This window comes from Desarmillaria tabescens, assembly GCF_030435595.1.
Source record: "Desarmillaria tabescens strain CCBAS 213 chromosome Unknown EV420scaffold_110, whole genome shotgun sequence".
Taxonomy (NCBI): Eukaryota; Fungi; Basidiomycota; class Agaricomycetes; order Agaricales; family Physalacriaceae; genus Desarmillaria; species Desarmillaria tabescens.
In genome coordinates, this window is record NW_026848409.1 from 63273 (window position 1) to 124328 (window position 61056).

Below are 61056 nucleotides of genomic sequence, written 5' to 3' on the forward strand. Positions count from 1 at the left end.
TGGAGCTCGTTCCACGATTCCTCGTTGACTTGGATGAGTCACTCCCGAGTTTCCACATCACCCCACCCTGCTCCCAGTAATGATGTTCTCCAAGCGCCACAGTCAATTCTTCCTTCTCAGATTACTGACGTCGACGTATTGAGTCGATACGCCACCTCATTGTGATACATTGTGCTTGCTTTTCAAAATTGAGGGTGATGACGTCTCTTGCTTGGTTGACACTGGTCTCCGTTATCAGTTAGGCGATGACGGGTCTTTCTTTCCGGGTTGTGGCCTTCTGTCCTTGTTCTTCTCTCGCGGCGTTGCTCGTTCCTCTCACCTGTCGTTTTGAATGCTTCATCCTTACTATATACTACTGCAGCCATCAGTCATTGATTGTACAAGCAATTATCCTGATGTTATGCAATAATCATAGGCGATGTACGCCTGGTATTCCAAGCTTCCTTCAACGTTGGCTCTTATTTCACCTTCACCATTGATCTGTTTATGTAACTCGCTTTTTCACAGATTATGACAGTCTTCTGCTCATTCGTCTCTGATTCATTCTTCATTTGAGATGTTGCGCTCCAAATGGACTTTCAATCTGCACGCCGATGCCTATGTGACGACAACCCGACCGTTGTCTTTTACTTCGCCTTCATCAAGGACGTATGAATACTACCTTCACGATGACGGAATGTTTGGATGTTCTACACAGAGTTTCGATATACCATTCGCCTCTCAGACGTCTCGTTCTTCCGATGTCCCCTACCATAACACCAGTCATCCATTTAATAAGCCCTCCGTCTGACTAGCTTAATTAGCTACCCACGAAAGCTCGTAAGCATCCATATAAGATAGATACTCAGTTTCAGCTTCCTTCGTTCGTGGCAACTATTTACTTACGATTATATACGCGTTGTTATTCTCTAGGATTTATCGCGCAATGTGATAGTTCACGACTAATTTCCTTAGGCCTCGATGCCAGATCCTAAGCAATAGCTCATCATGCGTTATGGCTCACCAGGAGAAGAGCCACATGTTACTTGCGTAAACATGATAAGAGGCCCAGCGTGTTTCATTGATTCGAATCCCGGATCCCAAAGTAAAGTTCGTTATAGTCATTATCACCATATCAAAACGCCAGCTGTGCAATTCTTCTTCAGCTAGCCAAGACAAGAGTACACGAGAAACCAAGTCCCGACTGTCTAATTCGAAGAAAGAATTTCCTTGACCACTTGTTCCTACACATGTCCTTCGAGGCTTATGTTCCATCTCTTCATGTGGTTCGGACGTTATTTTGACGCGGAAAACTATGCGGTGATTCAATTGACTGCTTTGAGTCTGCGAAAGCGGGGAAATATCAGCACACCAGGCTGGTCACACGACTTTGCGATGATGAAGACCGGACCGACGCTTACTCATGTGAAATCGGAGAAAGGTTAAAAGTCAAATGATAAATAGAAAGGGTTGAATTGGGATTGTAAGGAGTTTATGAGGAGGCAACTATACCCAGGCGATAGTGAACTTCTGTGCAGGCATAGCCCTGGGAGCGAACACTCGAACCCTGAAAGTAAGCTGAAGGCAAGCTGAAGGGCGGAGAAAATTTCTCAAATATCAACGTAGTACGAGTACGAGTATAATATACCGTGGGCCGCCCACCCCTATTCCGGTGAAATTATGAAAGGCGCAAAGTCGGTCTGGAGAAGATCGAGGCAGTAGAGTAGACTCCTGACCTGAAACGAGTTTGGTTCGATTTAGATCCGGATCGGGAATCGGTATCTGGACGCAATCCGATGCTTCCCGAAGGGATCGATGTAACTCACTAACGCCTACAACGATATACGCCCCGGAAGGTGAGTACTGGCAGGGGAGTGCACTTCGTGAGTATCCCATCGAACTCTAGACCAATTGCCGAGGTTCAGACAGCCTCTCCCGCCAGACGTCGGCCTCTACCCTCGTCCGTCTTCATTTCCAGATCTTGCGGAGAGCGAATCTTTTTTTTCTCAGGCTGGTTGCGGTTCCGGCGGAACAAGGTCGCATCCTGTCTACTAAGGCGCGACAGATATTGTTCAACAGGGCTGCTCCTCTCGAATGGCAACGGACTTATTCTATATTGGTATCGGCATCTTCGCCTGTCGCGAATTACTGTTTCTTCATACTCCCTTTTTGGCACGTTTTCGATATACGGCCTAGGCTAGTCCTCTCCTGCACTCTTGCGTCCTAGTCCATTTCGCAGCCTAACTCTCACACCTAATAATCCTCTAGGAATACTACATATTGAGATGTTCCCTCAGCGTGTGCACATTCCATCCCGACGTAAATTCAACTTACCATTGTTGTATATGCTACGCAGTCAAACTACGATCAAACAAGAACAAAATTCGTTTTTTTCCCTTTGTTTTCCAATATCAGAATCGCTTTGTCTTTATATTTCATTTCCTAATTTCGAAATCTGACGCAGAGCTCGTAGTATGTTCAGATGCGGTGAAGTGGACGAGTCGCACATCTCCTTCACTACCGTTCCCAGTGGCGAAGGGGGGCAGGCCTTGTTTGACTCTGACAGGAACGTGCGAAGCTATCTTATTACAGAATAAAGCTGTGATGCTATATTTGAGGCACACCGTACCCACCGTTGGAGTACACCGTTAATCCGTAAAGCTCTGATCCTATATCTGTTTGAAAATAGGACGGGTTATCAAATAGCGAGTGATAAGCCACCTCCAATTTGCAAGGTAGAAGTAAGCATTTCGGTAATGGTCGGGACTGCACACTCTCGGCGTACTTCGGCGGTTGTAAATATGACAGGGCTACTCGGCACGGGGTGTTCGGCATATGGGGATGGCGAATGATTTCTGATTTTCTATCAAAGCGAGGTGTATGTACAAATAAGTAGACACTTATTTGTCGCTCTGCTCATACATTTTCAGAGTGTGAAGGTAGAGCTTTCAGTCAACGATTGGGATGATGGAACAACATAGCACTACAAGGAAGCTTAAGAGTGAAGCGAGCACTAACGAGGTGAGGAAATCAGGGAAGACATACAAGTATAGATTTTGCACCCAACTGACAATGATCATTACTACCAGAAGAAGTAAAGACGCCCCAGAAATAGAAAGATCCACGGTACTTGGAGAAGTACCACTCCCGTAATGAGACACTACGAAAGACGTAGGGATGGGATGGAGCTACGGTCCAATAAACAATTATGAACGGATAGTAAAGCGTCGAATAGATGAATCTGATGGAGGGAAGAGGGAAACCTCCGAGAAACTTTATCTGGCGTGAGAGCGAGTCTTTTAGCGGGTCAGGGTAAAAGGACAATCATATTTCGTCTGATGCTGATGGCTTAGAGTGTGGGAACAGAGAGCGCTTTCCTCGGGCAATGCCAAGACTAGGGCTGGGGGACGGTGATATGGTTGGTGTGGTATTGATGCAGGGTCCTGCATAATCGTAGACGAGATCAGCTAAATCGTACGATTTTCGGTAGGGTGAAGAGAGAAACACCACAGCTTGACCATCATCCCAAAGATGGCGATTTTACAGTCACCGATTGATAATGATGGGAGGAAGAGTTGTTCAGTGATGCAGAGAAAACCCGGAGAAAATGATAGGAACAAGACAAGGAAAGAATCAAGGATGCGGGGAAACGTGACGGGGTCATGACCAAGGTACAGAAACCTGAAGAGAACGGCAGCCCGAGGATAGCCAGGCAGGTCGAGAGAAAATATAGCACGTCCTCGTCTGATGTACTGTTAGTGATAACAAGCTGTGCAACTTCCTTCGAATTCCGACTCGCAACCACACGACCGGTGCTTTGGTGGCCGACTTGGACTAATACACACTAAGCGGATACTCGTAGAGACAAGCGAGTTTCTAAATCCGCATTTCTCGATAGATGTTGCTGCGAGCAAGAGAATAACATCGGGGTGGAGTCAACACTGCGCTTGATGGAGCTTGATTATTTTACGACAACGATTATATGTATGTCCAGTCTTCGGTCAGGGCGACCATGGCGTACGGCACCGAGGGTAAGGGGCCGTACAGAAAATTGAATAACTGCCCGAGTCGCGTTTTAGGATGATAGCGTCAAACAAGCATTGAGTAATGCTGCACACCTCGTTCGCCTCATAACCCGCTCACACGGATGCCGCCTACTGGCACCAGATAGATGGAGGGTACCGGTAACCGGCAACAAATTCAGGAGAGAATCATGAACCAGCTCGTCCCGTTTGGAAAGACCGGTCCGAGTGGAGGCTTTTGGCAAATAAATATTACTCGGGCTTGACTCGGACCGACAGCATGCTGACGTTCAAGTTTTTCCTTGGGTTTTCCCGATCCTCCACTCCTCTCTCCATACAGGTGTACGCCGTCGTATCCATGGGCTCAATGTTTCTATTGTAACTGCTTGTTCTCTGTTGTTATGTGTTGTTAGAATATGGATTACTATTTTTAGAAGAGCGAGCTTGCATGAATATTCTCGCTCGTTCTCCCCATATTCCCCGGGATGCTTACTCATTTTATTAGTGATACATTACTCATTTATTCTAGTACATTCTACGTATTCTGGTAGTATAAAAGCTGTGTAGTTAGTAGGGCATCGCTAGCGCGATTGCCGTGAACATTAGTTTCTTTTGTGCTTACCTGTGAACCGCGAGTTCTTACATGTGTTATATTCCTTGTTTATTCTTTAACATTTGCTTCGCTACAGCTCACCGTTGGCTCATCGCATAATTTTCGCCCAGAGAATGAATGAGAACAACTGCTGCTTGCTGCTTTTATATTGCTGCCATGGCAAAATCTACCAAATAAATTATCCGGTCTTCTCCAGTGACTATCCGGCTCAGCTGAGTTACTCGCCAATACCTTCCCTGACTTTGGCGCACGAAATAAACCACGACCTCACTGCCTTATAACGTTGATACTCGAGGAGCTTCTCAGTCAAATCACCGAAGACCAGAGACACTGCTCTCAAATTGCGTGGTCTCTTTATTGCTGACCTCCCCACAAAAGCGTTCGCCAAAGAGTACTTACTGCTTGTCGAAGGTCGATACTACAAGAGTGAACAGTCGTCCAATGATGGTACGTGCTTGTAGTTATCACAGGCGACTCGAAGTCAGCACTGTACAATCAGTATGTATCACGAGTTCATGCTTTTCATGGGCTGACCGATGAGTCGTACACAGATCACCCTTCCCGTCAGAACTGCCCAACCTAAGCCCAAGTACCAGCAACAATACCCCAGCTCGGGATGTCCTTTTACCTACACCTGAGCGGCCTCACAGTCCGCATCGGAGCAGACAACGTTGAGAATGTGCCACGATTTACATAGATCGTGCTGTTACAGGTAGGGCTGAAATAACGCAAGAGTTATGATTCCTTTCTTTATTGCTAGACGACGTGGAGTCCGCGGGGTTGAAGAATGACGAAGAACAGCAGCAGATGAGGAGGTAAATGAAGCTAACATTTGTCCCAGAAGGATACACGGATGACGAAATAGAAATTGACGAAAAGGTTGAACCTAGATATCCATCCGAAAATAATTTCATCGAGGGACGCAAGATGCGGGGTAAATATTCAGTCACACCATTACGTTTATGGTGCTCCGATACCTCCCTGAACTCTTTAGGACTCTCAGGTGTAGACGTTTTGAATACTTTACACGCTGTGATCAATTCTGTCAGCAGGGGATTTGACTACTCCGAAGATACAAGGGTTCCGCAGAGTATTCGCACAGCCAACGGAGTAATGACCTATCGTCTCTCCCATCGCAGCCGGCTACTCCGGCACCACATTTGCTTTGCGAGAGGTTTAACCTGTATGTTACGGGGATATGGTAAGGGCCGTAAGGCTGTGCCGGGGAAAATATTAGGAGAGAGAAAGACGTTAAGGAGATCCTTTTTCATTTCAACAATCACGTTCGATATTGAACCTGGCACTCGGCCACTCCGCCCATAAAAATGTCACTAGGTGATTTAGAAGCAAATTAAGGATGAGGTTTAGAGACGTCATAGTTAGAACTGGATGGTTTACAAGCACGTTTTGAAGTATTATTATAGAATGCCTGCGCTGGCTCCACGGTTTCCATCAGTTGTCCAAAGAGTAGGCGGACGATTCATTTTCTGATACTAAAGTACACCTACCGCAGAGGAAGCATTCAAGGTTTTGTAAGTACGAGGTAACGCAGAAAACCATTGTGTTGGTCATTATTGGAAGAAACAGGAGAAGATTAGCAGTGTTACCTGGCATTTTGACCCATCGCGTGCTGGCGCCAACAGTACCGTAACCAAAAGTGGGAACTATGACTGATGCTACAATCAAGCTATAACTCGGAAGGTTCTCTGATTCGGTCAACTGATTCGAAACCGAGATCTACTTATTCGACTGGTTCAACTCACCATCGATACTTTAGACCAATTCGTCATTCCATTGATGAATTGTCAGTACTCCTAAATCCTTTGAACAAACTAAGACTCATCTTCGGCGATTCTGGCGTCCAGGGAAATGTTGATACCATACCGGGTACACACGGTGTCCACTCCTTAATAGAAGAAAGACATCACTGATCGGACAGTGGTTCAATCAGATTCAATTCCATACGGATCCCACAATCTTTTGAATCTTCGTGATCTGATGCCTAGAGTTCCGGTTGGATGATTTCGTCAATAGCGGTGCTCCTTTGGGAATGCTGTAGGATGATTGGGCGTCGTCAGAGCCGGTCCAGACCTTTGATAATCGAGAAACTCCATGCAGAAGGAAGAAATCTCTGGGAAGAGTTGTCTTTCTCGAAGAGAAAGGCTGTTATTTTCGGAGCTTAACAACATCTGCAAGGTCCATCTATCACTTTTGCGAGTGGTGTAAAGCATATTCATGTATTCCGTTGATAGATGCTCCAACCCCTTCCTCTGGACGTTCTACCTTTGTTACACGAACCAAACTGGCTCATTGCGGAGATTGATGAAGATCCGAGGTTCGAAGAAGGGGAGGGTCGCGGGCCGCTGCAAGACCTCATGCCTTATACGTCTACCTCTACATTTCTTGTGTCAGTCTTGTCCGTCCTACTTCAACACATTGAGCATATGTTGATTGGAGCGACCGTTACGATGTGTCTTTTAATCATGACGGCTGGCGGTATAGTAAAAGGACAAAAATGAACGCTTTGCGACGCTGCTACTCGCTATCGCCTTAACTCCCATCATCTACATCAGGAGCGTGTCTTCGGAACATAGCAGTCTTTAGTCGATAGAGCACAGACGGTATTCATTGATTCGCTGACAAAGAAGGGATTCGATTGATAGCACGAAACTTGGTAAAGGAAATGGGGGCTAACTATTTGTACAAGTAGTTCTGTTATACCGAAGCAGTCCGTTCACCGGACGCAAACAGTTCTCCAAACTTCTATACGGACCCACAAGCCGAAACACATTACACACGCCATGACTGACTTCCCGGTGTCATCTTACGGTTTCGCCTTCCAGTAAACTCGCGGAGGACGAGGATGACAAGCGTTCCCGCCAGAGTGAATGCACCATTCGTGAACTGACCGGTATGGTATCCGGACGCTCTCCTCACTTTGTAAAAATAGAGACTTAGTATTAGATTCAGCGAACGAGAAAAATAGCACAGCCTTTAGAAGCAAAATCATAGATGGTCTGTGCAGTTTTCCCGATAGTTACCATCAGAAGTATAATAAGCGTCGTCGCCTCCATATTGAGAAGATTGGCAGACAGTCATGTTATGAGAGACGGATAAAAGATGTTGGAAAATGTCGTGTTGAGACACAGCATGGGATAAGATGCTTTGCACGCCATAGGTGGAAGTGCGCCTGATATGTGACAATGTCAATCACTCGAACTGACAAGAAGATGACTCGAAATCAAAAGCACTCTGATTAGGAAGACGACACCTGAAACAACCATAGGAATACATACAGATATAGACCACATTTCATATCGATCTACAAAGACCGAACAGGTGACGGTCCTGACAAAGCCTTCGGCGACGGGTAGTATGGTTAACAGCTGGGCACATAGTCCTTCGTATCCAAGTCCATTCACGACAGTTGGGGCGAAATACTAGATACCCAAAAATGGCACGCAGACGGTGATGAAGGCGAGATAATGGAGGTACAGCCTCCAGTCCATCAGCGTGTCCTTGGTCGGCACCCATGTAATTCTGGTATGGCCCAAAGATGCTTCGCCTCTGAGGCGCTTGACGGCGAGTTCTCATTCTTTCACAGATAGCCGTGTCGCTGTCACCGGATACGCCGGAAAGAAGAAGTACGTTGCAACCGCCAGAGTACGTGATAGAGAGCTCTCGATGATGAATAACCACTGCCACGCTTCCAAGCCTTTGGGGCCGTTGATGAGACCAACACCATAAGCGATACTGCGTCAGCAAGTGAGGTACACGCGGCGATGAGAGAAAGGCGAAATGCACGCTCTTGAGGTCGGTACCAGCTGTTGAAAATAGATAGTTGGTAGGCAGTGTTCTGAAACACAAAAATAGAACTGACAAGGTAAGGAAGTAGATTATTCCAGGAGAGAACCCTGTGACGGTGATTAGACATTTAAATTTTACTGAAACTGTATAACATAGCATACCGGCCTCAAACGCCTCTAGCAAAAAGCAGAGACCCATCCGTGCGCTATAGCTCTTGACGCATGAGATAATCATATCCGTTCCGCCCCACCAGACCATGAGGAACGCGAACCAATGCGGAGGAGAAAAATGCTTGAGCATGTAATTTGACGGGGTCTCAAACAGCGCGTAAGAAATAAAAAAACACTGTCAGCACAGTGGAAAACTGCTCGCTTGTCATGTCGAGGACTTGCAACAATGAGTCACCGTTGTCGGCACTGAGGATTTTCGCATTTCCCTGACAGATAATTTAATTAAGAAAGCGATCAAACATCATCAGATCGGCGTACGATATTGGCGCGCGCGAGGAAATTGAGGGTGTGAATGAACATGCAACTAGGTACGATCCTGAAATCTAGCTGGCAGTGAAGTGAACCAGCATCGGCTCACTGTCCTGGTTCGATAGGAATGGTAAACATACCTGTTCTCACCGAAACGGTCCACAGCGATGAGTTCTTCGAGTGATGACGGTTCCCTCATCACTTGAAAGATCTTCTCGAAGTCGTTGTCAGCGGATGAGAAGGGAGCGGTATCCGTTTCTTCCATTCTGGAACGGGTTTCAAGTTTAGCATTGCTGGCATTCATCGATACTTCTGGTTGGCAAGGGAAAGACACGTTCCCTTCCTGATGCAAGGAAGGTGGGAGTGCTGGACCACTTGCAACCATCCTTCGCGCTATGAAGGTGATGTTTATGATGTTCGAAGCTCGAACTGATGCAAGAAGCCCGCAATGAGGCTGTGAACTTCCATGTCAGTGTAGGAGCTTGTGAAAACGATTGCCACCGCCACCTCACCCTTCAGTGCTCGACAGTTCGAGATGTCGAGTCGCCGTATACAGATCACAGCAGCTTCATTCACTTGCGAGACCCAAAGGAATGAATCGCGAGGCGAACGCCGCATTCGAAATTGTATCAGGAGGCCTTGTGCGGCTCTAATAGTGATCACCGTCAACTTGATGCCCGATGTTCTTGTTTTGATGTACTTACCGCTCAGGCAGATGTCACAGCCTACAGCCGGTAATCCAAGACGGGCGTTGTTCCATTTGCGCTACATTTGGGGTATTTACTAGAGAAGCTTGATCTTCCTGTCTAGGAAGATCAACAGCAAAATCAAATCCATATATAAGGATATCGTATGCAAGGCAAGGAAATAGACATACGCTACATAGTGGAAGTCATGGTAGTCATTAGCAGGCCCGCGTCTAATATTGGAAGTACTGATTGTACATTGCGAAGACGATGAGATAGGGTGAGGTTCGTGTCGCCTTGATAAAGCGTTGAGGTGCCGTAGATACCCATAGCCTAGCTACGGCGTCAGGCCAAAGAAGAAAAAGAACCGGACGAGAGACATCCTTGACTAATGCCACAATGGTACGAATCGAAGAAACCAGGCATCGTAGTTGGTGCGCAAATCTCATGCACATTCCGCTGCATAAGGTCGCATATATGTTGTCCTAAATTCTGTGGATGGTTAATGACTGTGAAGGAGGTTGTATCGCTGTACTCACAGCGCGCAGGCATCATCTTCTCAGCCGATTACAACCTCGAAGGCAAAACCAGTCGCCCGTCATGACGTTCTACCAAGGAATGAGATATGAGCGTTCACATAGAAATAACTATTACCGACCGTCAACTTGAACACTTGTTGCTGCTTCCGACAAGTGGTAGGTACCTCTAACAGATGCTGATACCGATAACTTGTACAGAGTCTAGTGTCTGAACGAAGTGGACCGCTGCGATGTTAGCAGAGAGGACGTCGCCCAATTGTGGAAAAGACTGACGGATGTTGAACATTTGAAGGTAGGTAGAACTGGGTTCCCGAGATGATCGAACGGCTGTCGCAGTTTAGGTATAGTGAAGGTTTGACGGTCTTATCATTATAAGGCTTCCGGCAGAGGTAAGGGAAGGGAGTGCGAGAGATCCGACATGACCTGGAGTGCATTATGTGAGAATTGCTACGCGAAGCAACTTAAGATGGACGTACCAAGAATTAACCGAGCGATGGACGAACATAATATCACATGCAGGCCGTTCCTTCAGCTGGACCAGTAGAAACGAATTGATGAGCTATCTTATTGGAAGATAGGTAGTACGGAAATTTACCCTATATTCATCCTGGACGCCCCTGCTAGATCATTACGAATGAGAGCCAGTACCTTCGCCTTATATGTTCATACGCACTTCGGAAATTTAGATATTAGAAGAGTTACAATACTCGCGGAGACGTCCATTTAGCGCAGAAGCACTGGTTCTGTACTACGAAGAACATGAGAAAAGTCGCAACAGAAGCCATTGAAACTCACTGCATAGACAATGTGTTCAATACCAAATACTACGCCACTTCGTACGCAAAAATGGGCACCGATATTTTGAAGAATTTCAAGTGCGACAAGGCACCTTTGAGCGTAGGCACCCTGATGTCTTCTTCAGCTTGATATTAATACTCCTTTCGATGGAAGGTGTTTGCAAGAGAACCCGCGAGAGGAGACCGCAGGCAGCGGAGGAATGCATGGATGGATAGTTCAAAACTGAGCCCGGGGCCCCGGACCGGAACAGGATTGTTGAGTCACAGTCACAGTCACGGCTCTCTTGCTCTTTTCTCGACCATCATGCTCGTTATGCCCGTTCTTGATACTGCCTTCTTCTGCTGCCGAAACTTCAGACGCACAAAGTCATACTTTTTTCTCTGTTTTGAGTAACTGGTCCTAATGGTCTGTCGCTCTGTGTTTGATAGCTGCGACTTCGGCGGAGAGGGCTTGTCATAGCTACGTCTAGTATCCCGAGCGCGCGCTACTAGCTAAAGATGGTGCGTATCTGCGCACTGTGCGTTTGACTGTTCTGAGAGACCGGGCTTTCTTGACAGATGGCCTCTGTGCAAGTTCGGACTTTGGCGCGCGCGTTGGTATCATCGTCCCTGGGTTTTAGAGGAAGCCGTAACTCAGAAATCGAAGCTGTGAAAGAGTCAGTCAGGGGTGTGAACTTTCTTCCTTGTCACGCTATAGCTCACTGTGAAATAAAGCCGCAATTCCCAGCCTCACAGAATCCCAATGCCGCATAACCAACCTCGTCGATGTCGTTACGACTATTGCTGTACGGCAGCTCGGTGTTGGCTTCAGGATGATGGTACTCTACTGCGAGGTAGATCCGATTCCCAAGGCGTTTCGTTGTCTAACACAAGGCTTCAGACCGTTCACGTCATTGAATTCACTTCGCACGCAAATGTCACTACAATCTAGCGCGGACCCGCTCAACAGTGTCTCTCGGCCACTGACATTCCGAAGGTGAAGGCCCCTATGTCCTTGTGCTACTCGGCAGAAACATCACTTTGGGAGCTCTCGTTATGGTTGTGCGGCGCTGTGAACGATGGCATTGAACTCGTAGGGAAGACGAGAGAGTTGGCCATTGGTGGAACGTATGTCATGTTATTTATCTTCGAGGAACGTGCCGCTCATCTAAAGTCTCGTGTAGAGCTGATCGACATGGTCATTGGCTGACGACATCTATATCCTTGGACTATCTCTCCTGTAGATTTTGCAACATATCTTTGTGTGGACGAATCGAGAACGGAGAACTCCATTATGAACCATATGTTTTCGACTGGGCAAGACATACAGCTGTGCGCTTTATCACCATGGCACCTTGGCGTAGCAGATGCACACGGGGAATCCAGAAATTTAGGATATCCTGATTATAATACCCATACTTAAGTTTTCGGAAGGAGAATAGGACTTACTGAAATTCCATCTGATACCAAAAGTTCCGACAAGCCGTGAAATCGATCCCAAATCAGAGAAACAAGGAATGCATCACACGGCGCCTGTACTCAAGTCGGAACTGAACGTTCCCAGCTGCCCTGATTCGATGCCGAAAACATCCGTCTGCGTACATGTTTCGGCGTAATGGGTACCATAGATGTGAGTGCCACTGAAATCTGATCCGGAATACTCATTTCGTGTCAATGATAAGGAAAGCCGAAAGCAAGGTTTAGGGTGTCCCGGAAAAATAGGGCGGCCCGGAATCCTAGTTGCGGTATGCCTGACTTCGGCACGGGAACCAAAAGTCTAGGCATGCATTTCAGATGCCTGAGAACTTTAGGTTTACCATCTGCCGAAACTCTACCGCAAATGGCGGCTTTCGTCACGAGTTCACGGTATTCCTGAATCTTTGTTTTCAGAACTCGTTTACGGCAGACTGAAATCGCATCCGATATCTTACATTCCAAGGACAATTCAAGGCCTTCCTGAACTTTTAATATGGCTACCAGTATCAGCCAGTCTTATCTTTCACCCAAAATCTTACATATAGTCAGATAAATCAGATGCTCCCAAATTTCTGCATTCCCGGTGTGATGAACTTTAACAGCCGACGACATTGTGGCGATCAGAAGGATGTACGTCATTTATTCCGTCCCTAACCCTCATGCAGTGCCGTCCCCCGGACTCGAACCGAAGCTTTAGACCCTGATGCATGATGTAGTACACTGTAATCATTGGTAAACCAAACCAGTATCGCACAAATATAATAGACATACCATCTACAAAACCGAGAAAAGATAATATCAACAATATGAGCTGACCCACAAAATCGATCCATGAGTAACCCCTGCGCCATTGTACCCTTGATCTACTTCGGCGTGAGAGCTCAGACTCCAGAGCGGAGGATGTCGAATGGCGTATGCGTTATCAAGGTGACGAAGGGAGAGCATTTCCTATTCCCTACCCAATTTTATACCCACACGACTGCGAGTGCAGTGGCCGTGGCATGCACAAAAATCTATACAGCGTGTCCATGAACGAGCACAGTGGACTCGAACCACTTGCGTTTCTCAGACGATTTGCCCGATCGTCTATGATGCCTTGCCATTGGAGCTACTAACCCTGTATTTATAATATTTGCATAGAGAGATAAATACTCCCAAAAAAGGTGATAGCCATCACGACCTATCTCTAATCAGAGCCGACCTACGGAATCGAACCGCCGACGTGTACCAGTATGCCCTTGATCCATGTCAGCATGAGATAATGAGGAGGGATGAACGTGAGGAAGAGCACAAGCTTCGAATCGAATAGTCCCTTTGTTCTTGAATCTTGTACTGCTATCATAAGGCAAGCTAATTCAAAATTCAAAGTTTCGGAGGCATAAAGCCCAAAAGTCTTTCAGCTCTAACCACCTTCGATATAATCGTGACATGACCGATCTCAATCTGCTCGACGCTGATCCTGTTAAGTCGTCTCACCTCAATTTATTGGCAGAGAAAATTTGTCTCTTGTCTTGTTCCAATTTATGGCTCGATGGCCTTTATGACGAGCATGGATACAAAGACGAATAAACCCCAAAACCTTCCAAAAATGCCTCAGTGTACCTCACTACTATTGGGCGGAGTCGAACCGTCCTGTAGATGAGACCTCTACAGCTAATCCAGGATGACTGCACGGGACTCCGATGGGAAAGACTCGTGTTCGGGTATTCGGGGCGTATCATGAATTATGAGGAAGGGTACGGGTGAATGGATCTACGATTAAGAACCTTGTAGGTACAGGTACAAGTTATGAGTCTGAAAACATGCTGCCAGCCCAGAGCCGTTGATTATCGACACTGCTCTAGTGCTATGACCGGTAGTCGATATGGAGGATATCCAAGTCATCGATGTGTTGGTTGACGCCAAGTCGCAGAGGACCTTTGCGGGGAGCTCTGCCAAGGGAGAGCTAGAGGCGCGGGGTCTTGAGTCGATCCTATTGGCTAACCCACTTGACTAGTGTTGCCAACGACTGGACAATATGTATAGATATAAAGGAGTCATTCATATATGAACAACAGTATATGAACGAAATATCGAGCTCAATTCAGGGACTTCTCCGTCTGTATGTGACACCACTTCTAGTTGCACTTGGTATCATAGTAAACTTGAGTTGCAAAGCACTAACAACAATATTAGACAGAATTACATATAAACCGCATACGGCATACCTCGTAATTATTAGCATTGACAACCTGTTCGGTGGCAAGAAGCCTCTGGTCGTTAGCACAGCCATAGCTGACGTCGAGAGTGTCGGAGGTCGCATGAGTGAGCTAAATAAGAGAAACAGTAAGCTTGTGTATCAGCGTATATTTACAGTTCTATCACGTACCTCATGGAGGACAGTACTACCTCGAATATTTCGGGCTGCCACAGTAGTGTTTCCAGTACAAAGATCGATCTGGTGAGCCTCACTGAAAAAGCGATCACAGAAGTACACCTGGCCAAACGAACAAATCATCAGATCTAGTCGGTTATAACATGCGGATGGTGCAAGACGTACATTCGTAGTGGCTATGGCCGTATAGGCGACAGTACTGCCTCTACAAACACCAAATGGATCCGTGCAGTCCATTCTGTGGGATTTTTGAGAAGTTGAATAGGATGATCAGTGCAAATGACATACGTCCTTGTGTTTGATGTTTCATTTGCGACTCTATCAAAGACCGTGAGAACTTCGGCTGTCGGAGTAATGCCGTAGTAATCGGTGTAGAGAGAATTGCTACCATTCGCGGAAATATAAGCAGACGCAATAGAAGCTAAGGTTTTCCCTTCAGTATAACTGAAACATATTTTAGAGGACTTCAGGCAAGATATGAATCGTGCTTGTACCAATCTTGCATCGATAAAGCTCTTTTTGGAATTATCAGTGCAGATATCAACTGCACTGTTAGCCACTAACTCTCAAAACTTAGATCAACTAGGGATCGCCACTCGCACTTCGGTGGACGATACAATAGAGGTCAAAGTCTTGGGGAACAAGCAGTGACGAGACAGATAGTCACGAAGAGCGGAGCTTTGAGTTAGGTAGATTAAACCTTAGCCGAAGCTGGGGTTTAGACCAGCTGAGGCTCTACTTAAATACACGTTGGTAAACTAAAAATAGTACTGTGGGAGTCAGTCCGTGATGATCGCCTGCGCGTAATCCGGCTGAGTAAGGAAGGGAAAAGAAAAGAAAAGAAAAGAAAAAGGAAAAGAAAAGAATAATCGTAACATTACCCCCTCCCTAAGGCTCATTCGTCCCGATGAGACATTGAACCTTCATTTCTCCTTCCCTCCTCATGAGCGAGTATGAGGGTCTCCCTTCTGCTTTAAAACAGGATCGAATGGGCCTCCGCTACACCCAAAAGTGTCACTCGTTGTGTTCGGCCTCTGACCCGTTCTCCCCCTGGACTCAGGTTCCTAAAACTCCTGAGCCACCTTGCGCCGGTTAGGCCTCAACTGTCTGTCGGGATCCGCGATCCCTAAGGGTTCAATGCTCGTAAGTGAGCGGTGGAAATCCCCTTCTACACCATAGAAATGTCATAACTAGGTTGCGCTCATCTGAGACGAGTCGTTTGAATCGGCTCCGCCGCTCGAGGTTGAGTATTGTGAGTCTGAATGGAAGGACCAGGTGTCGTCGTCCATGTCCTCATCGTTATCGGTATCTGAATCCCAATTTTCCCATATGCGTTCGAGGTTTCGGAGATTCACCTCCTCCTCTTCGTCAGGGCAGTCATCGGGGGAGTTAATAACGTCGATGATTTCGGAAGAGGCATAAGAGTTTTGTTGGGCATCGGAGTGTTTCGGGTTCATGCACTCAGATGAATATACCGTTTCGATGTCGGTGACACATGGGGTGTCAGGATTATGGTATTCGACTGGCAGGTTACGAGGTATTTTGTCGTCGAATCTGATCGTCTTCCCCTTTTCATTGACTGTCCACACGATTTTCTGAATTCGCGCCTCGTAGTCATTGACGAGGTCTTCAGCGTTAGCCATATCAGAACGTTTGACCCACGAATTTTCCTCCATTGGGTACCCTCTCCATTTCACCAAGTATTCGGTGATGGTGCGGCGGGTTCGTCCACGACCCACGATACGATCTCTCTCTCCTACTATCTCTTCTATTTCATATTCCTCCTCATCATCGATGAGCTCTGGGGGCAGCCGTTCGGGACGCGGTTGATTCGGGAATTCAGGGGCGTGGTATGGAGTCAATAAGGATTCGTTGAACCGATTGTGAATGTGCCATTTCACGGGGAGCTTTAATTCATACGCTGAAGCCCCCTTTTTAGCTAGAATTGCGAAGGGCCCTACTTGTCGGTCTCCTAACTTCTTCGTCGGACGAGGGAGGTTTAGGTTGGTTGAATCCAACCATACCTTGTCGCCGACTTGGTATTGCGTTGCCTCCCCTTTTCGTTTGTCATAGGCCTTCTTCATTGAGTCGGCCGCCCGCTCGAGGGACTCCCTCGCTTTCTCCTGAACTTCTTGAATCCCCTGGACTAATTTCGATGCAGCTGGCACTGCGCCCTGACGTTGAGTGGTTTTGATGACTTGTCCGTCACGTCCAAAGACTACTTTGTACGGAGAGAAACCTGTGGCAGAGTGTTTGCGATTATTGTGAGTGAAGGCTGCGAGCGGTAACCACTCGCTCCAGTCATCTTGTCGATAACTGACGAACATCTTGAGATATTTCTCGATTTCTTGGTTGACTCTCTCTGTCTGTCCATCAGTCTGCGGGTGATAGGCCATCGATGGATTTCCTGTAATGTGAAGGAGGGCTTAAAATTCTTTCATGAATTTGGATATGAAGATGGCCCCCCTGTCTGAGATGACCTTTTCCGGCATCACACCGTACGGCACGTAAATGTGATCTCGTAGGATTTTAGCAAATCCCAGGGAGGACAATTCCTCGGTGCAGGCGATGGGTATGATGGTTTTAGAGAATCGGTCGACTATGACGAGAATGGAGTCGTTTCCATGCGAGTTGGGGAGTTTGGTGATCATATCCACTGAAATGTGCGTCCATGGTCGCTCTGGGACTTCATTCGGGTGGAGGGGCACCTTCTTAGGTCGGCGATCTGCCTTCGTACGTTGGCAAACTTCACACCCCCTTACGTATATTTCCACCTCCGAGCGCATTCGGGGCCACCAATAGTCTCGTAAGACGAGTTCTTTGGTCTTTTCGATACCCGGGTGTCCCGCAGTTACATGATCGTGTCGTAGGGCTATGATCTCACCCCTTAACTGCCTATCCTTGGGCACATAAATGCGTCCGTCATACCACAGCAGTTCTTGATCCCTGGAGACCCCCTTTTCGTGATTGAGGGAATCTGAAATGCCCCGATCCCATTTGCGGGGATCGTGAGTGGCCAGTCTAATCCTTTCTTGAAGTTCTTCGGTGGTGGGCATGACCAGTGCTCAGAAATGCGCTGGTTTCAGGACCGTTACGTCCCTATTGTCTTCCTTCCCTTGGTCATGGTCTGCCCTCCTGGATAGTAGATCCGCTTTTCGATTTTGGGCTCCGGGCTTGTGATGGAGAGTGAACTGGTACTCGGCCAGTTCAGTCACCCATCGAGCCTGTCGTCGGTTGAGCTTCTGAGGCTTGCGGAAGTACTGAAGATTTGAATGGTCCGTCCAAATCTCGAAGTCTTCCCGGGCGCCCATTAGGTACTGGTGCCATTCTTCCAGCGCGATCATTATCGCCAGGAGTTCCTTATCGTAGATCTCGTAATTCCTCTTGGTGACAGATAGGGACTTAGAAAGAAAGGCGACTGGTCGCCATTTCTCCTGTTGCCACTGGGATAAAACGGCCCCGATCGCCCCTTCACTGGAGTCCGCTTCCACTCTAAACCTTCCCTCATCGAGGGGGATGGTCAGCACCACATCCTCGCGAAATAGTTCTTTGAGCTTTTCGAAGGCCTCCTGTTGGGCCTTCCCCCAGTTCCAGTCTACTTTTCCTGTGAGGGCCATGAGTGGTTTAACGTGTTTACTGTAGTCACGGATGAATCGTCGATAAAAGTTACAAAAGCCCAAGAACGACTGGAGCTCCTGCTTCTTGGACGGGACCGGCCAATCTAGTAGTCCGGCGATCTTGACGGGGTCCATGCGGATCCTCCCCTCGCTAATGAGCACCCCTAAGTACTCCGTCTCTTCCACCTCGAACTCGCACTTTTCGGCTTTGAGGAACAACTTGTTTTTGCGAAGGATTCGCAATACTTCTCGTACAATACGCCTATGATCCTTCTTGGTCTTCGACGCAATAAGTATGTCGTCGAGGTAGACCGATACTTCCCCCGCGGTGATAAGATCTTTGAAAATGTCATTCATCATCCACTGAAAGGTTGCGGGCGAGTTGGTGAGGCCAAAGAACATGACGAGGGGCTCGTAGAGGCCCCGATTAGTTCGGAAGGCCGCCTTCCACTCGTCCCCTTGTTTTATCCTGACGTTATTGTACCCCCACCGTACGTCCAACTTCATGAAGTACTTGGCTTTCTTTAGCCGGTCCATGAGTTCTCCAATGAGCGGCAGCAGATAGCGGTTCTTGATGGTCATCTCATTGAGTTTTCGATAGTCCTGGACCGGACGAAGTTTTCCGTCCTTCTTTTTAACGAAGAAGAATGGGGAAGCCATGGGGGACTTCGACGCCTGAATACGACCAGTAGAAAGGTTCTCATCAAGGAACTTGTCGAGCTCAGCCTGTTCCGTCGGGTTGAGAGGGTAGACCTTGCAGTCCAGGTTAGCATTGGCATTAGGAATCAGCTCGATGGCATGGTCCCACGGCTTCCTGGGCGGCAATTCATCGAAGTTTTCCTTGGCGAAGACATCCTCAAAGTCCCTATACTCCTCCGGCACAATTTCTTCGAAGGATTTTGTTGCCTTCTTAGCGTTGGCTTGGGCGGCTAATTCATTAGCTTTAGTCCCCATAGCCCGCACGTGGAAGGCTTCCTCGAAGTCGACTACTAGGATGGTGTCCCCCTCCTCATACTCTTCCCATCGTGCAGAGGGATCGGTATCAGGCAAAGAGAAGGGAATCTTCCGGCATGCGCAACGCGCCAGGGTGACCGACCCGGTATTCCAGTCAATAAGTGGATTATGCCTCTGTAGCCAGTCATGTCCGAGGAAAAGGGGAGTAGAGCCTAGGTCTACTACGGCTAGTTCGATCCGTTCCACGTGGTCCCCAATACGTAATCGGACTTCGGCATATTCGGTGATATCCCCCCCCTTGTTTCGGGTTCCGTCGGCATTGTACACCGGAACAGGTCGGGCCGCCTTTTTGAGGTTAAGGGCGTGATTTTGCGCCCAGGCGCGATCTATGGAACTCCCGGTGGCTCCGCTGTCCACTAGTGCTTTCACTGAGTGCACCTCGCGGGTGTCTAGGGTTTCCAGCTGTACGGTAATTGATACATTTTGTCCCTTCCTGCCTCGTATATACATGGGGGGCTTTTTAAGATCCTCCATCCATTCCCATCATTCCCTAGCCTCCGCGGCAGTCTCCGGTTGCTCCTTCAGGGCCCCCCATAACTCAATGGTGACTTCTCCCCTTCGACGGGGATGCACCCACCGGGCAAGGGTGGCAAAGGCGGCTGACTCGTTATTAGCGAGTCTGAGGGCTCTCCGGGTCCAGTGCGGCCCGAAGGGTTCGTAGTACGTATCCAGGATGGGTTTGCGAACCTCGCCCTTTGAGGTAGTGATGGGGGTCACGCGTGACTTCCCCTTCGGCGCAGTGGTCGGGATGTCGGACCGTAGATAGGCTTCTTCATCTTCGACTTCTTCTAGCGAAACTGAGGGGGTCTTCCCTCGAAGTGGCATTTGGTCACCGGGACGAGAAAGGTCCCGAGGCAGCACTTGGGCGCCTTTGGTAGTCGAGGTGGTGGAGGAGGGCTCTCTGCCCTTCGTTCGGCCCTGGCCACGGGCACTTGTGCGCGGTGTTGTAACCTCCACTTCGGATCCGTACTTACTGCTCGTCCTCGACCCGGCGGTACTTCGGGTAACCCTTCGCAGGGGCACACATATCGGCTCCCTCGAGGGGTCTGCACTGTTGGCCACCGGATTGCCCTCGGCTACTAGGGGCAGGTGGTCTCTCGAGTTCCTGGCCTCAGCTGCTTTTCCGACGCCTCCCGCTGGAACAGACAGCCCCACAGACGGGGATGCAGGCCCAGCAGGCTGGGTTGTCGACCTTTCTCCCTCTCCGGGGTGACCTCCCTTCATCAAGGGTGCAGTCGGGACTCGACCTAGGGGGCTCTGCCCTCGAGGGGCTTTCCCTGTGCGGTGAGCCGGGGGTTCCTGAGCTCGGACAGCCCCTAGGGGTTCAGTACTGAGCGCAGGCTGCGCGGAGTGGCGGAAATCCCCTCCTATGCCATAGGTATTTTGCGATTCCTCGTTCTTAATTTGCTCTGTTGGTAACGCGGCGAAAGAAATGGTATATTGTTCATACGGAGTCCCTACATATGTAGTATAAGTCCGACTAGTAGTACAGGAGTGCACACCAGATGAAATTAAGTCCTTTGCCAACGCCGTCGAATCGCTTATTTCGATGCCGGCTCGTCTTTTGACGACTTCTTCTCCTCCTCTTTGACTTCTTTGACCTTCGTGTCCTTTCCCAGCTCTTCCTTCTCGGCATCAGCGAGCAATTGGCGAAGACGGGCGACATTGGGTTTTTTACGAGGTGGGAGTTTAACGGGGAGCCACTTCGCTTTGTCTTCGGGACACTTGTGCTTGGGGCTCCACCCGGTGTTCCCACACTTGAAACACCGCTTATCGGATCGCAGCTTGTCGATCTCCATTGGTTGCCCCGTGCCCCCATAGGTTGTTCCTGTGGCGTCCTTCTTATCGCCACCGGAACCGCTTCCTTTTGATTGATTTTGGCTGCCTCGACCCGAACCGCCTTGGTTCGGGGAGGTCTTACTGGCGAGGCCCTGGGCCACGTCGTATCGATAGTTGGCATCGATCCTCAGGACTCGCACCTTCCACTGTGCGTAGGTTGTGGGGCGCTCGTTGTCCCCATGCATAACCGTTTTTCGCACCGTCGGCCTGATTGCCGCTTCAACTGCCTCAAACATCTGCTTCTCATCTCCAAATTCTCCGCACTTGTGGGCTAGACGTTCGAACTTGGCGAAGAACTCGACCGCCGATTTGAATTCCGACTGCTGGACCTTCTTCCATTCCGCCTTCCAGATCGCGACTTCTGCTACTTCTCGGAACTCTACGGTGAGGTCACGGGAGAATTCGTCCCACGTGGGGAATCTCCAATGCCCCCGATCATCCCGGTAGCGGTAGTATTGGTCACCCCACCACTGCTTGGCCTTTTCCCGTAGATACCCTTGCGCAAAAGTAATGCGGTAAGGGTTTTGGCCCTGATCGTTCATCGTGAAGTGCAGCGGGAAAACTTGAAAGTACATTTCACAGTGATGGAGGAATCGATTGATGTCCTCCGATTCCCCTGTGAAGTACTCGGGCTGCGTGATTAACTTGGGCTTTACATCATTCCACGGGTTATTATCTTTTCCGGCCACTAATGTCCACGGAGGGATAGGGTCCGGGGGCGACGGTGCTCGAGGCGGTACTGGAGGGTTGGGCGGTCGCGGAAGTGACCGTAGACGATAGTTGTCCCCTGGCGGGGGGTAATCACCTGGGTATACTGGTCGGCGCGGTGGTTGAGCTGGCGGTTGTGGTGGGACCATGGACTGCTTCCCTTTGTCCGAAGGTCCGGCACCGGGGTCATCCATATCGTCGTCATCGGGCCCCGCACCAGCCCAAAACTGCTCGGTTTCGAGCGGGTTGGGCATTGGCTGGGGTCGGCGATAGGGCGCACAGCCCAGTTGTTGATGGTCTGGGAACACTTGGTTCCAGACTACGGCGGCCTTATGCCACGTTTCCACTTCCAGGATGTTCTTCATGAGGTAGACGTCCCCCATGGTCCTGGCGTATAGATAATCCTCTCCTGCTTCAGAGAGGAGCCACTGTGAATCCTTCTCCATGTCCTCCATCATTATCTCGTAAAGTCCATGCCACGGAAGAATATTAAAGATTGTTGGGACCGGAGCCGCTGGGTCGACCAGGACCGTTCGGACCGCCCTCATTACCTCGGTCTCGAGGGAACTGTTTGGCGGCCGACTCGGCATCCTCGGCCTCCTTCCTCTCTCTGGCGATTCGGTCGATCTCCTTGTTCCTTCGCCACCTCCCGATGTTGGAGTCGGGGTCACTGATCTCAGCCTGGTAGGCGTTCCAGGCTCTCCTTCTTGCCTCGAGATCGGTGCCCACTCTTCGAGCGGCTCCGGCATAGCGAATGGCGGCGGCGCAGATTCGATTGTCAACTTCGGCAGGGGTAGCATCGGGCTCGAGGGGGAGATCCCACCAGCCTCCTGGCCCTTGGAGGGCATCTTCTTCAGCGTGTCGTATTCGTGCATCGTGCGCTCGGCCTCTGTCCATTCGGGCCTCCACTTCTGGGGAGACCCGGGTATCTCCTGGGAGTCCGAGGGACTCGACGTACATGTGATAGAGGAGGGGCCATGGACGCTGGGAGGCCGGGACGGGAGTGGCAAAGGCTCTTGACAAGACTGACGGTTCCCAGTTTGCGACTCCGGCGAGTTGCTCGGCAGCGGTAACTGTTCCAAGTTCTTCGCTGTCGAGGTCTGGGAACTCGCCCCAAAGCTCCCCACCCGTCGACTCATGTGAGGAGACGGGGGAAGAGACCGCTGGGGTCTCGGGCCTTTCAGGGACCTCGTCGGACTCTCCGCTGGTCGTGATTCCGGCCACAGGAGTTTCTTCCCGCTGGTCGGCGTAGACCCAGCTAGTTGAGGGGTGCCAGGCGACTGGCTCTCCCCTATCGGTCGGCCAGGACCTTGGAACAGACTGTGGCTGAGCTGAACTGGTGGAAGCCGCGGAGGCTCCGAGGCCAAGCTCGCCGGAATTGCTGTCATAGTCGTCCTCCTGGGCGACCCGGTATCTCCTACTCTCACCATGCCAGTCGGCATCCGTCCACCTTGTTCCTGACCTTCCGCTGTACTTGTCTCCGGTATAGGTCGCATTTTCCTCCTTATTCGGGTAGAGGTCGTCGAGGCGGGTTCTTTCCCACTCGGTGAGCTCGTCCCCTTCAAACTCGGTATCAGCCTCTTCTTCGCTCTCGTCCACAGGCCTGGTGATGGGTCCTCAGGCTCCATCGCCGCCAGACTCGCCTTGGACTGGAGACTGGTCAAAGAGACCTGGTAAGGGCGAGTCTCCTCGGTCAAGGAGTACCCCCCGGGTATCGGTGATGTCGATAGAGTCGGCTGCTGCGCTGGAGGCGCTTCTGTAGGAGTCGGTGCTCGACTCTGAGGATCGTGAGCTGAGTCGCGACGATGTGTAAAGGGACCCTCCAGATCCCCCGGAGTTGTTGGATTCGACATCCCCTATTGTCTGCTGGGATGCCGCTGGAATGTCGATTACCGGCGGTGGATACGCCGGAGTGCTGGGAACATAGTGGAAAGGTAGTTGCGCCCGAACTCGCCTCTGTTGACGACAACAGCGGTGTAGTCGGTACAAAATAATGGACAAGAAAAAGGCAGTAAAAGTCGCGAAGACGGCGAGTGTGGTATCGGACCAGGGCATCCGTTATTGGATCTATCCTTGGTGTAAGTCGACGATAGACCATGCAAGCTGGTAAACAGCGAGTATGGTAAGGACGATAAGAAGTGCGATAACTAGGCTAAGGTCGGTCTCGTAGTTGGAACCGTTCATTAACACAATTTCGCAGTTTTCTGAGGTACTCGTCAATACTAACAGCAAGACTGTTAATATGGATGCGAGTTGGAGAGCGAGGATGAAGGGTTTCGTGTTTTTAATGATGGCGTAGAAATCCGACCCAGAGCAGCAGAAGTAATCCTGCAAACACTGGAGATGGGACGTATACGCAGGCGAGGAACACTCGAAGGATGGTTGCGATAACCAATCCAAGAGGGTCGTTAAGGAGGAATTGTAGCACGGAGAGTGCCACAACAATGAAGAGAATGACAGGGAAAATGTTGGGCAACAGTAAGTTGTTGAGCAACGGTAGACGAGCTTCGGCTAAATGTTAGCCACTAACTCTCAAAACTTAGATCAACTAGGGATCGCCACTCGCACTTCGGTGGACGATACAATAGAGGTCAAAGTCTTGGGGAACAAGCAGTGACGAGACAGATAGTCACGAAGAGCGGAGCTTTGAGTTAGGTAGATTAAACCTTAGCCGAAGCTGGGGTTTAGACCAGCTGAGGCTCTACTTAAATACACGTTGGTAAACTAAAAATAGTACTGTGGGAGTCAGTCCATGATGATCGCCTGCGCATAATCCGGCTGAGTAAGGAAGGGAAAAGAAAAGAAAAGAAAAGAAAAAGGAAAAGAAAAGAATAATCGTAACATGCATGCTTATCCAGGACAGGGAGATTCTGTTTCGCCAAGTCTCCGGAGATGTTCACATTGACAGAGCTGGAGGATACCGAAACCTGATCAAGACTTATGCCAGAGGTGAGTCTAGTCTTGGGACTGATTATCTGGAACGATGTAACAGGTGAAAATGTGAATGCACCGGCACCAACTGAAGCAAAGTCAAAGAGTGCGGATACTTTGTAGAGATCATATAATAAAATTAGCAGATATCAACAGACAGGGTGCATACTACTTACGATCATGTTCAGCAGTAACCGACTGCCCAGGAGATATGAATGCAAATGCAGAATCATCAATGTCTTCCAAAGAAATTGAAAGCTGCAAAAAAAAGTAAATCAGGTGCCCAAGAGAAATCAGATTGTGGAAAACTACCTTTATCCCAGTGAAAGGAACAGCCTCTCCATCCTTAGTGACATTAAAAGAGCGTGTCGGAAGAATGTCATCCAGAATTGTTCCATACTTCAAGATCTTCACTGACTCTGAGCCAGTGTTGGAAACGGTCGCCGTGAATTTGAGATCGTCGATACTGGTGATATTGTCAGCTGGTCCTGACAGAGAGATGCTAAGATTAGCATCTCTCTTGAGAGGACTGGTGAAGCCATATAGGGCGAGACTGAGAACGATCAAAGAAGTGAGCATACTATGAAGTCGAGAGAGTACTTGACTGGTTATTGAAATAGTGCTCCTGCTGCTTAAATATCATTTGATATCATTCTATGAAGTCATCGTGACAAAGGAAAACATACATGACCGACATTAGTGTGAGCAGCAGTAGTAATGAGTGAGAGAGTAATTGGATAATCTAAGTCTATAGCAGTATGAATGCGAGGCTTTTATACCTCTACAAGTATTCTAGTATGTTCTAAGAGTGTCCTAAAATTGTAGCTAAGTTAGTAAGATAGAAACTTCAAGTATATACATGATATTTCGTGGTGGTGCAGGTAAGGTCTGGTGACCGGTCAAAGGCACGTGTGCCGATGAGTGTTGGCTTGCTCTGCTAACAGTTAGTGATAGAGCGAATTGAGATAGATGTCCGGAGGTGGTTTCAATGGGGAATGCTGGGCCTCTGTGCCGTAGGCCATCAACATTCAAGTTCTTGGCACCAGAAATAGTGCTCACGCTTTCGCCCTTTCTATTGTAAAGGAAAATCCAAGGTGACCTTTGAGAAAGAAGAGTGGTTTAATTCAAATAATTTGAGCTTCTTGATTATGAGGCCCTCACCTGTGATGTAACTGCTTTCGAGGCGTCTTGCCTTAGTACCGGGAGTGCTGGGAGTCTGGTTGCCAGAACAGGAAACACCGGGAGTCATGTCACGCTAGGTGAGCCCCCAAGCTTATCGGTATACCGACAATTCTCATTGTCACCGATGCTAGTGCCGCACCTCCAGGAGTTTCGGAACTCTTCACGCGACTTCAACGGGGGGGGGGGGAGGAACTTACTAAGTTCGGCGCTATCGTGGGAAAGAATGCCATGTGGATGATCGGGACTTGAAAGAATTTGAAACCTCACAAAAGCTCTGGACAAGGGGTGGATGCAGTGATTCATAAAACTTCAATTATTCGTCTGGTATGACTGTGTGAAGCTTAGTTCAAATATCCAGGCAGAAAGACTGGAGAAACTCACAAGTCCTCTGGAATCAATGCGGACGCCGGACATGTATGCCGACCGATGACATCACGTTCCAGTTTCATGAGAAAAAACTACAAAGATAAAGGAAAACGTTAATTACAGCACAAAGATACTGTACCTCGGGGATTATCTATCACCTTTCAGGAACCATTGATTATAAAGCTCGGTCGTTTCACGAGAATACCAAAAATGCACAAGTACAATTTGGAGCAGTATGGAAGCACGGTGCTTGGCTCATCCGAGTGTGCTGGACGTCAACTTTGGTTCACGTTCCGATACAGCTGCAAGAAAAGAAATCCGGTACACGTCATGACAGGAAGATTGGAAAAATTTAACTTGGCTAGCCATTCAGAGTTTAGTATATCTCGAGGACCACAGCTCCCTGTAGTGATTCCTTGGAGATGTACCTTGAATGAACAAGTGAGCTAGGCAACATTCCCGAAAGCAATATGATGACCAAGAATTAACAAAATTACCTTGGAGAGCTATTCAGAGAGCTATATGTCTCTCTGCATGTAGTGCCTCGAGTGAATGGGTGGACACTGAACTTACCATTCTCTCTACAATCGGCTGTCAATGAACGACTGAGAGGAGAAATTTTCCATGCCGGTGCGGCAGAGCCTTTATCACCTCGCCTTGCCATGACCTCCTCCAATTCGTCCCAGCTGTTTTATCTTAACTCAGTCCCAGTAAAGCAACGAGCGAATGAAGCACAAGGAAATACCCAGACAGTAAGAACAGAGAGTGTGATCGAAACCAACAAGTGCAAAACAAGTGCCAACAATAAAGCAGACGGCCGGAACGTGACGGCCCAGTGTACCTACCGTTAATTTACTGTACCATTTCAATCACTTCGAATGGCTTGTGACATGCGACATACCTGGACCGTGCCGAATGATCGAATGCATGGCTAGTGACTGAGACATTCGTACAAAATACGAATACTTTTCCTATTTTGGACCAATTTAGACTGAATTTTAAAGGTATTGAACCGCCAGAATGGGTTATAAACGGTGCGAAAAGTGTTGCAGACAACGAAAAACCAAATTTCGGCCATTTTGCGTCCAATGTGGCATTTTTGCGGATCTGTGACACCAAACCTTCCCGAATGAGGCCCTTGTGACGTGTGACACGGGGTTGCTTCACGAGTACGAATGTGCCTCTGCGACATGTGACATTCGAAGTGATTGAAATGGTACAAGTCTCTCATCCTGTACGGACTTCTTGTTAACGGGCTAGTGCGGAATCGCAATGCACAAGTTTTCTCATTTATCACAGGCACAAAAAGAGATTGATAGTCAGCCTAGAATGCTACGCCACCCGCTACCTTCCACCCAAATACGCCGAACTCGCCTTGATCAAATCTGCTGCTCTCTCCGCAAATATATACACTGGCGCTTGAATATGTCCTGACGGCACGAAAGGCTAAACACCCAACATCAGTCAACCACCAAAAAAATCCAAGAAAAGGAAAAACGGACAAAAACTGAAGCATCCACAACCCTCACACCCTCCACCCCCTTCAACGTCAAATCCGGGTTCACAACTCCCCAATCCGCACCAAAGGGCGACATGCTCGCTGTTCCAACCGGATGATATGCACTGGACGCTCGATCCTTGATATCACCTTCAGTTGTATTCGTCGCAATCTCAAGAATGTACCCCTCCCAAACTGTCGTGTTGACAAACCTTTTTATGCTCTCGATGGCGTACTTGAGGATAGCGAGGTCTTGTGGGTGGGAGAAATAATTCGGGTTGATAAGCGGTGGATCTAGAGGGTTTGAGCTGTTAATGCGTACACTCCCGCCTGTATCAAGTCAGATGGAGGAGAACATGCTGTGATAAAGCCTAGGACGTACGTGATCGAGGACAGAGCACAGAAGGTACGATCACAAAGAAGTTCCCCGTCTCGGGAGGAGGGTCACTAGTAACACCGTTCTACAGCAAAGAGTCAGTTTGTAATATAAATCATGGAACATTTCATCGCACCACAAATGCTAGTTCGTAATGAGCAGTCTCATTTCCCGTGCACAGCTCTTCAGTCCAAACACCTGCATTATTGGGTACACGAAGAGACCCGAGCTGATTTATCAAGCTCGTCGTCAAAAAACCCGCGTGATTGGATTTCCACTCTGCCGAAGAATCACGCTGAAAAGTGGCGTTCCGGAAATATACGTTCTCAACCGCCTGGGTGTCATTGATGGTGAACGGAACATCCCATCTAACATGGTCAGACAAATTCTTGCCAACGTCGCTGAGGTTCAGAGTGGACGGAATTCCTAGATCTGCAAGTTCACTGCTGTCGCCTATACCAGAATGGAGGAGTATATGCGGTGTTCCGATGACTCCCGCAGAAAGGATGATTTCTTTCAGGGATGGAGGCGTCAGAATGTGTTTGGTGACTACGGAAAAGTTGACATCAGTAGGCCGCAGTGCAAACGAGAGGAATTATCATATACCGCCAGCATCCTGAGTAAACTCGACAGCGCCAAATGTTAAATTTGCCTTACTGGATGGGAGACTTCGGGTAACATGGGCGCAGATAAGGATGTGCAGATTGGGCCGGTCAATGATCGTCAGCCCAAGATACGACGTCTCTGAACTGCTGCGAGTACCATGTCCAATTGTCATGGATGCCCAACCTGTGTCATACTTAGCAAGAATTCATAGTAAACTTTAAACGCTCACCAATGCCCAGCTGTTGCCCCGAGTTGTAATCCAAGTTGAAGGGGAACTCGACAGGAAGCTCCGTGGTAGTCTTGATGACACGCCCATCGGCAGGTCGCGGATATCCCGGGAGAGAGACCGAGGTAGCCCCATCAAAGCCATGGACCGAAGCATTGAACTGGCCGGTGGTATTATGGTGATCAGCAGGAGCAACGAAGCGTTCGTTCTGACGTAGAAACCTCAAGATCAGCTAGGAGGTTCGAAACAAAAAAGGTTACGACAGACCTTCTGAATATATGACTGCAGAGCATCCCATCGCCATCCCGGGTCACCACTTATCTGAGCGTAATGGTCATAATCTTGGAAAGAATTACGGGTATATGCCATAGCATCTGGAAGCAAAGTCATATCCAGTCCAGCTCACGGAACCAAGACGACGTACTGATAGCACTACTTCCACCCAAACCGAATCCACGGGGATATGCGATTAAGCGTCCGTTCAAGCTATCCTGCTTCGTCGTGGTGAAGTTCTAATCTAATGGTGATCCTATTACGCGAGAACAATAGAATGGGACCTGCGAGAGAAGGACATCTGCTGTTCTATGGAACCATCAGACGTTGAATAGCTGGAGGGAGAGCATACGCACGATTCTCCTGCTTCGAGAACAAGAACAGAGATATTCAAATCTTCGGTTAAACGATTGGCGAGTACGTTCCCCGCTGTCCCGCCTTGCACATGACATTAGCGAGGAGTCATGTATGTCTGTACAACTCACCTCCGACAATGATATAATGGAAATCCTTCCTGGGAAGGCTGTCGTAGCTTCCATATATGGCTCTAAGGACGATGGGGCACAATACAAGAAAGGCGAGGACGGAGGGAAGCATAGAAGGCGATGGATAGGTATAGCGATGTACAGAGGGGTGGGAAGACCAAACAAAAGATTTTCCATAGCCTCTTTATAGATGTTGCGAGCCGATGATGTCAGACTTTCGATTGACACGCAAATAATGTCAATCCTCTCTCCATCCAGTTCTCGACAACTTTTCCGCGCAGTCTGGTAGATGATGAGCCAGAAGTTCAGTGTTTCACACGAGCATCCAGGGAGAAATTCAACATACCTCCAGTCCTCGCACTGCGGGCGAGTTTGTATCGAGGCGAACTAGGATGGGATAGCTTATAACAGGCTATGTGACAACTATGGGAAGCGCTGAGCGGAGCAGATAAAAATAGAATATCAAAGTTCATGCACCTTTCTGGAATTCTTTCCTGCAGATTACCATGACCCTAAAATTCCTTTATGTGGCCTTGAGCTCTGCATTGATAATGAACATCCTGCCATCAGGAACACGGAACACATGAGAGACGACAGCAAGGATGCACAAGGACTCTCACCGACGAAGTGAGATATGGTGGAACCGTCTGGCTATGTACGAGAAGAATGTGGCATAACTAGTGATATCGCGCGCGCGTTGCAGTACACGCATGGGGGGCAGTTGCGCGGGTCATGCAGTGTACGAAGAAAACGTCGGCGTGATGGAGCCCGGAAAACTTATCCGTATGTTCACGTGGTCACGGACAAACCGGCACGCGTCAAAGGCTCCCACGCTCTACTTTCATCCAATGACTCCAGTTCGAACTCTTCTTGCTCAATCTCAAGCTGCTGCCGAGAGACTAAGTTCTGAGTCGACCTTTTGACCACGACTCCGTTCTCTGTTGTCTAGACGTGGCCAGTTAATTTGGGCTCGTCAATCTCTCCCCTTTCTGTATTATTTGCGACCTTATTCTCATTTGGAACTCCTCGATACGAAATCTCTGGAGACGAGTCAGACTTCGATTGCACCCGGCCATCTCCGAGCGTTTTTCCTGGCTTTCTCTAGACGACCTTAACCTTCTTACCTTTCTTACAACACATGCGGCGCTACACAAAGTACATAATCATCGACACACACTGGTGCTCTATATAGCCTCTGTGCTTATAGTGTGTGCAACTTCCTGGAAATGCTACTGCTACCGCGGAGATCTGTCACACAGTCTCCATGTCGTAGTACCCTTCCCTTGTTCACCTCTATTCATAGGCACACCCTCGTCTCTCATTTCTCTTTCCGTTCTTCGGTACCAGTAGAGGACGGTCCGACGTTTGTGATCAGAGCCGTGTTATAACCCCTTTCGACGTCGTCCTTGGGACGAGCCATACATCGCAAGAACGGGACAACGACCGTCGCGTATTTTCAAGCACTGACAAACCATGAAGCGACTAGTTGATTATTAGTGGACTACATCAGCTCGTGGAAGAACATACATATTTCTCAGACGTCGCTTCTCACTAGGCACCTTTTGAACAAATTGTGATAGGTGCTATGACTGTGATTCAAGAACAGTTAGGAGGAGTAAAATGGCTAGGATACACAACTGTCAATCCTTTCTTGTAGAGGAATGCTACTGCGGAAAAGAAGTAAGTAAATGAGCGGCCAGAGATCGTTCAAGAACTAGGCTACTGTGAACCTTGTAGGAACAAGTCCCGATGGCAATAACGAGACCACACGATACCCAGGGAGGAATACCGTTCATGGCATCCGCAATACAGGTCACCCTTACACGTGAAGAAAATTGTACATACCACAAAACCCCGTTTCTTCCTTTCTGTCACTGCCTTGATTGCACGGAGTTTCTCAACACCCTCTCGCTTCTAAACTATTAGTAGGATTGACGAGAAAGAAGACGCAAGTACATCGAGCTACACGAAAAGGACTACTTATTGTCATCTTTCATTACAAATGTTGTGGGGAAAGAGTAATCATTAGTTGCGAACTAACATGCCGCATATCTTTACCAAGTCCGCAATCCATTCCTCCAAATTTCCCGGTCACTCTCCTTACGTCTCTACCTTATCCTCCACTAGTTCGTAATGAAAACTGTGCTTCTCGCCGCGTAAACCCTTCAACCTCTTCATTCCAAGATGCTCCGATGTCGCCTTGCGTTTTTTGCAGTTCACCCAGAGCTCATCCTGGCCATAGCAGGCGTTGTGGTGCCAGTCATAGTTCCCCTTTGAGGGAACCTTCATACCGTCAGCATGTCTGCGCAATGTGTTGCAAAGCCATGTAGGACTGTTCAGTTTCTCCATCTTTGTGAGATACTTTTCCTTCGTAGTGCGCGCGGCCATCTGGGGAGACAATGATGCTAAATACTCATACATGTCTTCATCATCTGAATTAAGTTCTGGCTCATATCGGACAGTGAAGACGTCGACCAATTCTCGCAGCAGCTGATGGAGACCGTTGACGTCGAAAGAAGGCAGAGAAAATGCATTCATCAAGACGCTGTGTTTGTTCGGGCCGCCGGTATCTCCACCAGGCTCAGTTACGGCTTCCTCAAACCACACCTCCTGATATTAGTGCAACATAACGGGTGAAAGTGTGTTGCAAGTATAGTGAAGAGCGACATTCAGGAGAACCCACAGGGATGATTCTCTATCGTCTATCAGGGTATTTGTGGTGCCGAGGGAAGTCAGAAGCCGAGCAGATAAGAACTGCCATATGCCCTGAATGATGATAGTAAGGAAGGGTACGGAGATTGCATAAAAAAACTTACAACTCTTCCCATGCGTCTGTCGCCATCTCCGTCAGTAACAATGACGCAATGATCCCAATCAATGAGGAATCCTCGGTGATTTGTGGTGATCATAATGTTTCCGACACTGACATCTCGGTGCACAATGCATGCCCTGTCGAACGCCACCTGGTGAGCTATATGGAAAATGATGAATCAAAGTAGTCAGTTCTGAGGAATAATAAAAGGCAGCATAAGGCATACCTTCCATGGCATCTGCGATACAGGTCACCAAGTACTTGACGTTACCGAAGATCGTCAGATCTCTTCTGATGGTTTTCAAGAAAATTCGATGAACCTGCAAGGTCGGGAGGCAGTAGATCTCGTTGTCGGAGAGTCTACGCGACGACGACCCTCTGGTATGCTCCTGTGTGATCGTAACAAGGTCAGGAAGATCTCCCCCTGCCTCCATCTCAGCGACATAGGGCACTTGATGCTGGGCTAAAAGACGGTAGATATCCGATTCTTTTGCAATCTCAGGTGAATCTTCACGCCAATAATCCTTCATGAACAGCAACCCTCCACGAGGCTTGGCAGGATCACGAAGATCAGGACTATCCAAATCGATAGCCAGAGACCGACAAGAAGGGACAAAGAGAGATACGCGTACACGACTGATAAAATGTGTTGGAAGGGACATAAGGAGCACCAGAAATAGGAAATGACCGAGAAAGGATAATAAGAGAGCAGCCAGGTCGTGTATAACCAGAGGATGAAGTTCAGAGTAACGTTGCACTCGCAAGACTAGTCCGAAGGATAATACTAAATAGAGAGGTCGAAAGGATGATAGAAAAATATTGAGTATACGTCGGAAAATATGCAACAGAACAGGCGAAAATGTACTCACTCTGAGTGGGCAAATTTCAATGATCAATAACTATCATTTATAAGCATTAAAAAAGAAAACAACGTACCTTCCACGGTGGTCATTACGGACGGAAGCGTAGCAATATCAGTCGCTGTAATTACACTAAGATATATGCATAAGTACCAAACAATGAAGACCATGTTAAACATACTAAATGTAGATCTCCCTCTCCGCCAGTTCCGAAAAGCGGAGCTTGAAGTAATCACGACCTGCACGGGCATCACCTGGCTCACCATCAAAGTCCTGAAAGATACATCAGAGATGGCTATACAGACGCGCGGGAGAACATCACATACCGGAAAGAAGTTTTGGATATCAGAGTAAGGTATTTTCTTTTCGAAGAGGTCGTTCTTGTTCAAACATAAGATCTAAGCACACGCGGATATGAGCTTCAGTCATTGCAGGAGTAGTTTGGACAGTCCTACGTACAATCGAAGTGTGCTTGAACCAACGCGAATGGCATATAGTATCCCATACGGTCATCGTTTCTTGCATTCGATTCTATCAGATTACATCAGAGCGGTGATTTGCCGAGTCATCACAGTGAATCACTTACTACACTGTCATCCTCCTCCAGGCACTGGTCATAGCAGTTCAGGCTGACGAGGAACAGGATACTCGTCACGTCCGGGAAACAATGTATCCACTTTCTACGCTCAGACCTTTGTCCACCGACATCAATAATCGTGACCTCGCGTTCCCAATGATGAAAGACCGTTTCCGTGATCCCAATCGTCCGAACACAGCACTGCATGATATCTTGTTCAGTTGGCTGATACCGGGGGTCGAATAACCGATCGAGATCCGAAAAAAAATACCCCAAACTACGCCCTGTAAGAGTGGCGTAACGAAGAACGGGGGATGGAGGACTCACTTTTCAGGCAAGGCTGCTTCGTTTCCTCTCTGCCAAGCTTTCTGAACATCAGGATCACCCCATAGCGCCTTGAGTCGCTCATAGTACCATCTCGGGAATGGCTCACCGTCCCTTAAACGAGGCCAATGCATGCTTTCCATGTATATCATCGAGTCGAGGATACAACTCTCTCCATTGACAAGATTGTCAAGCGTACTCTGCCGATAGTATTCGATGTCTTCCTGTGAGAACGGTATGTTGCACATGAGACGCATTTGCTGTCCGAGTCGCAACGAATGAGTATTGTATAGTACAAAGTTAGTAGAAGCGCACCTTTAGCAGAGTTGTCTTTCCGGAATCCCCAGTTCCCAATAGCAGAACCTGTATATGATGTGTGAGCAGGTAAATTCGAAGCACGGTACCGTATACGTACCTTGACTTGCTTTTCATTGGCCTGACGGCAGTCTCGCTGGTTAGTACTGAACGCACGTCCAGCTCACGAGCTGAAGCACACCTTCTCGAGTTCCCCCTCGGCTTTCCTATGCAAGTCGTTGTCTGCATCCGTGATCTCGCGCCGAGAGGACGAGCATATGCCCATTGCGTCGATATGGGGTGGGTAAACGCTGGTGAAAGAGCACAAACACGACTAAGCGCCGAGCTCTAGCGATAATAGAATAGGTACATGGCTGTGGTGCTTACCAAGACTTGGCGTCAATTATTTTTGTGACATTTAACTTTTGATCAACTTGGGTGATAAAGCGGGGCGCCGTGGCAAGTCCGAGTCCTCAAATAGTTTCTTTGGTGAACTGGTAAGTTATATTTTACATGCCATACAGTCAACACAAGACTATTTTAACGCGATCTTTCACGATACCAAGCTGCCCCAGCTTCTTTAGATCATCGTTCTACATATTGTTCTCCATACTAATCACCGACTCTTTCTGGAATATCCCATTCTGCCTCCAGTGCCCGACCACCAAAGAGACGTCGTTTTCGTGTAGGAGAGTGTACAATCCATCGCGGATCAAGTAGTGGTGTTTGGCGAAGATATCGACTGTGTGGGTTACCCCGGTATGATCTGTGAGAACCAACTCTCCTCGTCGAGGAAGCTCTGTGTTTGAAGCATCAGCCAATCCCTGGATATGAGCAGGGTAGATACAGTTTCCCTCGAACCAGTCGATATCTGTCTCCTCCATCCGATTAATACTCGACCAGATGCTAGGATCAGTCGGGAATGTCGTGTCCATTACCTGTGTCCACGATGGTCGCCAATATTTCCTTCCGTCCCCAGGCTCGGGGTAGCAGAAGAATAAATCCGCACGGAAAGAATACATCATGGCGTTGACGAGTTGTTCCCATGCGCTCTCCTCTGACTGGTTTGCATCGTATATCGTGATATACCGCAGCCTGAGACGGTACACCAAGCCTGCAACTCTGTCGATAGGATTCGTCGACACCCGTGTCCGCATCTGAAATATGATGTCTTTTGCTGAAAACACATCCCGCAATGATTTCAGTTTGTTATGGAACATCGTTCGGGTGTTGTCATCGCCGGTCTCACCAGCAATGATCGCTTGATGTTGATATCTATCTCTGGTCTCCTGAAGTGTCCAGGCTCGATTGAACCAACTCCTCTCACCAACCAAGTACGATGGCCCCCAGCTAAGTGGCCGACCCAGTCCACAAAGGTAGCATACCATCTGCACAGAGCTTTCATACACATATCCGATCGTGGGCACGTCGAGCTTCCACTCGTCGATACGGAGAGCCTCCCTGTGGAGATCCTCCTCACGGTGATCCTCCCTTACGTCGTACTTCTGCCTCAAACACAGAACATCGAGCCATACATACTCCACCCCGAGGACTCCGAGGAGGTTCAACAACTCTATCCGGATCAGGTCGAGGTCGGCGTCATTCGGCAAGGGCACGGGCCACTCGTATCCATTGATAGGGGTCCACACGTCCCTGCGATCATTAGCATCCATCCACGCATGTGATATTCCCTCTACGCGCACACCCATCGGAGAGTCACGGCTCGCGACCCAGTACGGCACCACCCGATTAGCACACAGATCCCATATCCGCCGAGGGGGCACTGACTTCCGGCGGATTATCCGTCCATCGTGGATCACTGCTTCTCGTCGCATCTCTCTGTCCTTCACTTCGCCCTTGAGCAAGTTGGTAGAGGTTCTTACCCAGGACGAGTTGTAGCGAAAATGGGCATAAGCGGTCCCGAAATCGTAGTTTTGTTCGATGCAGGAGTTGAGGAACGAGTGTAGGGTGGGATGGCTGTCTAGTCTGTATGATTTGCCGAGTGTCGCGTTGAACTTGTCCAGGATTCCAACGATACCGAGCGTGGTGCATGGAGTATTGGCAAGAGCGGAAGGTATGACCCTTATGCCGGTGTAGGATCGTTGTTTCAACACTGGGATTGTCGATTCTTTTCGGCCCGTCTCAGTGTATGCGTCGATTCTGATTTTCAGGAGTGTCTTATCAACAGGACTGATCTGAAACGTGTTACTCTTTGCCATTCTGGGATGATTTTGAACGCCTACCTCTTCCTCTAAGAATGGTAGATGTTGTACGAAGTTATTAGATTCGCCTTCAAGTCATAGTGAGTGATGATATAAAGCATCGAACACGAGACAATCGCACGTACCAGTATCCATCGTTAGTCAACGTAGAGGCGCACTGAGCGGTTGTGCTGGTGAGAAACACACAACGCGTACCTGATTATGCCCCCACCATCAGTGGCGCTGTCGATGCCCAAAGATAACGTCAATATCAAAGGAAATTTGTTCGGTAATCATGAACAAGAAAGGTAGAGGTTCTCAAAAACTACAAAGGCCTCGATATATGCTAGTGATCTCGAGGAAATGCCTGCTAGAGACAAGCGCGCGCGTCGTTCGACAACATGGAACGAGAGGATCCGTACACATGTGGCCAATCGAACGAGAAATCATACTCATGTACTACGCTACGTTTCCTGGGAAGCCGAGTCATGCCTCAGTAAGAAAAGAAGTCAAAACAACGTACTACAATCCAGCTGTAGCCGCCGCATCCCACAATCGTGCCCATACAGTAATGTTCATATGTCTACGCGTGAAGCAAAGAAGGTGAAGAAATCGACAGCCCACAATACGGCAACCTGACGAGTGGGACGAAAATCACTAAGAACTGATTGAGTTTGAGACAAGTTTGGGAGGAAATGAATACTAACGCACGATTCGCCTGCCAGCTTTATGGCAGGACGACTCTTCTGCATCGCGGGTCCCTCATGACACATAATGCGTACGCGTTCGGTCAGGTAATAACATCTTCAGCGAATAACGTGCCACGGTTCCACCATCTCTGGATGACTGTGGACGACAGTTATATGTGAAATAAGTCAGAAGCACGAGAGCAAACGTGCACCTGGAAGCATGAGACCTCGTATAACCAGTCTCTTTCGGTGTGCCATTTCGTTGAAAGTCACACACACTGACGGGACCAGACCGTTCACAAACACGGCCGCGGGCTCTGCAACAACCAAGTACTCTTGATTCTTGAAGGGGATTTGAAGATCAGCTCAATGCTCCCCGTCCACAAAAAGTAATCACAGCGGCAGCATACTGAAGCCGCGTTAGGATCCTACGCGATGGCACAGAGCAAAGGTGGACCGGCATTTGGGGCCGAAGTAGGCTAATTATGTCCCATCGACACATGATCGAAGAAAGACAGCACGTGGTCGGACTTTAAAAATCGCGACCTTCAACGGTTGATATGTGTTACCTTCATCTCTCTACTGTTTCTTAGCACCCACACTTTTCTCCCATCACGGACCTTACAAGAGAAATAACTCCAGTCACGAAAAGCTGTGTCGCTACCGACACTGACCGTGTTCTCTCGAGTATCGACATGAATCCCACTCCCGTGGTGAACAACTTGAAAGCCCAAGGGCAGATATCGACTGGTTCGAGGGAAACTGTATCTGCCCTGCTCATATCCGGGGATTAGGTGATACTTCAAACATAAAACTTCCTTGGCGAGGAGAGTTAATTCACACAGATCATACTGGGGTGCCCCACACATTCGATATCCTCGTCAAATACCACTACTTGATCCGCGATGGCTTGCAACAGTTCCCAGTCCGTCCTCAGGGATTGTGTCTGAGATCAACGGATAGTTATAAATGCAATGTAGAGGGAGCGACGAGTGATGGTGAAGGGGTTAGGTTTCAATTTCAACACCCGGTTTCTTTTCGGACCGGGATTTTCCTGGCATTGAACACTTCTCAGAGTCACTCGTACGCATCCGGCTTTCCGCCGTCTATCTATCTTTCTGAGGGTTTTCAACTTCAACGACCTTGACACTCTATATTGTTCAGCGCTTCGCTGGCATATTCCTACAGTGCGAACTCGTGCTTCATGCCAAGTCGCCGTCGTCAATACCTCGTAAACGGCGATCAAATTAAAGGACGATTACTACTGAAGGGCTCCTGTGGATCGATGTCCGGGAGGGATAATTGTCTGTCGTTAACACGTCCCTTTCGGTATCGATGGAGTAGTTATGTATGCCGAGTCCCTGATCTTTCTTTTCTTCTGCTAAAACGTTAACATTCCAGTATTCGAGAGTCAAATAAATACTTATCACAAGACATGAGCTGTGTCTCCACAGTATTCTGTAAGCAGAACGGGACGTCAAGGCATGTAAGTATTCGTTCCTCGAGGAATTCGCACTTGTTGAACTCACTCGGCTCGGAATAGCCACTCTGTCGAGTCTATGATGATACAAAGATAAGCTGAATTTGAGCGCTCAAGGAAGGCGCCTCCTTGTAAATCGCATGAGAGAGCGCAACCGATATTCATCCACTTCACAGCCGCACAGTTGGTTTGACCTGCTGATAACGTGCCAAATTTTCATGAAGGGTACGCAACAAGCACATAACGCTAAGATGAGGTCATGCTGAAACACAGGGACTGACACACTCGCCCATGAAATCTGAGAAGCCGTTTTACACGGCGGATCACGACGTTCTGTCACCTGTGACCGAGTGTGACCAGGGACGAGAGGGAAGGCAAACAGCCGAGCCGAGTCGGCCGAGACACGCCAAGGTGAACGCTCCCGCGGCGAGACACGACGGCGGACCCAAAAGAAAGACAGCACACCCAACCGACCGCGACGCGATCGAATGAAGGAAGAGGAGGCGCGAAAGAGCGGAGGAAAAAAGGAAAAAGGACGTGTACTGACTGAACTGAGACCGACGAGAGAGAAAGAAAGGAAGAAAAAAGAAAAAAAAGGATAGGATAGAAGGAAGAAAAAGGACGTGTACTGAAACTGAACTAATGTAATTTAATGGGGAGACCAAGACCGAGAGACGGAGACGAGACGAGACGAGAGAAAGAAAAAAGAGAGGAAAGAAAAGAAACTCACAAACTGTAAGCAACTGGAGGAGCCATGAATGAAATTGATAGTGATGGGTAGGAAAGCGAATGAACGAAGTGACGCGAAGCCAAACCTCTTTTTATACAATACAAAATACATCGAGAAGAGAAGGACCAAAGAGGTCAGTCAGGGATGTGTGGGGATCTGCCGTATGTAGCGCATCATGTTGTTGTGTAAATGAATGTGAAATGTGAAGTGACGCGATTATACATCAAACCAAACCAAGACCGAGGTCAGGGATATGTATCTGTATCTAGGGGATCTGCCATATTCTTCTTATTTCAAAAAATAAAGGTAAACGTCTTTGATAGAGCCAAAACGTCTTTGATTTTCTCGGACCGTACCTTGAAATGTCTTTATGTGCACTTCCTGATGCTTCCAAACCACCGTCAGTCCCTGCCAAAAAAGTTTGGAAGTTTTCTCGAGCCTGAAAAATGATGTTCACTACAACCTCGCAAGACGTTCAGCCCAGCCTCGTGTCAATGTCGTATTGTATTATATTTCGGCCATGTAGCTTCCGCTGCCTTACAGTGGCAAATTCTTTTTCATGTTCGCCACCTTAGTTCAGTTGTCTTTATCAATGTCACAATGTCAATGTTTATTTACTACTGAATGCCCGTACATCAAACTTGAAATACAACGGAGAGAAACGTATATATTTTATTCAATGTCCCTTTCAAGGCTCAAACCAAGTCCTCAATATCTAAATAAACACCTGACCGGGTTGTCGCAACCCGGTCGCGAGGTTCTGGGACGTACGACTCCGAGGTCTGGTGAGCCAATTGGCGAGGAAGAACAGGTGCGCGGCCAAAATACAAGAAGAACATATCACAATAATGAGCCGCAATAGAATTTTCAATGCTCAAAAACTCATCCTCGGTCCAACCAGTGGATTTTACCACATCCAGGAATGCTGGATGATTCCCATCCCACGTCTTCATCAGCTTCTTCATTGCGAATATGTACGGGGCTCGTTGCAGCCATAAATGATGGGCGAGGCCATAATTCGCAGAGCCGACATCGATTTGTCCTGGTAGTTGCCGTCCATCAGGAAAGCAATGGAAGACATCCAGTGCTCGTATGCCGTCACTTGCGTTCACTGTGGCTTGTCGATGCAGCGCTCTGAACTCACAGCGGAAATTCACCTCTGACAGTTCCCAGCATATCTCCATACGCTCCTCCCTTGTAAGGGTCTCATATGCCTTTCCTCGCCAAAACGCCGTTGACGCGTTGTTATCCACATGGAGAGGGAATTCTGCATAGCCTTCCATGATCTTTGTCACCTCCTGCCGCCATCTCGTTGCTAGCCCACCACTCTCTCCCGCCGAATGCAGAAATCCCAGCGCCAACACGGTCCGCCACTCTTGATGATACAAGTTTGGAGGTACCCGCTCTGTTACCGTGAGACGTGCGAACAAAGGTGTTTGCAGACGCAACCAAGAAATCAGAAAGGAGTTGACTTTTTCCTCCGTATTCACAGTGGCAATGATATCTGGCCTAGGGAAGGCGTATTGCGATTCCCTTGGAATCGCGGTTGGCTGTGGACGACCAGAGGAATGACAGCGAGAAGGATTCGCATCCACGGCCAGTAGTCCACGACGCCACGGCTCAATCAATAGCGGAAGTAGAGGGTGTTGAGGGTCCATCAGCTGATGAGGTTTCCCAGACTGTGGTCGCGCATTTTTATGATCTATTAAACACGTTAACGTCCACTTTAAAAACCAAAACAGAGAGAAACACCCACACGGAGAATATCGAGATGTCGATGACGATGCCGCAGTGAGAGGAACATCCGGACGACCCAGGATGATGGGGGACGCCAATGCAAATGGATCGATCCGTCGACAAGAGTGCAACACGTGCTCTTGAATCTTCGAGTATTTCCATGGATCTCTCGACGACCCTACAAAGACAGAGGGCAATCGCAGCGTGCAAGGACCCTGCGGCCATGGCGAGGTCGCAAATTCAGTGAGGGAATCCACACGGGTACCTGGGAGGTTCTTCATGTCCACAATGCGCCAGACTGGTATTCCCGCCTTGAAAAATCTCTGGAGAACTGTTGCATCCTGGATGTATGCACCCACAAGACTCTCATCAACAGGCATGGCAGGCACGTCGGTCTCGGGAGAGTCCATGAGGGGCTTGAACACGGTCATGTACTCGACAAAGGCCCTAAGTTCCAGGGCCACACACTGAGTTTCTGCGAACGTCAAGCAGACGCGTAGGAAGGATGTTGGTAGAGCATGCAGACGCCCGAGAAGCAACTCAATGACATTCAGGTGTCCACGCATGCTACGGGACACAGGTGCGCTGCCATCGACTGAGTTCATCGACTCAATGACGACTTTGCAAGCGGCTTGAATTTTGAGAAATGTCGAGTAACGCAGATGACCAACTCCCTCCACGAGACTGTCTGGGTCACACTCAACAAAATCGTACTTTGTCAAGCCGCGATACAGCGGATGGAAGGGATCGTTTGGAGAGGCAGGAGCTATCCAGCGTATGCAAGCCAGATGAGGAAACTGCTCGACGTAGGCCTGTGGCCATTGGAGCGGGTCGTCCTGGCCATATCGAAAGTTTTCCCGCATGTATACCTCCCGGTTCACCCCAAGGGGAGGCCTGCAGATGATATAGGAGTTTGGGGTGACTATGAAGGAGTCGGAACCATCCAAGATGATACCGTTCTTGCCGTCAAAAGGACCCAAAGCTAGCATAGTTGTTAATATATGACCAGTCACAAGCTATGTCAATGAACGTACGAAAAGTGGGATTTGCCTTGTGCAAGAGCAATCTCGGATCCCTGCGAACTTTGGAAGGCATCCAGTTGACCGGCAGCATGGTTTATCCTGTGAACGTTGAGATTCTGTCGGCAATGGTGGCTGGAGACAACACAGGCGACGAAGATTGAAGATTGTCTACAGCCATTAGGACACCCGTGGGCCACTGAGGTTCGTCCAGCGTTGAGGCAAAGCGGAGGGCACATAGGATTGCCGATGAAAGATGTCACGCCACAGCGACAACACCATCGGTGTTAATCGCGACTCACATGATCCGCCGACGAAGGACGTCAAACGGGAGTAGCGACACATTCGTGTCAACCGTGATGAATCCACCAGAAGAGAAGAACATATATAAAAAATCTCATCGACGAAAGACGTCAAATGAGATAGGCGACACATTTGTGTCAACCCTCAGAAATTAACTAGGTGGTTGTACTCACCTTTGTGTGTAGATTGATGGCCGAGACTTGAGGTGGGAGAGTGAGCGAAAGCGAGAGAGAATTAGTGGTGAGTGGTGAGCATGAGAGTGAGCAGTGAGCATGGGAGACAAGGGCACGCAGCGCTTGATTGATGCGTCTAACGCACGGGCCATCAGAGAGGCGTGCCGGTGAGCCGGACGCGCTTAATTGGTACCCCTGGGCACTTCGCGTTGGTGGCTGTGGCTGACTAAATGCCACACAGCGCTTAATTGGCGCGTACCGGTGAGCCGGACGTGCTTAATTGGTACCTTGGCGCTTGGCCTCGGTGGCTGTGGCTGACTAAGTGCCACGACGTGGCACTTAGGCATTTGGCCTGCTCTCCTCCACTGCTCACCCACTGGCTTGACCCTCTTGGGTCGGCTTGTCTGTTTGACGTCTTTCGTCGTCGGACCATGGGCTTGACGATGCCATCGGCCGCTATCCTTAGCGTCTTTTGCTGGGATAATCCTTCTCTTTTCTCAGTCTCATCGATTTTGCTCCCTTGTCAAGCGTGCGTGTCTATCGATGACTCGCGCGTGCTTGTATCCTGCTGGGACTGATACTCTTGTGTCAGCAGTACCACTTGGCATGTTTTGCCGGTGGTACACACCACGAGTGTTGTCTCCTGGTCGGTCTACGGTAAGTTTCTTTTAAATCTGCTGTCAATTATAAATTTTCAGACTTACTGAACAGGCAGCCAGTGTGTATTGCCTTGTTCTTGCCATTCCTGGGCACTCACCCTCGTCATCCTCGCCTCTGTCCCCGCTCTGGTTTTAGTACAAGCCTCCTCCCAGGCGGTAGCCGGTCCTCTCCTTTCCATCGAACGATCCCAAGAATCCGTCGCAGCCACGCTTATTGACCGCGCTGTGTCTGCAGTTGCTACTGTCAAAGTGTTCAATGCAGCATCTCAGGAACGCGACTCTCTAAGCACCGTTCTCGACCACGTCAAGGTTGCCGACAAAAAACTCATTGCAGTCTGGGGTCTTACATCAGGCCTGTCGCAATTTGTCATGATGTCCGTGTTCATGCAAGCCTTTTGGTTTGGGTCGAAGCTGGTCAAACAAAGCAAAGTGGAACCAGGGGATGTTATGGCCGTATTTTGGACTTGCCTCATCGCTACAAGTAATCTGCAGATGTGCATTCCCAAGTTCATCACGTTGACGAAGGGGAAATTTGCCATGGTGGCCTTGCTCGCGCTTGCTGACTCGGAAGAGGCAGGTGCTCTGACTCCCGTATCTCCATCGTATTATTCCTGTGCATCGATCTTTCATGGCCACCCAGTAAGGTCGACGCATTTGCCCAAAATCATACCGTCCAAGTGTCATGGCAAGATAGCACTCCATAACGTCACCTTCACGTATCCCTCCCGACCTTCCATACTGGTCCTGCGAGACGTCTCCATCTATCTTCCCGCTCTTCCCGCTTCAGAAACCACTTTTGTTGTAGGGAGCTCTGGACCTGGAAAGTCGACCATTGTGTCACTTCTCCTTCGGTTGTATAAGCCTCGGAGCGGGCAGATAGAGCTCGATGACCAAGATATTGCCTATTTGGACGACAACTGGACGACTGAACACATCTGTCATTTCCCAAAACTGTATCCTATCTGACATAAGTGTTCATGACAATGTTGCCATGGGACTTGCCAGAAGTGAAACTGGGAGAAAGCCGGAACACGCGACGAGGGCAGAAGTCGTGCAGGCTTGCCAGGCCGCTATGATTCCTGATTTCATCCGCGATTTACCCGACGGATATGAGACGAAGCTAGGCAATGGAGGTGCGAACTTGAGCGGTGGTCAGAAGCAAAGGCTAGCTATTGCGCAAGCACGATTAAGGAATCCTTCTGTATTAATTCTTGGTGAGCTTTTACCCAAACATTCGAACCCTATCGTGTTCTTATCTTTATTACCAGATGAAGCTACTTCTGCCTTGGATCCTACTTCTCGCATCTTGGTGTTCGAGGCTATCAAGCAATAGCAGGAAACCCGAACCACCATTGTCATCACTCATGATCTGTCGCAGATCACGTCGAAGGACTTTGTCTATGTCTTGAAGAACGGTACCGTCATCGAGCAAGGCTATCGTGCTGACCTTGAGCGATCTGAAGGTGAATTCAAGGCAATGATGGGCTCCCAAGCGGTTGCAGATGTGTCAACAATCGACGATACAGAGCACCCAGAATTGGTAACAACGGAGGGGGATGAGGAAAAAGACTCAGTCTCTCAACCGTTCTCATACATTCCAACCATCCTGGTGCCAAATAGTGCCATCCTTGGTCACTGGATGTTCGACGTGGTGGCGGACTTGATGTTGAAAAGCAGCAGGCCTACGCCTTTTTGTCCCGCTGTCGTTCGGTCTTGAGAGTCTCAACAACTTAGTCACTTTATTCTTGCCGACACATTCACAGCCCAGCACTCAGAGAGATGACGACAACCTTCCAGCGTTCAGGTTATCCCCGCATTTCCGCCGCCCCCTTCTCAGACTCTCACTACCCATACACGGCCGATACAGCCTTCAATTCACACTAACCTCGCCAGCATTCTCTCACCATTCCGCAACTTCTTTGTTGATCAAGAAGGATAATTGTGCTGTGACGAGACGGAGGTCGACTAGACCGTCTCGCATGAACCGACGCAGAGCTGACTCTTGCTGACATTCACGAGTTACTGGATTCGGTCACGGATACCAAGGTGGAGAAGAATTTGTCTTCATCATCTGAAAAGAGTCTACAGTTGTCTCCCAACAATGATGACCCCATTCATTTTGGGGTTTAATGAGGGACGTCTATCTGACTGTACCCTACAAGCCACTCGTCGTATTTGCTCTGATCATTTGCTTGCTGAGCGGCGGTACTGTCACCCCCATTTTCTCCTTCGTCCTTTCTCGACTTTTCTTTGAGGTTTCTAATGAAGCCCAGAACACCTCTGTCATCAACACCTTCGGCGCCATCGTTCTCAGCATCGCAGCTGTTGATGGTCTTCTCATGGGCTTGAAATACTTTATCATGGAGACTCGCATTCCGCACCATCTTGAAGCAGGACAAGAAGTGGTTTGACAAGTCCGAGAACAGTGCTGCTCAGTGCAATTTTAAATGAAGGATGGGGACGACGCGTGGACGCTTATTGTTATCGCCATTGCACAGTTTGTTGTGGTCAGTGCCATGCTCACTGTAGAGTTTCTATGGGTGTTGGTACGCGGGTGGCAGATGACACTCGCTGGGTGTGCTATTACTACTGTCTTTGCCGGAGTGATGGCCCTTCAAGCCAAACTCGTCGCAAGCTGGGATTATGCAATAAACGCGTCCGAGTAGATGTTTCAAAAGTTTACTACGAGGTAAATTGTTTGACATCAGGTCTAGAATTGAATACGTATCTGACTCTTCTAATATAGACCATCACTACTATTCGTGGAATTCGGGATAGCGTTCGAAAGTGTGTTTCGTAGCGAATCATAGGAGCATTGATACCGCCGCAAAGCACGTACTTTATTGTTGAATCTCCATTGATACAGACAAATCTCCTGGTATCTTGCGATCATCCTTGGATGGGACAGTCAGTTCCAACACTGTTGGCTTTGCTTATCCTGAACGTCACGATATTCTTCCAACCGTGGGTGATCTCTTCTGATCCCGCCAAACTTGTTGACACCACATTCATCCAGGCTAGACTGCTGCCCTAAATGTCGTACTTGCACCTCCAAAAATTGGGATTCGGGAGGTGCAAGTACGTCATAACTGCTCGTCTGCATATACCTAAACTTCACGTATGGATATACTTTACCCACCATAAACCCCAGTTGTGATTGCCCTTTCCGACCTATGGTTGGTTTGCACAACTGGTCTCCTAGCTGTCCCATGAGTGCCGTGATGGATTCCTGCAGCTGGGCTTGATGATGCGCCTCAGACTATGATACTATGTACTGCGCAGATTTAGAACTCTCAAGGTTGCCTTGTATTTCCAGATATTATATTCATGCTGCTTTTTCTGCCATCATCTTTTGTCAGCAAGTAGTCGGCTCTCAGACAACCCCTATAGCAGCCTCTTCCTCTTACCATGGGTGTCAAAGGCGGCTGGGATGTTTGTTTATTTTTCTCCTGTGATTTGTATGCTAGTTCTAACATCTTCCTTTGCAGCTTCTGAACCCTACAAGCTCTGTATCATTCGTCGACTGGTCTTCCCAGAAGATATCCACCAGCGCTGTACATGAGTTCATTCCACGTATAGGCGTAGATGCTAGGTAGCTATATCTAGTGTATTATACATATCAAGTCTAACTAGTATTACCTCTTTCTAGTGGATGGATGTCTGCAGTGACGTTCCATCATGGGCAGACGAAGAGTCCAGCCCAAGCGTCACTTTTCAAATGACTAGGACGCCTATTTCATCTCCCGGTCATACCTTTATTCGTGTTCAATGGCCCACACCGCCCTACTTATAAGCGTAAAAAGATTGTGAAGAAGATGCCAATCTGGTTAACCAATGATTTCAAGCGACTGCTGGAAGGATTTGGGTTCTCCTATTGGGACGTACGGCCTGTTCTTTTCTTTTCTTTTCTCTTCCTGACATGAAACACAGGCTCCAGGTGAAGCAGAGGCCGAGCTTGTGATGCTCTCGCGCCTTGGCCGGATTGATGCTGTGATGTCAGAGGACTTTGATACCATGCTATTTGGTGCTCAGCAAGTGATTCGGATGTGAGAGCAACAGTTACATTTTATCAGTGTGATTTTTAAACATATTCATTAGCAAAGAGGAAAGCGACTCCAAATATCTGATTGAGGTTCATGAGGCCGGATCCCAGTTCTCCTGCAACAATCTTGTAATGATTCGCGTTACTCGCAGGGGGTGATTATGATGTAAGTTACGCAATGTTTTCAGTTGATATAGACTCATTCTTATGTGATAGGATGGAATTCAAGGATGTGGCATCCAAACTGCAGCTAATATCGCAAAGTCAAGTGTTGGAGAACATGGCTGTTTGATGCCCTTGAAGCATCCGAAGTTGATGATTATGCTGCTGTTGCCTCCGCATGGCGTCGGGACCTTTGCACGGCATTGGAAAAGCAGGGGGCTGGCCATCTTCATTCTCGGCAGCGTTCGCTAGCTTCACGTATCCCGCTTGACTTCCCAAAGGTGTTGGTTCTCATCCAATATATTCACCCAGTGACATCCCAATCCAATGGGGTGGGTAATCTACCTGCCGCTCCATCGCTGCGTCAACCGGACATATCCCAACTCGCAAAGCTATGTGAGGAGCTCTTTGTTTGGGGACATTCGATGGGCATCATCCTGCAATTTCCGTGATCATGTCTTCCCAGGATTAGCCACCCATGACCTGCTTCAAGATCTATGTAAACGACGGGGACTATTGAAAGATGACGACACTCATATCTCCCAGCATGCTATAGTTTCCAAAGTACATGCTGTACGTGCGAATCAACGTGAACGATCACATTCAGAGTTATATGTATCTCTCATCATTCCCAGTGAAATCCTAACTCAGATCACCTCTGCGATTGATGGGACATACAATACCAATACCACGTCAGACGAGTACGATCAGTTTGTGAAGAAACCCCAAGTTCATGCATGGCTCTCTCATGTATTGGCCCTTCATGCACAGGCCGAACATCTTGGATGATACACAACATCAGACCCTCAAAGCTGGCAAAAAACATAAGATGGTTGAACCAAGTATCAAGAAAATGAGGCTCATCGAAGCAGAGCCAAGCCTCGCTCAGCCCGTTGGTATGTCAAGTATCCCTGCCTGTCAAATCTCTCTTACAATAACTTTTATGATGCCCTAGCTTCGACTTCTGCCAATCTACGAAACACCAGTCAAGGCTCAGCAGAACAGAACAGGTCTTACCCGGTCTTAGAGATATCTAGTGACGAGAGTGGCGAGGAAATGACAGGCAGGGCTCATTTCAATGCCATGTATGGCCTGTTTCTTACAGTTTTTTTTTAAAGAAGCCACTCCAATAAAGCGCCAGAAACGTAACTCATCTCCAAAGTACCGAATCGAAGTTCGCTATACAGCGAAAGGGGAGATCCTGGAGCTATGCACAGATGACGAGAATGGATTCTAAATAGGAGCACCTACCCCTCTTTTTTTCATATATATAGATAGCATATCATGGACTTTATCGCTTGACTCACTGTTCTCTCTTCCTCTCAGTATCATATGGACATGAACACGACCAATGATATCACAAATGCGCTAGGAATTCGCAAGGTCCTAGAAACCCTATCCTCAGATTTAGAGATCATAGACGACATTGAGGGTGAGCAGGAGAGTTGCGGTGTGTCCAATGAGTACGATGGTAATATGCAGATGGACCTGAGTGCATCGGACGATGTTGAGGAGGTTTTAGCCAATATTAGCGAAGCATCAAAGGGTGTCACAGAAGGCACTGACGCTGCATATAAAAGGTCAACTATTATCCTCAGTTTCTGATACCCTGCATTATTCTAACGTTCAACACTTACACAGGGTCATGACGGCCTTTAATAACTTCCTCATTAAGAAGAACATCATCCAGCCAGGCACTAATATATTCAATCTGCAGAAGCTTGACCCGAATATTGACTGCTACATCGTAGGATTTATTATGAAAAAGTACGCCTGAGCATTCAGTCCATATCATGTCTACCTGACTTGATGAGGTGTGATGATATTGATATGCATGGCACAAGCAAAGGGCCTGACGACGCACAGAGGAGCTACTCACATGCTCAAAAGCTTAGGGCAGGCACCACCTATGGCTTCCATAAGACTGGTCGTCGAGGTAAGGTACCTTGGAACAGAGCAACGGCGCTTGGAAACCCGTCGATCTCTGATCTCGTGTCCTCATACATGTTGGGTCTGCACAAACACAAGGTACGCTGTGAAACTCATCAGTAATATATGTAGGCTGATGAGAAACACAGGTCGCCAAAGGCGAAACTTCAACTAGTGCTCGAGCCATTGGTCCTGTATGTCTCTGTTTCTGTTGTCAAAAACTCATTACATCTTTTACTTTCTAGGGTATTCTGAAGCAGCTCTATGTGCATAATCATAAGCACGAAAACTGGGATAACAATCACCTGTCCCAGGGAAACTGGTGCAGAGGAAACATGCGGCGATTGCTCCAGGCCATCTACCTCGTAGTGTTTACATGCTTACTCTGCATTGATGAGGTGTTGAACATTCAGGCCCACGAGGTTGATCTCTACAATGATGAAGTTGATAACACTGCCTGTGTTTCGATCACCCTTCCTTTTCATAAAAACGCGCAATTTGGTGGTAAGTGCATTTTGCTGCTACAGTGCCATTGCCTGCTGACTTGTTTGGGATAACAGACATACCTCCGTTTGTATTACGAGAACTGCCAGAACATATGGCGCATCTCTGTCCTGTTCGAAGCTCTCGCCACATGGATTGGCACCTCAAGGATTAACAAAGGGAATCTTTTCCCCAACATCGATAAACGTGACCGTCCCAACACTGCCAAGAACACCGCAATGGTAAGGTATGGGTTCTATACGCAAGTGGTCCATGCTCATTCGGAACTTTGTTAGAAACCAGAGGTCTTCCTGCAGCTCTTTCGGAATAACCTGTGGGACTTGGGTATCACACCATATCCCTATGGTACACATTCTTTTCGCCAGTGGTGGATGCCAGTGGTTCTCATGTGATCTCCGTTGGTCAATTCGACAAATCTGTGAGTGGGGTGGTTGGAGCTCGGACTTTTCACATATGACAATTGTCAAGTATTTGATTTCATCAAACGACACTCTGACTCTTCGTCGTGATGAATTTTTCAAGCTTGACCGCCAAGTAGTCAAATGCTGGACCTGTGGACGAACATGTCCATGTGCTTAATTTTAATTGTGTAGTTATCTCACGTCACAAAGTAAATAAGAAAAACATTGTAGCATTCCAAAACTACTGACATGAACTGTGAACTAAACATCCTCATTGCAACTAATTCCCATCTTCTTCCTATAGTGTCGGGCAATTGTTGGACCATCCTTCATGGCAACCAATTTCCTACCCCTTTTATAACCAAAGTGATTGATAAAATCATCACCATACTCAGCTGTCACTTGTTTTGCTAATTCGAGATTTGCGGCTGTTCGTCGCTCTAAAAGAATTTTTTTGATTCGAGAGAATTTCAGCCTCTGTCCTTGAGAGTCGGAAAACTCGGCTCAGAAGGCTTCAGGTGTCTCGAATGCCTGATATGCTTCAATAAAATGCTGAAGGCAAGAGGTGAGAATATGAACAACAGAAAGAAAAGCAAACATACTTTCCAATCTAGCCAATTGCTCTTGAGTTTTTCCCATTCGTTCCCTGTTTTTTTATTGAGTTTGTAGATGTCTTTCCAGTACTTTATTGGAACCAGGGCGACCATGGATGACGATTGGATAATCAACGGATGGGGCCCAGTCTGGATTACGATCATCCCAGCACCGAATGAGACTTTCGAGATTTGATGCATAGCAGAATGGTTTAGTCAGTCGGAACGTCACCCTGATGAACAGTTATGGTCTGGCCATCAGCAAAGACCAACAAGCACTGAATTGGGTTGATGGCAGTATCATCAGATAATACTGGAGCATTCCTGTCGAGTTCAGACATCGGCAGAGCAGGTGGAGAGAGCAGCATGGATGGTGAAGTCATCTGCATGGGCTCAAAGGGTGGTAGGATCGGTGAGTCTGGTCGGTCCACAATACCAGAGAAGACTTCAGTCGAACTTGCAGTGAGCCCCATAATGGTTGAGTCGAAATCTATGGAGGGACAGGGGGTTTCAGGTGATACAGTCGAAGACAAGGATGAGGGGGAGGAGTTTTGATGAGCAGCCAACCGCTCCTCGACGATAGAGGCAACACACTGGACAAAGTCAGGGCTCGCAAAAGGATTCTGTGCATTGGAGATGGCTGTCAGGTCGAATCAACAGTGAAAAGTAATGACACGTACCATACCAGGCTTTTGCGTGCTGTGATTGTGGACACTGTTGACCCCAGGTTCTGGGAGATGGGTATTGCGGAGATTCTGTGCACGTTCTTCTTCTTTCGCTATCTTGACCATAAGAACTTCAGCCTGAAAACGCAATCAACAAACCAAGCATGAACAGGAACAAAAACGGACTCACCCAAGGTATGAAGCCATCTATCTTGGCCTGGCTACGAGTATCCTCGAATCTTGACGTAGGGAGGAGTACTCTTTGAGGGTTGCTCACCGGTATGCTCACCTCATGAATGCGGGTTGCTCGACGTGTCAGCTTCCTCTTCGTAATAGCACCATCCCTCACCACCCTCACTCCCTTGTGAGGAATACGCGTCGGAGTGAGAATACTGTGAGAGGAGAGGGAGATGAGCTCGCATCTGTGTATGGCATGAATGAACGTACTTTGCCTTCCACTTTTCCATCCCGGCTTGGCTGAACTTCACAAGCTGCTCACGAAGCGTCGTTTTGTTGCCCGTATGTGCGAGTCCGAAATGCTGGCAAAGTTCTGCAAACCAGGGGACCTTGTGTGTAAGAGACCTGGGGAATGGCATCAGTCAAAGCAAGACCAGCAAACAGGAACAACATACAGGTCAATTTCCTCCATTTGAAAATTGCTGTTCTCATCAAGCCAATTTTTATTAGGGCCATCTTGACGAGGGCAAGGGAAGACATATCGCTGCTGCTGCTCTGGCGGCAGCATGTTTGGAGGCAGTGGAAAAGAATCCATGATGAGTCTGAGTGTGTTGGTGGATGCGCGTCGCTGCCGTTGAACAAGTCGCCTCCTCCTAATGAAGAAGAAAGCAAGGACGAGGATGCCGACAAAGGACCCTGCGAGACAAGCAGCGAGACGAAGGCCATGATCGGTGGCGTCGTCGTTAACCCTGGCAGCAAAATGTCTGGGTTTAGTCAGGGGTGTAGAGAGAGACACGATCTGGAGAGAGAAAGGGAAAATGGGAGGAGTACAATGTCTCCAAACCCAAACCCAAAAACGAGCAAGCGAGCAAAAATCGAGCGAGCATCGAGCGAGCGAACAAAAGCAGCGCTCCCCGACAAAAGACATCACGCCACAGTCACGAACTCTCACCAATCCGCCGACGAAGGACGTCAAACGGACACAGCGACACATTCGTGTCAACCGTGTCAACCATTGGAATCCACCCACACGCACGAACACAAAAATCTCATCGACGAAAGACGTCAAATGAGATGGGCGACATATTTGTGTCAACCCACCCGGAGGGAAAAGAGAAAGGGCCAAGACCTCCGCGGAGGCAGTAGGGGAGGGAGCCAAACAGATCGTGGAGACGGTCGCAGGGACGGGAAACGTCTTTGCAGCTGTGACAACAATTGATCCCGGGAGTTGCCGCGTGATGGGACCGTCGTTACTCGGAGGGAAGAGTAAACCAAAGCAGGACGGTCTCACGTAAGTTGATCAGAAGCTAGATTGTCACAAAAATAATTGACGCCAAGTCTTGGTAAGCACCACTGCCATGTACCTATTCTATTCTCACTGGAACTCGGCGCTTAGTCGTGTTTGTGCTCTTTCACCAGTGTTTACCCTCCCCATATCGATGCAATGGGCATACGCTCGTCCTCCCGATGTTATGAGGTCACGGATGCAGACGAGGTCTTGCATAGGAAAGCCGAGGAGGAGCTCGAGAAGGTGTGTTTGCTCGTGAACTTGGCGCACGTTCAGTACTAATCAACCTGACTGCCAGGCCAAGGCGAAGATGGCAGCACAAGTCAAGGTACATGTATACGGTACGATGCTCCGAACTTATTTGCTCACGTATCATATACAGGTTCTGCTTTTGGGATCTGGGGATTCTGGGAAGACAACTTTGCTAAAGGTGCGCTTCTACTAACTTTGTACTATACAATATTCATCCGTTGCGACTCGGACAGCAAATGCGCCTTATCTGCAACATTCCATTCTCTCAGCAAGACATCGAATACTATCGGCAGATGACGCTTGACAATCTTGTCGATGGAATGAGGTGTATCCTCTACGCGATGGAAGACATGAATCTGAGGGTTTCAGATGCTAACATAAAATATATCGAATTCATGTACTGGCCTCATGTGAGGGATGGTGAGCTATTCCCGAGACGGTACTATGAGTCACTCAAGGCACTATGGGGTGATCCTGATGTTCAGAAAGCTTGGCAGAGAGGGAACGAAGCAGCCTTGCCTGAAAAGTGAGTCTTCCATCCCCCGTTCTTCGTTACGCCACTCTTACAGGGCGTAGTTTGGGGTATTTATTCTCGGATCTTGATAGGTTGTTTGACCCTCGGTATCAGCCAACTGAACAAGATATCATGCAATGCCGTGTTCGGACGATTGGGATCACGGAAACAGTCTTTCATCTTTGGGAACGCGAGGTCACGATTATTGATGTCGGTGGCCAAAGGTCTGAGCGTAGAAAGTGGATACACTGCTTCCAGGACGTGACGAGTATCTTGTTCTTCATCAGCCTAAATGGCTATGACCAGTGTCTGGTCGAGGACAACGATGCGGTGTGTGATTTATCGTGATGACTCGGCAAATCACCTCTCTGATGCAATCTGATAGAATCAAATGCAGGATGCGATGACCGTATGGGAAGCGATATGCCGATCGCATTGGTTCAAGCACACTTCGATTGTACGTAGACTGTCCAACTCGTCTGCAACGACTGAGGCTTATATTGGTTTGTGCTTAGATCTTATTTTTGAACAAATATGACCTCTTCGAAAAGAAGATACCTCACTCTGATATCAAAGACTTCTTCGCGGTCTGTGATGTTCTCCCGCGCGTCTGCATAGCCTTCTCTGATGTATCTTTCAGGACTTTGATGGTGAGCCAGGCGATGCCCGTGCAGGTCGTGATTACTTCAAGCGTCGCTTTTCGAAACTGGCCACTAATACTGGTCGGAACACGGAGAGGGAGATCCATATTCAGTGCGTTTAACATGGTTTTCATTGTTTGGTACTTATGCATATATTTTAGTGTAATCACAGCGACTGATATCACTACGCTTCGGCTTGTAATGTTCACTGTGAAAGGTACGCTGTTTACTTTAATTTTTATAAATGATAAACATTGATCATCGAAATCTGCCCCTTCAGAGTGAGTACCATTTCGCCCGTTCTGTTGCGTCTCACCTTGTTTCTTCATCACTTCTGACGTATGCTTAATATTTTTCTATCGCATTTACGCCTTCTCTGTTTAGTGTTATCCTTCGGACCAGTCTTGCGAGTGCAACGTTACTCTGAACTTCATCCTCTGGTTATACATGACCTGGCTGCTCTCTTCTCTTCCTTTCCCGGTCGTGTCCTATCTCTGGTACTCCCTATGTGCCTTCCAACACATTTCACTAGTCTTGTACGCTTGTCTCTCTTTGTCCCTTCTTCACCCCATCTGATCTCTGAACAGCTATGCTCTGCTTTGATTGTTATCCTATATCTATTCGCTTTCTTTAACACTCGGGTACTCTCACGACTGTATAACTACCATTACTTCGGGATATTCAGCCCCTCTACATGATGTTTACTTCCATTGTCGCTTTTCAGCATCTGACGTACATGAGACTTCCACCTGTACGAAAGCAGGTTCTTCCGTAAAGGAAGTACGAAGCTCTCCAGTTCGTATCAATGCAGACCGTCTACATTCTGGCGTTGTGAACATCCTGTTTTACAGGAGTCGTGTTTTCACGTCTTTCGATATAGCATGCGCGGGTAATCTCTCCGACTCAGTAACAGTTGACAATTACGAATCATAGTTCTCCCCCTACCGTTTCGAAATATTATCACGCAACCAGCTGTGTGAAGAAGCTACCATCTTTCCCACAGCTCCAGCGCCACAGTTGCTGGGGAAATTTTCGGCCTGTACAAATGAACATGCCGGTGTTTATGAGCTGTCTTTCGGGCATAAACACTGACATGCCCCAGCAGTGATGTAGTTATTCAATCCAAATTCAGGTCGGTCGCGTCAGCATGTGATAAGGCAACGCGAACACGTGGTCGGACTTTGAAAACGCCAACCTGAACTTGAACATCCACGACGCCACCTATTGTGCGGAACCATTCGTTATACAAGGAAGAGAACGCGACAAAGAACTAACTACTGTTCTATTTAGGTAATTCCCCTTTATTGCAATGGATAATTGTTGTTCGCGTTGGCTTGGCGGCGATTCTTCCTGTCATCATTCGCATTATTATATCTTGACGGATTCGTGCCGTTCACATACTTCTCTCCATGGTAGACCTTACCAACGATCCACCATCTCAGTCGCCAGCTGACTCCGCCACCACCGACACCGTCGCATTCCTCCTCTGAACCGCCCTCGCCTCCCTGAATACAGCATGGACCACACTCTCGTTGTCAACAAAGCCCAAAGGCATCTAAAATTCTCTGTTGACACGCCGTAAATTCGACACACACATAGGGATATCGCTGCCAAAGGAGGCGGTCATTTTGTCTCTGGTCCTTCAGCGAAAGCTTTCCTGAAGTAGTACATGCCCTGGAACGATACTACTCCTGACAGCTACAGGCGGAAGCAACCAGGCAAGTCCAAGAGGAAGTTGCTCGCTTCTATGGAAGGCCTTCGTGAGCCTTACATGTACAGGAAATATGGCCGTCGTTGTGCTATTTCCTGTGTTCTTCATCTACTGACTACTCGTGCTCAGGTCAAGGCTCTTAATAAATAGCCAGTGTCGCTAAGTATAGAGACACCTGGCTACTTGTCTATATGCCCCAAGTTTGGAAAATTCCGTGACCGAGACGCAAAATTTGATAATCTTGCAGTCGATATCGGAGTGTACGACGCGGACAATATGCCTGAAGGCCGGACCGCCGATCACTCGCTCATGGAGACGCAGACCAAGCTGAAGGCCCACGATAATTACGATGCTTTCGTTGACTTGGAAGACGACGCGTCCCCGGTAGAGGAGGAGGAGGGGGAGGATAAAGGGGAGGCGGATAATGATGATGAAGACGATAAATCGGAGGGAGAGGAAGAAAGAGGAAGATATCAGCGTCGCTGATGCGGTATCGGATGACGTTGCAGAACCTACGCAGTCGGCTCCATTAAGCAACCCGTTTTTCCTTCTGAGAACAACTCCGTCAAGGGACGCGAGACACGCGGGCAAATAGCCTGCCATGCCGGTGTCACGATAATGTTCCAATACCGCTCTCACTTCTTCCCGACTCTGATATGTGGCCGCTTCGCGCGATTCATACGCTGGGACCGATCCGGGGCCGTCGTCAGCAAGAGGTTTGACTACACTGAGGAAACGACCTTGATCTTCAACTTTTACAAGCGATTCCCCCAGTTGATACCTAGCCAACGAGGGAAAGACACTGCTGTTTCTCTCATTGCTGATGGCGACCCCTATGCCGTGCTTGCTCGAGCTAAAGTCGGCCTGTACGATATGGATATATGACATGGTAAACCGGGGCGTAGGGAGAAGCGAGAGATGAATATCGAGGACCAGAAGCTGTTCTGCATGGATGTGACCCTCGATGGTAAGCCTCAGCAATTCGTGGTGTGTGCTCCCAAGTTCGATGATGGCGCGTTCTCGCCCTTTGGGCGATCGACACGTAGGTCTCTCGCTATCGATCCGGATAGTCCTGATCTCCGTGATCCTGCTAAGTCTCGTGCAGGGCTATTGTTTATGCAGGACTACTGGCGTGAAGAGTCACCTCAGATTGCGAAGGAATCGGATATCTACCATCTTAGCCCCGCACCGAGTTCCACACATAGCTGAGATGGAGACTGGGGGAGATGTCGCCGACACGACCACGATCACGCAGGAACATGTACAAGGGTCGTTGGCTCACAGACCCACTGACGACGAGGTCGACTGCCTCCCGACATTGCGGGGCCACCGGATTTTCTTGAAAATCATCCGAAGAGATCTGATGACTTTCTGCTATATCAAAGACCTTGTGACCCTGTATCGCGGATGCCATGGAAGGTATGTTACATCCTTCCTTGTGCATTTCTTCTGATCTAACCATTTTATTGTTGCACATAGCTCACCAGGCGGCGTTCGATAGGGCATGCATTCTGCATCGCGATACTAGTGTCAGAAACATTATGATCACCCCAAATCATCAAGGGTTCCTCATTGACTGGGATCATTGCATTATTCTTACCGACAGACGTGGCGAAAAAGGCATATGCCGAACCGTAAGTTTTCTACGCAATTGTCACAACCCTCTTCCCTTATTCCCTCATCTTCTAGGGTACCTGGCAGTTCATGTCTGCGCGCCTTTTGGCTTCTTATGGGACCTCGCACACCCTGGTAGACGACAAGGAATCATCACTGTGGGTTCTCCTCTACGTAGCTCTCAGATATACCCGCAAATCATCTATACCGACTGTCTTATACGATGATTTGAAGTCATGGTTTGAGGACTCCGTACTCCGACCTCGTGGGGATATCGGTGGTAGAGGCAAGAAAAGTGTGCTGAAGAACCCTTCTGACCTACTTCCTTCGACGTCAACGGTCTCAATGAGTTGCTGCGAGAACTGATGCATGTCTTTGCTGTTCAATACGAGCCGGAACCCAACTCAAAAGACGAAGACATGTACCAGTACATTCTGGCATCATTCTCTCCCCAGATGGCCGCGCGCACCACGAAGGGGATGTATCTCACAAAGATGGAGAAACTGAATGGTCCTGCATGGCTCTGCGACACCTTGCGCAGACATGCCGAAGCTATGAAGGTCCCCGCAAAGGAGCACTATGATTGGCACCGGAACACCTGCTATAGCAGTAACGAGTTCTGGACCTCAAGAAACGCAAGGCGACGTCGGAGCGTCTTGAGACGAAGAGGGTGAAGGGTCTAGGCGGTGAAACCCTCAGTGTGTGCTACGAAATTGCGTGGGATAAGGAAGAGACCCAAGGAGAATGACCCATAGATTTGGAGGAACGGACTGGGGACTTGGTTTAGCAGCGGTTCAATCAGATTAGATTTCATACGCATCCTCCAATCTTTTTCATCCTCGTGATTTGAAACCTGAGCTTCAATTTGGGTGCTTTTGTCAATAAAATGACGCTCTATTAGGTGCACTCCAACAATGACTGAGCGTCGTCAAAACGTTCTAAGCCTAGCAACCCACATAATCAAAAGTATTCTTTCAGAGACGAGACATCCATCATCGTCGTCAAAGTGTCCGTGTATGGACAACGGTACGGATATCTTACCGGAAGAGAACGGCCGTTATCTTAAGAATCACAAAACGAGGATCTATTTCTTTCATGGCTCGTCCGCAGCATGTTCGTGTTCTTTCGTTTGACAGATACAGTAACTCCTTATATTGAATATTCTGCTATCCTTACTCTACGAACCAAACCAGCTTACTTTGGAGATTGATGAGGTTCCGAGGTTCGAAGAAGACATCACGGGCAGCCGCGGGACCTCATACCCTTATACGTCTACCTCCACATTTCTCGTGTCAGTCTTGTGTCGTACTTCAACATACTGAGCATTTATTGATTGAAGCGACTGTTACAGAATGCATATTGATCACGACGACTAATGGTACAATAAACGAGCGAAATCGAACACTTTAAAAAGTTGTTACTCGCTATCGCCTTAACTCCCATCATCCGTATCAGGACGAGCGTCTTCAGAAACTAGCAGTCTTTCCTCGACGGATAATCATCATCATTCGTTCATTCACTGACCAAGAAGGGCGCCAATCGACAGCATAAACCTGGCAAAGAAGAGAAAAACTGATCATTTATGCAAATACTTCTGTCGTACACAAAGCAGTCCGTTCAACGGACACAGAAAGTTCTCAAACTTCTATACAGATACCCGAGCCGAAACACGTTACACACGCCATGGCTGACTTCCAGGTGTCTTTTTCTGGTTTCGTCTTCTATACAACTCGCGGAGGATGAGGATGACAAGCGCTCCTGCCAAGAGGAATGCACCATTCGTGAAGTGACCGGTACGATAACCTGGCGCTTCATTCGCCTTGTAAATATATACGCCTAGAATTAAATTCAGCGAACACCACATATAGCACAGCCTGCAGAAGCAAACTCACCAGTAATTTGCCCGATAGTGCCGATAGTGACCATCAGAGGTATAGCGAGCGTCGTTGCATCGGTGTTTCGAAGATTGACAGTCAGCCATGTTATGAGAGACGGATTACAGATGTTAGAAAACGTCGTGCTGAGACACAGCATAGCATATCGTGCTTTGAACGCCGTAGGTGAAAGTGCGCCTGATACGTGACAAGTCAGTCAGTTGAACTGAGAAGTACATGGCTCGAAACCAAGCGCACCCTGGATTAGAAAGACGACGCCCGAAACAACCATAGGAATCCATGAAAATGTAGACCACATTTCATATCGATCTGCGAAGACCGAACAGGCGACGGTAGCGACAAAGGCTATAGCGAAGGGTGGCACGGTGAACAGCTGAGCACGCAGTCCTTCGTATCCGAGTCCATTCACGATAGTTGGGGCGAAATACGAGATACTCGAAAAGGGGACGCAGACGGCGATGAAGGCGAGATAATGGAGGTATAACCTCCAGTCCATTAGCGTATCTTTGGTCTGCAGCCATGTAATTCTTGCATGTCCCAAAGACGCTTCGCCTCTGAGGCGCTTGACGGCGAGTTCTCGTTCCTTCGCAGATAGCCATGTTGCCGTCTCTGGGTAGGCTGGAAAGAAGAAGTACGTTGCCACCGCCAGAGCACATGATGGTGCGCCCTCGATGATGAATAACCACCGCCACGCTTCCAAGCCTTTTGAGCCATTGATACGGCCAACACCATAAGCGATACTGCCTCCGAAGGCGCCAGCAAGTGAGGTACACGCGGCAATGAGAGAAAGGCGAAGTGCACGCTCTTGAGGTCGGTACCAACTGTTGAAAATGGATAGTCGGCGGGGAATGTTGCGCAACACAAAAATAGAACTGACAAGGTAAGGAAGTAGATTATTCCCGGATAGAACCCTGTGACGGGTAATTAGACGTTTACAT

General features: G+C 48.4%; 5 protein-coding genes across 5 annotated transcripts; 3 read left to right on the forward strand and 2 right to left on the reverse strand.

The window, feature by feature from the left end:
- Window positions 1-40534: 40534 nt before the first annotated feature.
- On the reverse strand, window positions 40535-42689 carry EV420DRAFT_1770014 (uncharacterized protein; the record flags this gene model as incomplete). Its single annotated transcript, XM_060481054.1, has 3 exons — window positions 40535-41541; window positions 41596-42558; window positions 42611-42689. The coding sequence occupies 3 exons, from the start codon at window positions 42687-42689 to the stop codon at window positions 40535-40537; spliced, it is 2049 nt and encodes a 682-aa protein (XP_060322597.1).
- An 813-nt stretch (window positions 42690-43502) lies between these two features.
- EV420DRAFT_1669785 (P-loop containing nucleoside triphosphate hydrolase protein) lies at window positions 43503-46548 on the forward strand (the record flags this gene model as incomplete). Its single annotated transcript, XM_060479035.1, has 8 exons — window positions 43503-43600; window positions 43664-43728; window positions 43783-44683; window positions 44736-44944; window positions 44999-45039; window positions 45109-45435; window positions 45893-46135; window positions 46184-46548. 8 exons carry the CDS (start codon window positions 43503-43505, stop codon window positions 46394-46396), a joined length of 2097 nt encoding a protein of 698 aa, XP_060322598.1. The 3' UTR covers window positions 46397-46548.
- A 590-nt stretch (window positions 46549-47138) lies between these two features.
- EV420DRAFT_1651993 (uncharacterized protein) lies at window positions 47139-48386 on the forward strand (the record flags this gene model as incomplete). The annotated part of the gene is made up of 8 exons (XM_060478603.1): window positions 47139-47162; window positions 47219-47284; window positions 47534-47611; window positions 47661-47776; window positions 47829-47862; window positions 47925-47938; window positions 47989-48035; window positions 48085-48386. The coding sequence occupies 8 exons, from the start codon at window positions 47139-47141 to the stop codon at window positions 48384-48386; spliced, it is 681 nt and encodes a 226-aa protein (XP_060322599.1).
- A 1378-nt stretch (window positions 48387-49764) lies between these two features.
- Window positions 49765-50946, forward strand: EV420DRAFT_1623400 (uncharacterized protein; the record flags this gene model as incomplete). The annotated part of the gene is made up of 6 exons (XM_060475937.1): window positions 49765-49962; window positions 50013-50057; window positions 50109-50367; window positions 50424-50479; window positions 50643-50744; window positions 50791-50946. The coding sequence occupies 6 exons, from the start codon at window positions 49765-49767 to the stop codon at window positions 50944-50946; spliced, it is 816 nt and encodes a 271-aa protein (XP_060322600.1).
- Window positions 50947-50971: 25 nt separating this feature from the next.
- EV420DRAFT_1588185 (uncharacterized protein) lies at window positions 50972-53395 on the reverse strand. Its single transcript, XM_060474855.1, has 7 exons — window positions 52659-53395; window positions 52474-52608; window positions 52217-52418; window positions 52042-52164; window positions 51635-51984; window positions 51464-51594; window positions 50972-51441 (listed from the first exon to the last, which is right to left on the reverse strand). The coding sequence occupies exons 1-7, from the start codon at window positions 53195-53197 to the stop codon at window positions 51239-51241; spliced, it is 1683 nt and encodes a 560-aa protein (XP_060322601.1). The 5' UTR covers window positions 53198-53395; the 3' UTR covers window positions 50972-51238.
- Window positions 53396-61056: the final 7661 nt, after the last annotated feature.

What these genes read in the sequence shown, in the direction of transcription:
- EV420DRAFT_1588185 (XM_060474855.1), bottom strand. Translation starts at nt 53,197, where the DNA reads ATGTGTCGCTGTGTCCGTTTGACGTCCTTCGTCGGCGGATTGGTGAGA. An exon ending in CAAATGGAGGAAATTGACCT is followed by an intron (nt 52,609 to 52,658) that starts GTATGTTGTTCC and finishes GCCATTCCCCAG; the next exon opens with GTCTCTTACACACAAGGTCC. An exon ending in ATCAACCCAATTCAGTGCTT is followed by an intron (nt 51,595 to 51,634) that starts GTTGGTCTTTGC and finishes ACTGTTCATCAG; the next exon opens with GGTGACGTTCCGACTGACTA.